The sequence below is a fragment of the Agelaius phoeniceus genome, chromosome Z (genome assembly GCF_051311805.1).
Source record: "Agelaius phoeniceus isolate bAgePho1 chromosome Z, bAgePho1.hap1, whole genome shotgun sequence".
NCBI classification, from domain to species: domain Eukaryota; kingdom Metazoa; phylum Chordata; class Aves; order Passeriformes; family Icteridae; genus Agelaius; species Agelaius phoeniceus.
Genome location: NC_135303.1, coordinates 94,300,720 through 94,361,286, shown reverse-complemented (window position 1 = coordinate 94,361,286; position 60,567 = coordinate 94,300,720). Strand labels below are relative to the sequence as shown.

The following is a 60,567-nucleotide window of genomic DNA, read 5'->3' as shown; positions in this document are numbered from 1 at the left end:
GTCTCTTGTGCTACACAGGGGCCCAGACCAGGTGCCCTCAGTTCCCTCGGGGCACACACAGAGAGTGTCTCCCCCCAGCCCAGATGCCCTCAGTACCCTCGGGGCACAGTGTCTCCCCCCAGCCCAGGTGCCCTCAGCACCCTCGGGGCACAGACAGTGCCTCCCCGCTCTCGGCCGTGTCGGGGCTGCCCCCCGGTGTCTGCCGACTCGGGACTGGCCGAGGGTTACTGAGAGGCTCGCACAAACCCGCTCGGCCGCTGATTGTGGCGGTGTTTGAGGGTCCCCAGGACAAGGGAAGAGACAGGAATCTTGACTCCACCTTTCAGAAGGCTGAAATATTATTTTATGATCTCTATTATATTAAAAGAAAATGAGATAGTAGAACTATACTAAAAGAGCAAGGAGACATCAGAAAGCTGGAAAGGAATGAATAATAAAAACCTGGGACTGCTCACAGCCCCGACACAGCTGGACCATGATTGGTCATTAAGTAGAAACACTGCACAGGAGACCAATCCAAGATGCCCCTGTTGCTAAACCATCTCCAGCCCACACTCCACAGCCAGCAGATCGTTATTGGTTCCATTTCTGTTCTGAGGCTTCTCAGGAGAAAAATCCCAGCAAAAGGATTTTCATCAAACACGTCAGCGCCAGGTGATGGCACAGGCAGCATGGGCCGGCCGAGGTCACTGTGTCATCCCTGCCAGCCCAGGTGTCACAGCAAGGAGCAGAGAGCTCACCCTGTACTCACCCTGTGCTCACCCAGCCCTGCCAAGGGACCGGCTGCCAAAACAGAGCCGTGCCATGCATGCCAGTGTCTGCATGGCAGAGAGAGGACATGAAAAGCCACTGAGGAAGCTGCCACCTCCTCCCTGAGCTCTGCCCTGCAGGCCGGGCCATGGGCAGCCACTTTGGGAAGGCTGCATTTGCTGCCCATGAGCTGCTCTGTGTCTGACAGGAATTGAAATAGCCCAGGTTTGGGTCGGTGCTGAGCAGAAGGCAGTGAGGAGAAAGGGAGAAGGCTGTGCTGCAGGCCAGGTGGATCCAGGCAGAGCCAATTTGGGCAGCAGCCTTGTCTAACAGCATTTCATTTTCCACTTCTACTACATTACATTTCATTTTGCACTTCTGCTAGAACTGCATGTCAACAGCTTTTAAATATCCTCCTCAGTCCCAGCAGCCTGCTTCAAAGTGCTGTGTCTTTATCAGACCATTGATGGTCCTTCTGAAATGTGAGTCTCACTGGCCGCATCCAAACCTTGTGCTTGAAGAGCATTCCTAAAAATTAAAGCAGATTGGGCCTTTGGGGAAGAAGGGGCTGCAAAGCATCTCCTAAAGCATTTTCTACTCCAATTTCATTGTGAGGAAACACACCTGAAGGATGATGCAGGGATTAGGATTGAGACAAAGATGAGTTTGCTAGGTCAATTTTACTTTGAGAGCTTGAGAAGCACAGGAAGCCCAGGTGATGATCCCAGAGGGTTGAACACAGAGGTTTCACCCTCCCGGATATACAAGGGCCTTACCTTAAAACCACTGCTCTCAGCACGGAGCTGTCTCAACGCTGCATTCATGTTTTCTCCTCTTTGTGCATGTGTAGAATTGAAATCCCTCTTGGGGAAGAAGCTTATTCCAAGTAAATTCCTAAACAATTAGCTGAAAAAAACCCTGAAATGTTCTTTCATAGCCTTGTAGATTTTTAAAGCCTTTGACATTTGAAACACTGTTCCCCTGCAAGGCCTTTTCCTAAATCCCAGCTTCTCAGAAGGCCCAAGGGGACAGGGTTGGCCAAGGGTGGAGCTGTTCTGGATTTGTTGGTGGTGCCTTGTAGTGAACAGTGTGTTCAGAGCTGCTCTGCTGGTTCTGCCTATCACTTGGACAGGGAAGGAGTGTGCTGGGATATGATAAATCACTAAATTGTCACTTCTAAATGCTGCTTGCAATGAAAACACTGTGCATAAACCCTCCTAAATGGTGTTAAATTTGTCTGCTATATTTCTTCCCTCCCACCTCACCACTGCTGCTCTAAGATCCATTAGTAGCTCAGTCTTTCTTTGTGTTTTGTTTGACATTTATGCCCAGTTTCCCCAAAGTTTTGGGGGTTCTTTTTAAAATATGATATTGATTTTTTTTCTTGGTTTAAAAAAAACCTGAAATACACACACACACACACTAAAGAAGCATGTCTCCATGGCTCAGCCCTGAGTGGTAAAGGAAGAGCAACAGGAAGGGTGGTTTGCGGTGCTGGAGAAAGTCTCTGCCAGGCTTAAAGGAGCATCCCATTTCCACAGATGGCTTTTTTTTTTTTTTTTTTTTTTAATGGGTTATGGTGCTGGGAAGATCTGGAAAGAGTGCAAGTCCCTCATTCCAGTTTGGATGTCTTGTTTTAAGAAATGTGTTCTTTCAGTTCTTGGAGAGCATAGTTTTGGATTCATCCTCACATCCTCCAGTCTTGGTGGCTCTGTTGGTTTTTTATTTCCCTTTCTCTGCCCTTTTCCCTGCCCTCACTCCCCTGATGGCTGCAGGGGATGTGATTCAGGCACTCATCACTGCTCTGCAGCTGCTTTACAGAGCTAAAACTGACTGGGTCTTTCACCCTCCTCTCATAGCAGTGGTGCAGAGTGAGGCACATGGCAGGGCAGGGCTTTTAGCTGTTGTTTTATCTTCTGGTTTGATGTTTCACACATGAGACAGAACCCCAAGCCCCTGCTCACCGTGTCAACCTAGGCTGCAGGGGAGCACATTGACAGCAACACAGTGGCTGCACCACAACCACCATCAATCAATCCGATAGAAAAAGGGTTTAAGGCCTCTAACAGCGCCATGGTGACTGAGCTGAGCCCAACCTGGGTCTAGCTTAATCCCTGATCTGTGTAAAGCCCTCTTCTGTGCTTTCCTGAGGCTGGGACAGCTGGAGAGGTTGCTCTCCATGAGCACAGGATGGCAGCTGTGGGCTGAAACTCGCTGAGCTGCCTCCCCAGTAGGGGATGGGCTTGTGAGGGATTTAAAAGAAAAAACATTACCATGTCTTTGTCAGTCTGCCATGCTCGCTTAAGCTGGCTGCTGGTGATTTGTAGTATTTTATAAAATAAAAACCAAATGCTTTCCCTTTATAAGGAAATATGCTATGAAGAGGGCTTCAAAGGAAAGATGATTAGTTACTATCCAACTGTTGCTAAATTCATTGCTTGATGGTCCATATACTGCATTTTTTAATGTCACTGATAGCTGATACAGACCATTCCCAAGCTGTTTGATAATTATTTATCAGCCATCTGCATCAGCATCATCTGCATGACCAGTGATGGCCAAAAAGCAGGAAGGAGAGAAAGGGCTTAAGCTGTAGGCAGGAAAGGGAAGGCAGAAACCAAGCAGCAAACAATTGGCACCTGGGCTCCATTGAAGACTAAAAGTGGGAAAAAATGGCTTAATTGAAAAATCTGCCTATTATGTGTGCAGTCTCCAAGGGGAAACAAACAAACCCATTCAAAGGAAGGGAAAAAAAGGCAAAGAATTAAAAAATCCTTGTGCTGTTATGCAGAATTGGGGGGTTTAACTTTTCCCAATCTCTTCCCAGTCTCAGGCAGAAATATTTCTATAACCAAACCATCTCCCTTTTTAAAGCATTTAGCTGGATTGAGTAATTTCTTAAGTCCTCCATCATCAGGACCAGTTTGGGTTTGGCAGCTCAAACACCTTGGCAAGGCCAGGACAACTTCAGTGGTTCTCCTTGTCCTGAAAGAGAGGAGAAAAGGGAAGTTAAGCTCACTGCAGAATCAAAGCCTCCTGCATTTCATCTTTTGGCTTAGATTGCTCACCATGGAGTATGAGCCATAAAAAAAGGGGAGGTGGCACCAAATTGAATTAAAAAGTGCCCTTTCCCAGTGCTTTTATTCCAGACATTCAAAGGAAGCTCATTTTTCTTCTAGCATTCTTTCCCTCATTTTAGCAGAACCATTCTCACCCCAGACCCCACTCAGCAGTTGTTCAATCTTTTGGCACTGGATCTGGACAAAGGAAGGGACACATCTGGGTCACAGGAAAGCACAGAGGGAAACCCTCCAAAACTGGCCAGAGAAAAATGAAATGCAGGAAGACTTACCTGCAGCTGGATGCTCTTTGCACTGGGCTTCCTTTAAAGGAATGGATTTGCTGCTGAACACATCTCAGGCTCAGATGTGACCAGGGAGAAGGTGGGATGGAGATGAGGAGTCAGACAGGGAATAACCAGGGAGATGCAGGGCCCAGGAACATCAAGGATGGAGAAGAGAAGGAACAGGGATTGTTCTCCTTGTTTAGATCCATCAGTGCTGAGAGCTTGGGAAGCACATGAGGGTACTAGAGGGATGCTGGGCAGGAGCAGGAGAACTCCAGGATAAGGGCAAGCTGCTCCCACTCCAGGGCTGGGCCAGGGAAGGAGGGGAATTATTTCTCTCCCCTTTCCAGTGGGATGCAGGTGCCACCCCATGCAGAGGTAGGAAAACTGCCTTGCAATCAAGGACAAAACCTGCCTGGCAAGCCCAGAATGCCAGCAGCCATTCCTCCTGGATTTCCTGCTTACAGGCATTTTAAGCTTGCTTTGTCTCAAAATGCCCTTTTTTGCCAAGGGCATTCCCATTTCTTTTGGATCCTGAACAGAGGTTTGGAAAGCTGACTTTGATGAGGGAACTGTTTCCTATTTTGATCTGTGTTAACTTGGAGTTTCCCTTGGCACCAAAATCAGGGGGTGAACCCAACCCTTGAAAGGCCATACGATCCTAACTATCCAATCCCCAATCCCCTCAGCATTGGCTTGTGGAACCTTCTCAGGGTTAATTTAGCAAATTAAGGGTTTGGCAAGTTCAGGATCGAAACAACCAAAAAGATTCATGAAAAAGAAACGGAACTGAGGCTGGCTAAAAGCTGACGACTCATTACAACAATTCAGTGAAAAGGAAGCAGGAGTGATCCTATGAAAAACGCCAATCACTTGTTTTTAAAATTTTAAAAGTCTACCAGTAATTACATGCTTATAAAAACAGTAATACAATCAGAGTACTAATAATTTGGACAAATTAAATTAGGACAATATGAGACAATAGAGACAAAGAGTTACAGACAGTCCGGGTACCTTTTTCTGGGCAGCATAAGCCTGAAAAAGGACCCCCATTAACAAAGGATTAACCCTTAAAAACAACAGCCTGTTGCATATTCATACATCTCATACATGAGGAATAAATTCCATGCAGACACAGGATTCTGTCAACATCATCAACTTCTTCCTCTGAATCCTAACGGCGCCTTCGAGGCAGGAAGAAGTTAGTTTCTTCTAATAAGAGAGCAATAAATTCTTTTTCTCTGAAAGATTTAGGTGTCCTGTAGCTGCTATCTCGCTGCGAGTCCTTTCTTTAAAAAAAGTCTCCTACACAACAGAGTTTCTATTTTAACATTTTGTTATAACCTAAAACTATATTTAACACGCTATTGAAGAGAATTAATACAGCATTACTTTCTAACACAACGCATATCATATTCATTTTAATATTTGCGAAAAGCCACTCACAAAATACGCATTTTTCACATTTTCAATACTCACCAAGCCATCTGGCCAGAGTTCTGTGCCCACCGAGGACACAGCAACCAGCAGGGACCTTCCTCCCATTCTCCAGCACAGGCTTCTTCCCTCCACACGCAGGGAGCTGCAGACACTCAGGGAACACCGATTTAGTCACAACAGGAGAGGCACAAGGATAATTTGGAACTCGTTGCGACCTCAATGCCGCCTAGACCCAGGAGAAAGCACTCTTCCCATCAGACGGAGCGGGGTATTTCCTGTACCGCCCTCTCTTCCCCCTACCCAAGGCGCATGAGCACACTGCCGCCATCATTGGAAGGGCAAGTGAGTGCCGCCCTCAGCCGCCATCTTGGGTGTGGCGTAAAAGTGAGCCTTTTTTGTCCCCCCTTTCCAGTTTTCACCCCTTGCAGAGGCAGGAAAACTGCCTTGCAATCAAGTACAAAACCTGCCTGGCAAGCCCAGGATGCCAGCAGCCGTTTCTCCTGGATTTCCTCTCCGCAATCTTTGGTACTGGCAGAAGCCACTCCCGGCTGAGCCGCCATCTTTGTTGTGGTACCCTTAAGCATCCCCCGCTCCTCACACAGGCGTTTCTCTTGTTGGCTGCCTCAACCCGGTCCCGACGCCGATCCCGCGCTCTGAGCGCCATTTTCTGCTGCTTTTCCCGGCGGGAGAAAACGGTTGGCGGGGTCAGCGGCACCGGAGCCCCGCGAACCGCGGTAGGGAGCGGCGGCGACGCCTCTGCCGGAGTCCTGCCGCGGCCGCCATCTTGAGTGCGGCTGGAGCCCGACCCGGCTCACGCAGGATCCTGGTACGCGGGCGCTTCGCCGTCTTGAAACGGGAGCTCTGTCCCCTCCGAGCCTCCGCCGCCCGCCGAAACCGGCCCCGCCGCTCTCGTTCTTCCCAGACACCGCCCCGCACGGCGGCCGCTCAAGCCCGGTCGCGCTCCTCTGCACTCCTCACTGTGCTTCACCGCTCCCCTCTGTGCACAGCACCGCTCTGTGCCCACAAGGTGGCAGCACCGCCCCGCTGCCCGGGCCGGGCTGGACGCGCCTTGGGGCAGGCAGGGAACGGAGACCGAAGCTGCCGGGGATTGATTTTGGATTGATTCCCTTCAGCCCCAGCAGCTGTTCCTGCGGTTTATGGGCACTTGGTTGGTTCATTCCCAGGTGAAAACGTTATAACATTGGTTTCAAAACGACTACGCATCTCTAGTCAGAGTTTCCTGCATTCCTGTACACAATAGAATGGATAGATTATTTCCAAATTATTCTTTCCAAATGGTTTTAGAGATAAATTCCAATTCTTTGCCCATACCTATAAAAACGAAAAACTTGACAGGTTTTGGTGTTCTACACCCACCCCTCCGTGTGAATTTTCTGGCAGCTTTTGGTCCCTCTGGGGCAGGGTAACCCAGCATGACCCCCCCTCATTCCCCACTCACCTGCTCCTCCATCAGCCTGGTGTGACCGTGTTCACAGGAGTCTTAGGATGAGGGAAGAGACGAGGACTCCATGTTTCAGAAGGCTCGATTTATTATTTTATGATCTATATTCTATTAAAAGAATAGAAGAAAGGATTTCATCAGAAGGCTGGCTAAGAATAGAAAAAGAAAGAATGATTTCACAAAGGCTTGTATCTCGGACAGAGAGTCCGAGCCAGCTGGATGTGATTGGCCATTAATAAGAAACAACCACATGAGACCAATCACAGATGCACCTGTTGCAGCATTCCACAGCAGCAGATAATCATTGTTTACATTTTGTTCCTGAGGCCTCTCAGGAGAAAAAATGCTAAGGAGAGGATTTGTCAGAAAATGTCATGGCTACAGCCTGGCTCTCCCTCCTAGGGACATTGCAGTGCCCCAGATGAAATCAGAGGCCCCAAGTCTCCAGCCCCTCTCGCTCAGCCTTACTTCCTCACCCCCAAAGAAGGCACAGAAGGAATCAAACTGCCCTGGACAGCAGAGTGGTGCTTTATTCAAGCCCTTTCCACGAGTACATCTCTCCCAAAAGGGACTCTGCTGCAAGAATGGGGGGCAGCCCCCAGAAGTTCCTCCCCAGCCCCGCAGTCACAGGAGAGAGGCAGAAAGAGGGAGGGGCAGCAGAGAGGACACAGGAAGAAAAGTAAGAACGGGGTGCAGAATGAAGTTGAAAAAACAACCAAAACCAAAAACAACAACAAAACCTGGGATGGGCAGCATAACAGAGAGGGATTAAAAAAGAATGGGTTTTGGTTCCTCATCTCTTCCTCATCAATTCCCTTATTGGTGACATTCAGCAGTGGTGCCAAACAAGCACAGAAAACAAATGGAAGAAGAAATGCAGATAGTCAGCAGCCACCACCTATCAAAATTCATTTTAAATAGAGTTCAAAGGTCTCTAAGAGCAAGGTGAGGTGTAAATGGAGATACTCACGCAGAAGTACTGCCAGCTGCTATTTTCAACATTTCTTCTGAGTTTCATCTTCATTTGTTTATCTCTCACCTAAACAAGAGAAAAAAAACGAAAGAAATGTGACCTTTCAGGCAGACAAAAAATGTGGTTGGTCCTTAAGAAAGCATTTTATTCTGCCTGTATAATAACCTGTTGGGAACAGTAGGAGCTTTTAGCAAAATGTCTCTGTGCTGTTGCAGTTGTTCTGCCACTGTGAGAAATCACAGGCACGGCTGCAAGGCTCCTGCAGCTCACCCTGGTGAGGGTCAGAGACCACTTATCCCTGCAGGGATCCCTGGGAATAATGATGGTGGGAAACGTGGAGGGAGCTGGATAAATAAATACTTGCCATTTCCTTACCAAAAAACCCCTCAAAACAAAGCTATAGAAACAGTTTGCCTCTGAATTAGGAGAATTTAAATTAATTCTTTTAGGTCTGCTTTTGGTTCAACATTCATCAATCTGAATTGGAATATGCATAGAGTAAGTAATTAAAGGTAGCTGAAATTTAAGAATAAATGTCTATTTCCTTGTTCATAACCTACATTGAAACACATTAAAACCCAGTGTTTTGCTTTAGAGCTGCTTGGCATTGACTTCATTCAGTCTTAGACTCATCAGGTTATAAAAACACGGGGAAATATATTCTTTGTTTCATGAAGAATGCATTATTAATTAGAAAGGCATAGGTTTAATCAGAGTCACTGCTGATACCAACATTGCTTGGCTAAGTTCAAAGTACTGACACAAGAACATCGTAACAAAAGCCATGTCCAACAGAGCCTCAAACATAAAGACACAGTTCAAAGTTTTTCAGATGTCCTACAGTTGCTAAGGTATCTCCAGAAAGGTGAGCAAACTGAAAACAGCACAGGAAATTTTAAACCCATTTCTCTTTCTTTCCCCTTAACTTTCTTGTGGGCAAGAGAAAACTCCTAATCCAGGGAATGAAATGTAATTTTCATACCTCAGTCATGAGTAGTCCCCTCAGTTTCAACCAGACCCAGTGTTCAGTGAAATCTTAGAAAGGCTCAGATCAGCAGTATGAAATTCCAATTCTATTTGTGAAAGGAGCTATTTTTTCTCCATTCCCCTCCCTCCCCAACATCAAGTGGGAAAGGCTCAAAATGAAAAATAATTCTTACAAAATTATACTTTGACCTAATAAGTTTGCTACAAGTTGCACCAGAAAGAGAAAGGAGAGCAGAATCAGAGGTTACCAAACTCAATAGAAAATCCAGCTCATGCTATCTCCAAAAGCCTCATTTCATTTATCCAGGATTTTTAAAAAAACCCCACATAATAAAAACTTCACATATTTTGTTAAATGCTATCATTTCTATCTGAAATATTAATTATTACTCTGCTTTTCAGAAGTGAAGTAGAAAGTTTTCTGCACCCACCTTCCCCAAATCTGATTCTAAGTGCTTGCCAGTTTAATCCCTTAGGAAGCAAAAGCAGCCCCATGTGTCTCAGGATCAATAGAAACTAAACAACAAAGCTTGACAAAGTCTATTAAATTGTCAATAAAGTCAATAAATATTTTCCACTGTAGAGACAGCTATCACCAGCCTGTGAATTTTGCTTTAGTGAAGAATTTTAGGTTTAGTGAAGAAAAAACGAGGTCTTCCTTGCCAAATCAGTCAGGAGTTGTTCTACTCTACTGCCAGTATGGGGTGAGTGTAAACACCACATTCCTCACAGCATCACCCACAAAGAATTCCTCTTGAAAATGAAGGCTGCTTTTGAGTTGGACCCAACAGATGAGAACTCCCTGGTGTAGCACAGTGATGGCAGCATGGCCAGGCTCTGCACTGGAAGGCTGAGACCCAGCAGCAGATTCCTGACCAGATCTCCAAGGCTGAGTGTGCAGGGGTGCTGTGGTACCCCGGCCCCCCTGGCCGCACACTTCCAGCCACCATCACTTCCTCTCAGAAGGACAGGAGAGAAAATAAGAAAAGCAGGAACTGGAAAGCTCAGGCTAAAGTCAGGCAGGTCACTGATGAAACAGAGTTAACTTGAAAAATCTTATTTATCAGCAATTAAAAAGAGTATTATGTTATTACACACTATTATTAGACAGTCAGCCAGCCAGCCCGACCCCAAGCACGCTGCAGCATCGGGGCCAGGCAGTGCCCATCTCCCAGGAGCCAATTTACCCATCCTTCTCAAGGGAATTGACCTGCACACAGTTCCACAGTGGAGCTGCCAGGCTGCCAAGAAAAATATCTCTGGCTAAGAGTCAAACCCTAATACATAAACCTATTAAATGATTAAATGATATTGTGTTACTGGCTCTTTCTTCTATTTCAAATTTTGAAAATTATTCCCAAGAATTTTCAAAATATTTCATAGGAAAAAGGTCTTTTTATGCTAAGATGTAGGGTGTGCATGATTGAATGTTTCATTCCACATGCTTACAAGCTGAGCCTTGACCAAGTTAAGAGGTGGAAGGACGTGCTCATTGGAACGGAGAGATGGAAATAATGAAACTCTGAACACAAGAGAAAGGTTCACAGAAACATCAAAATTCCTTGCTGAGCCAAGACAAAGGAGATAATTTTATCCAACAGATAGAAAAGCTCAGGTCAGAATCATGACCGTTGCTTCTCAAGAGCAACATCCACTGAAACACACAGTCTGCAGGTGGAATGAGGTTAAACCTTCCCAAAATGGGAAAAAACCCTTGACTCTGACCTCGATTATTTCATCATCTACACTTATTTACCATTTCAAAAATGGTACTAGGGTGTTCTTGTGACTTAAAAATCTTTGTCTGAAAAATCACCACATTAGAGAAAATTTTACATCAGGATAACCTTGTGTTGAAATTATCCAAAAGAACAGGATAAAGTGAAATGATCATGCTGCAGGCATTTTTCTCATTTTTAGCAAATAGAATGCACTCATATTGAGGGATGTTTTGAACAAAACACATTCACATTACTGCACGATCACGTGAAAAATACTCCTCTTCATCTTCAGTATCTCTCACAGAATTAACACCAGGATGAAGTTGCAAAGTGAAAAATACTGTATAAGGAGTGGTATTGCCCCACACACGGGATACCTGTGTGCGCTTCAGAGAGATTCATCCTGAGTTTGCTCCAGCCCCTGGAAACACCATAAACATGAGGCAACCATGGGACTGTTCCACAGCTTCTCTCCAAGCTTGTGACATGGGTTTATGCTCCCAATAGCTACTGCAAGGAGTGCAAGTCAACAGCAAGGGGTGGCAGAATTGGACAAAAATACCAGCATTATTGGCACATGAGAAATTAAATATTGATTACCTGAAAGACCTGAACTCTGCACCTTACCTAGTGCAACTTCAATGCTGAGGCTTTGAAACAGACACTGTAATTTACAACTTCTAATTTTTATGTCCTGTAGATGTGAAATCCCCAGCCACCAATCCAGAGTAACCACCTGAGTAACTAACTATTTGCTATTAAGATTTTATACCACCTTCTCCAGAGTAACCACCTGAGTAACTAACTATTTGCTATTAAGATTTTATACCATTGTAAGCCTTATTGCTTACAATGTTCCTTTTCAGCAAACATACGGGTTGCATGACTACCTAAACTCAACGTATCCCCCACCATTTGTAAACTGTTACCAAGAGAAACTGTTTTTTCTGTGCTAATTGTTGACATCATATATTAGCAGGAATAGAGTGAGCATGGAGTAAGATTTTACACAGCAAAACAAAGAAGGCTCATAGACAGTAAACCCTGGATCCCAGCCCCAAAACCCTATTTTATACTCATTTCTTTGGCTTTGGGAAGACATTAGGACAGCCTGCAGCTTCGCAGAAATTGAACAATGACAATCCTAGCTAAAGCAGCTGTTCTGCAGATGCAAAGGAAGATGTAGAATGTTTCCTGGACAAGCAGCCTGAAAATGACTCTCTCACAGATGAATAAGCATCAACACAAAACACACTGTTACAAACCTAGTATTTCCATATAACAGATAATGAAAAACCATCTGTCCATTCTGGTTATTTGCCAAGCAGCCAGCCCAGCACACCATTTTACTACCTGTATCTAAGGTATCCTACTAATAAAGAATATTTCTTAACTGTTTTCATTTTGTCTGCACATGCTGATTAATAACTTCATCATTTAACCCACCTCTTCCAAAGTTAGTCATGTACATAACAAGGAGATTAATTCCTGAAAGTATAACTGTGCTCCTCTTTTGGATTTGGAGAAAAAAAAAAAAAAGAGCTTCTTTAGTGCAATCAGTGAAAATTAGGGCCAACATCTTATTCTGCAGGAATTTCCCCAGTTAAGCATAATATTTCTATGGCCTTCTAATGATCAATATCCTGTGCTCTCAATATCCAGTTCCAGTCCTGGTTGTCTTTTAGATACCAGAAGCCAGCGGGTATTAAGAGATAAATTGTACTCTGCGCTACTTTAGTCCAACATGTAACATGAAGAGTATGTTTGCAATTAAAATTCACACAATGCAGTATTTGAAGTGAACACATTGCACTATCAGTAGCAGCACAAGGCAATGATGAAAAATCCACAATGGCGTGGTGCTGTGTGCTGCATTATGCAAATGGATGCAGCAAAGGTCAAAGCTTATCTCAATCTCATAATAATGTAGTCTAGGGAGAATAATTAATTTACAGTGTGCTTTCTTCTTTTGTGTACCACAACACTAAAAGCCATTTTATTTGGGAATTTTCTTGCTTTATATTGCAGAGAGAAATAATAGCAACGGCTTTCAATTTTCTCTTCAGGAACCAGGGCAGGAGGGAAGGCACAGCTCTTTATTTTCCATAGCAACACCAGGCTAAAATTAAGCACCAAAAATACTGCCTTTTAATTACTAAAATGCTGTTAAATTTCAGTGTTTAGGAATGAGATTGCTGTGCCCAACAGCTACCTCATGTTACAAGGGCACAAGTGTTTCAACAACTTCCATGAAGCAAGCAGTGCTCTAAGGATTCAGTTATATTGCACAGCTCCCTACAGAGGGTCACAGGTGAGATGTAGGATATATTTGTGAATTACTGAGGCCCTGTGCTGGGGATGGGAAGTGCGATCCAGAGCAAAAAGTTGGTGAAGCTGGACCATAAAAAGCCAGGATGCAAACCTGAGTCTGAGGTGCTGGTGGCAAGGTGGCAAACTGGTGTTCCATGAGTTCTGATTCTGATACTCTAATCCCCATCTTCTCCATCCACCGGGCCAGCTCTGTTTTCCTCTCTCTGCCAAAAAACACAAGAATTTCTCAGCTCTGTAAGAAAAATAGCCTCCAAGAGCGATGTTCAGAGCAGCCCAAGCTACCTGATGCAACCTCTTTTTCACACCTATTTTTAAATACGTGTTACACATACAGAGATTTTAAAAGAGTGGTCCTCTGACATAGGCCTCAGGAGAGCAGCTCTCTAAGCAATAGGATGAGATGTTGGTGTTCTTTCAAATCCAAGGGATCTTATTCCTTACTCTCAAATATTTGTACTGATTTGGCATTTTGAGCTGGAAGCTAAATAGAGCTGCCTGGGAATCAGAAGGGGTCACACTGCGCAGATGACAAAAAACTGCCATGACCAAGAAGCAGTAATTCTCTTACAGGAACCCATGTTTCACACAACTGCTTTACACAATTAACTGAGGACTAATTGATCCCACAGGAAATCTGTCATTCATCAGGAACTTTAGCTTCCCAATTCCAGCTTCACTTCCTGTAGCTTATTTTTTCCTTCTGTTTTCTAGGAAGCTGCCTGCTTGTGGTTGTTTCTAAGGAACCTGAACAACGTGACCTTCATGGGATCGAGTGGCTTCTAAAGCTCATTCCCTACTCCTTGCGCAGGTCAGAACAACTCTTGTGTGGTTTTTATGTCCCTTAGGTGACAAACTTGCACACAGGCAAGCACCTTTCCCCATCCCTAGAGATCATCTGTCACTGTTACCTCGAGTGTTCATCACAAGATGCAGAACTAGACCAGCGGCAATGCCATCCAAACTCACACAGATCCAGCTGTCCTTCTGTCAGTTACCTTGACACACTCTGGATGCAACCCCAGCAATTTCCAGGGAAGGTGGAAAAGCTGCAGAGTAGTTAATGTTGACAGTAGTTGCTAAAAGGTCATTCAGAGACATTCATTAGTTGTTTGCTGTAGCAGACAGTCATTATTATTGGCAGCAGAAATTGGCAGGAAGCACTGTTATTGTCAGAAGGCATTAAAAGAGTGTCATTTGTCAATAGGTGCTCTTCCACAGAGCAGCAGGCTAAGAAAACTCCGTCTCTCAATTTAACTGGAAAAAATAGCATAAATACCCAGACATGTTTTTATCTGCATCTCTGATGTGGGCATGGAAGATTCTTTAGGAACTCTGCATCAGCCCACTACCCTGTCTGGGAGCAGAAAAGCAGAAAACATGCAGAAGCATTTTACCCTGAATTTCAGTTTCTGGGGTTCTGCTCTGAGTTTTTCCAGAATGAAGAATCTCTGTGACTATCCACCTGTCAGGCTCATTTAGCACTAACTCTCTTTCTAAGCACAGAGACTTGGATGTTGCTATGTAAATGAACTCCGATCTGTTTGCCCTTTATTGGCAAGGGGAAAAAAACATAGTAAGAGTCAAGATCCCTTTTTTTTCCATGTATTTCAGCAAATGTAACCATAATACATTAAAGACTTGCAAGGTGGAAGTAAATTATAAATCCAAGTTGCATCCCTCTATAATTTTGCATTATGGCAGTACAATAATGGAATTAATAAAACTTGCATTTTTATGCTGTCAAGTTAGATTAAAAAGCATTATTTAGCCCTCCCCAAGCCTACACTCTAATAAATGTCAAGTCCCCAACTCTTAGGTATTTAAATATTTGCACAAGGAGTCTTTAATAATGAGAACACACACTGCAGGTACGTGTGCTGTTATACTACTAAACTGAAATAAATAACCTGGGACAATTATTCCCAGTCCTAACAAAGCTGATTTGCTAATCAAATGTCAATAAAATGACTTGTTTTTAATATGGACACAATTGCACTAATAACTTAGAATTATTAAGTAAAGGCTTTCAGAAGGAACACAGAAGCACTGTTGGTTTTTTCATGGCACCCTTCATTCTCCTGCTGGCTTCCCTCACCTCAAGCATTCAGAATCCCTTTCATTCAATAAAGCAGTCAAAGGCTGGCACTTGACTTTCATTTCCATCTTTGTCCCTGTCACAGGAGAGGGGACAAGCAAGAAGATGGGAGAGATAACAGAAGAAAGGGAATAGTTTATAGCACAGCACCTTTTGTTTGTAGTTTATCTCACTGCTCACCAGCCAGGTCTCCATTTTCTATTGGATTGTCCCAACACTTTTCTCTAAGAAAGGAAATGAGCCACTTGCTGTAGCACACTTGGCCTAGCTCAGCCCTTCATTTGACTGTCTGCTGGATGCATTCAGCTTTCCAGGAGAAGTTCAACAGCTGAAAGCCAGGGCAATACCATGGGACAGGAAATACAAAGCAACTCCATGGGAACTGGCAATAGCAGAAGTGTTGATGAAAATCTCATGCCCTTGGGGCTGCTGACAGCTTTGAGTACTCATTTTGACCTTGACCATAACTCTTGTCCTCATTCAAGAGCTTTCCTTTTTATTCTGTTCATTAACAATGAAATTGAATTTCTAAACGGAGTTACACAGTGAAAGAGGGGGACATGTTCTCACTTCAAAGATTGACATATTCTTAAGGGACTTTTCATGTACCCTGTTGGTGAGTCATCAAGGAAAAGATGGTTACTGAGTTACAAAAGCAATAAAACAGGCAATTTACTAAAACGCTACCTGAAAATATCCATGGAACAATGAGTCGGATTAGCTAACAGCAACAGATGGGTTTATGATTACAAGTTTTACGACTCTTGGATAACATAAAGCCTTTTTTTTCCTCAAAAGGAAGTTGCAGCACTTCATGCATTTGCTGAGCTTAGTGTTGTCAGCCCTATAAATCACTCCAATTGCACTCCCAGAAATAAGATCGGCACTGTATGGTTAGAAATTTACAGTGTGCTAATAAATTACTTGAGAGATAATTTCTGGCTTTCAATATCTAGTCCAAAGAACTAGATATTCCTACAGTCAAAGGCATTTATTGCTGATAAAAATCTAACTATTAGCACCAGTTAGTTACATTTACTAATGACCATAACTGACCTGGAGCAAGTTGTTCCTTACATGTAAAATCAGTAAAAGATCATTTCTGATGATGGGTTTTGATTACACTTGCAAGATGGAATAACACAAGACAGGTAGACTGTACACTTGGTGACAGCTTTTTATAACATTTCCCTGGCTGGAAATAGAGAAATACTTCTGGTCTTACTTCAGCTTTGGGGCAAACCAAATTATTCAGTTCCTTCAAAGTAGCCAAAAATCACATTTTCTCAGTGTTTGTTTCAAGCTCTGCTGTGTTGATTCTATCACAAACCAGTATTAATGGAACGCCACAATCACACTTGCACAGAAATCAAACGCTGAGGCACTACGTCCTGGCACTGTCATACAGTATCCAAGGGCAAGTGAGTCCTTGACTGCAGGAATCATCTTTGTTATTACTCTACTATTGCTATTTTAAAGACTGATATTTATTTAAGGACTAATAATTATTATTCTAATGCCACATCAAAAAACTTACTGACAACACAGTGTTTGACACAAGAGTGAACTTAAAACAAATTAGAATTAGTGCAGCATCATCTCTAGAAGTACTCCTTCGACTTGATCTTCTATTAAGGCAAAAATGGGCAGAACTCAGCTGAAGAGGTGGCAGATCAGAATTACCCAAGCACTAAATAAAAGCAAAGTAAAATAATAACCCAGCAGCCAATTCAGTAGAAATGACAGGATAACCTTTTCCAGCTGTGTGGTTTTAAGTTTCATAAAGGCAGAAGTCCCCAGACTATTTCCAGTGGAGGTGCAGGTGTGGACACCACAGCTGTTCCACAGACAGCTCAGTGGTCACACAGTGACACTCTGCTCACCAGGCTCCTTCAGGCTGAGAAGGTCAAAGGACATAGAACAAAAAAAAACATTAAAACGTGTGTTAATGATGTCACATTTGTCCATGAGCAACCATCATTATTCCAGAGAGGCCTCTGTGCCAAAGGATGCCCTCAGAGACACTACGTCTTGCTAGAACAATCTCTGTTAGAACCAGGGCTCATCCTGCAGAGCTCTGCAGCATCCCCATGTGCAGCTGCTCCATTTGCCCACAGGAAGCTCTCCCTGCAGCCACATGGAAGCAGCTGCTCACTCAGCCTGCTTCCCTCCCACCTGGCCAGCATCAACTGCTCAGTTCCTGACACAGAGATCAGCCCTGCTTCATTCCTTCAGCACAAGCCTGACCAGTGCAAACAGCAACTAATTTCCTCTTTAAACTGACACTGCAAGGCTCATGCTGTGCACTATGAATACCTTTTTAGTTTTTTTGAATCTTGAAGGAGCACACACAGTAAGACATATAAATGAAGGCTACAGAATTTTGGAGTGCCTGGCATTGGAATGATGAGCTACAAACATCTGAAGGAGTTTAACAAGATACTTTTCTTAATCTGAATTATGTTTAATGAAGTACAAAAAAACTTCAGATTGTTCTCAAATTTATCACGGTTTTACCTAACAATGCTCTGGTCTGTCTGACACACAAATCTGCAAATTAATTAGTCCTCTGAAAGAGCCATGTGGACACAAGATTTCTATCTAAATAAAGACCCCATCCAAGCTGTTTTTCCTGCTTCTGTGGCTCAAGAAACCACCTGTTTAACTGGAAACAACAGATAATTAGCCCATAACTGCAGCTGCTTGCATGTTGTCTGGTCTACTGACATATCCTTGAAACTATTATGCCCAATTAGTAGTTTGGATGGTTTCTCCCTCCTAGCAGTTAAAAGGGAACAATCTCTTGAAAAAGGTGGTCTCTCTTAGGCTTTCCACTGAATATGTCACTCAGCCACCCTTAGGCCACTGCTCTAAGGTAAAAAGCTGTGCCTTGATAAACCAGTTGCTGTTTTTCCCTGTGACTAGTAGCGTGCACTGGGCACATGCACTCCATTGTACAGCCACTGCCTGCTGAGTGCACTCCATGGTTAACAACCTCAAAGCACCTCTAATTTAAATCACTCCAATATTATATGCACATTCTTCCTGAAGAAATGCAGAATACTTGTGAAATATTGCTTTTAAGAATCATGGTTTAACCTCTAAAACACCTACACACCAAAAAAAGTCTATTACAGCTTGTACAGTTTTACATTTTACTTTATGGCTACAGTAAAACAAAATGAATTATTTTGGTGCCAGATGAAATATTTTAACAGCAACATTTAAAGTAAGTATTATTTTGAATAGCACTAGAACATGAAAATGCTTAATGCCATAGAGGAGTTGGCTTTGGCACAGGGCAGATAAGCAAAGACTGCACAACACTACATTAAGCACTGAGATGTACGTGTTCCTCAGACCAGTTGTGCTTATCAGCTATACATAATTCCAATGTCTACATTCCTCCTGAAGCCGTGGCTCCCTGCAGGTCTCTCCCAAGCCGTGAGGGCACACACTAAACTCAGAACCCAGGCAACGCTGCCGCCCAGGACTCGCAGTGCAGCCCGCAGGGAGGGCCGGCCAAGGAGCTGTTCCTCCCCAAGTGCTGAAGGCAAGCCCGGGGCCGGCAGAGGGCGAGATGTCTTACAGTCCATCCTGTGGGGCACTTCTTCAATGGCAATGAAGAAATCTATCGGTAGCAGACTCTCCTGCGTGTCTGGGAAGGAATTTAGCAGTTGAACTCCTTACCTGACTTTAGCACACTGCTCCCTAAATGTATTCTCCCTGCTCTCCTCCTCCAAGTGATGTTACTGCTCATCTCTGAGGCTGAATTCCCACTGCCAGGCCAATGGCACTTTTATTGCCTAGCAGCAGCAATTCTTTGGGATCTTCTGCTGTGTGACTCCTTTGCAAAAGGAGGTGTCAAGTCACCATTTGAATTCCCTGCCAAAATGGCCTTTGGAGAAAGATGATGTGCACCACCAAAGCCTCTGCAGTGACCAGCAGCTGTAGCAGCTGTGACTCTGTCCCTCTCCAGAACCAGCTTTGCCTTGCTGCTATCTGCCTTGCCTTGAGGACACGTTTCCATGCTGCTGTGGGCACAGCAGCTTCTGGCAAACACCACGACTGGGGTCTCACACTGCTTGTTCCCTTTCTCCCCTGGTGCTCAGGCTGACTGCTTGCCCTGGTGCTGCTACTGTGACTGGCCTCAGGCTACACAGGTCTCGGCAGTGCACCTACCACCCACAGCTTGCCTAAAAAATCAGCATCCCCAAAACACTTCACAGGTCTAGGGGAAGGTTTTAGTAAAGTAAAAAAACATATTTCTGAGAACAAAGAAATATCCATGAATTTGTCAATGATTACAGTTAAGACAGATGGAATTTTTATTTCTAATTGTATACTACTTGACTGATATTTTACTTATTTCAGAGGGATACAGTTTCCTCAGATATTCTGTAGTCAATGCAGCATACAAATTTGGCTACCATGGCCTGTATAAAGAACATTTTTGCAGTCATGTTGTTCGTCTCCAGCCCAGCATTTGCAAACAAAGATCACTTAGGCAACTTTTCTTACATGGGATGTTTATGGATTTGTGTTGTCTGCTAAGGCACTGCATTCAAAGTGAATTCTTTTATTGCAGCACATTTTTGAAAAAGCTCTTGCTGCATCAGAACCACAAAAGTTTCACAGAAGGTAAAAACCAGTATAAGTCTTGACTGCCTGTAAATAAGATGGAGTGACAGATGAGTTGCTCTCTGGCATTTCTGGCTGAAAGCAGCTCTAGAAACACATGCCATGGTAATGACACAGGAGGTAAGAAAAGGCATCGGCCCATTAGAGCAAGTACAAAAACAGCAGAAAGATAAACCAGGTTGATGTTGATATTATGTAACATCCTCCACCAATTTTAACAGATACTGTGTTTTCTGCCTTAAAAAACACAACCATCAAAATAATAAAAAGCAAAAAACAATTATGCCCCACTCCTGCAGCACAGAACTTCAGTTTAGAAAATTCTAGTCCAAATTCCAACTCAAGAACCCTTTTTTGGTACTGGCTGCAGCAAATCTCCACGCCTCATTTTGACAATTATGCCATTAAGTGTTTAGATTAAGCACTTTTGTAGTGCATCTGCACAATTAAATACCAGTGGCTTGATGGTGGGAAACCTCTTGCTCCACTGAAGGCAGAAGCCCATCTCATTGACATGCTAGCCAGCCATCCTCTCATTCCCTACATCATCCATGAAAAGAAAAACTATTTTCATCCTATCCCAAACTGCACATGACAGCACAAATAAAGTGCTTTCAGCTTTACAGTATCCATTACAATTAATTATCCAGAGGTCCTTGGCATAAACTGTGAAAAGTCCTTGCTTTTTGAATAAATGGACTCCATCAAAATTCTACAGGCACCTGAGCTGACTGCAAATAAACACAAATGAGGAGTGCTGCCATTTTGTAACAAACAAAGGCCTTTTCTCTAGGAAGTTGTGTGACACAGGATTTTACTGCCCTGGATTTCCAGGATAACAGAGAGCATCATGTGTTAGCAGATAAAGCTAAGCATGCATGGTTTATCATATTTCAAGAGATAAGGCTAACAACAGGAGAAAACACTAATTTTTATGTAATCTTTTTCCCTTCATCAAGTCAGCAGAGCTATTCCACTATCAGTTTATTCAGTGTCAATTAGACTGCTCATGATACTATCATAAATCACCTAACAAATGAGAAATCTCCCAGGACCTCAGATAATACAAGAGAAAGAACATCCAAGTAGACTACAGGCTAGAAATTTGCAAGTGGAAGGGACAAACTCCATTAGTGCGTTAAACTTACCTAAGCACTGGAGTTCTGTTTAGTTCTAAGGCTACTGAGTTGACAAAAGCTCAAAACTTAGTAATGAATCCCTTTTCCCTTCAGAACTGGAACAACAGAAAAGAAAATCAGCATTTTACCATTTCAGTTCCATGTTAAATCCCATCTTTTTGACACCTCATTTGTTAAGGTTAATATTTGCCTTTCATTGTCCCTAAATAAATTCTGCCCATTATACTCACCAAAGTTACCTGGCATTTTATAGTAGAGTCAGCATTTGCTCTGTTGTGAGCTCTGCATAGTAGGTATTTTACACTCTCTCCTTCCTCTGGGTGAAATTATTTCTGTAAAAATGGCTATTCTAGGTGTCTATTTTGGGATGAACCTATATCATAGCTGCTGCAAAAAGGTTGTCATTAAAATTGAAATGCAGAAGCACTACACTCCTCAGATTGCTTCACCCTTGTTCCACAGCACTTACATTTGTATTGATTTTATAATGAATGCACACGAGGAAAGCGCTGCCATGTCCACTGCTCTGCCATGTCCACTGCTGCTTTCCTTGTCCAAGTCAGGTGCAGCGTCTCACTGAACTATTAAAATAGACAGACTAACAATAGGGGAATGATTTTCTCTTACAGCAAAACCATTACAGAGCTTCCCTCCCGAGGCACTAGGTGTTAACTAGCTGAGTGCATTAAAACAAAAAAAAAAAAGACTGACACCTGTGATTTAGTGCTTTCTAGAACGCACAGCTTGGAAAAAAGGCAGTTTGGAATGCCAGTAAAACACTGACTGAAGCACCACTGGCAAGCATCTCCCATCCCATCACCCTCAGCACACAGAGATCCCATGGGTTGCATTGTGTAAAGGTCTCCCAGTGAGGATGGCAACGAGTTAGGCTGAAGTAAGGTACTAAAACACTGCCAAAGATTGGAGAAGTTATCCTAGGACATCAGGCCCATTTTCTTACCTGTGAGACCTCTTGAAGACGTCATTTAGAGATAGTACCTAAACCATTAGCTGGCACTAGCAAGATGGAGATGGCAGTTCGGTATCAGTGTAAGCACAGCTCAGAATGCCAAAGGAGAGCAATGCTGAACTCACACTTCAACACTGACCTTAAACAAATAAACCCTGTCAATAAGATACTTCCCCAAAGGCAAAAGCACAAGGCAAATTATGATAATGGTCTTGTTTCTTGACAATTAGTTCACCTAATGTGTTTAATGCTACTAGAAACATCATTTGCTACAAGACATTTAACACCAGGTGACAGACACAAAGTCAAAGCTTCTTCCCAGGCACTCTGCTTCAGAGGCAGTTCGCTGTTTGCTTAGCAGCCACTTCAGCACACACTGCAGGCTGACAAGGGACAGCACCTTCACGATGAAATGTGTGCAGGTAAAAACACCTGAAATATTACACTTCAGCTCTTGAAATGTTTATTTGAACAGTGCATTAAATGACAAGACACTTGGGCAGCTGTGCACTCTATGCAAGAAAAAAAGAAAATCAGTATTACCTGAAAACACACTATTATGCTAGAAGGAGGTAAGAATAAAACAAAAAAATCACCACATTTTGTGCTCGACATATGATCAGTTATGAATTTTCCAGGAAGAGTAGGTCTGTTCTGAGAGACTGCAGAGGTGAAAGATTTCCTGATTTAACAATATTTACTTAATCCAGGTCCCAAAACTGTTTAGAGACACTACTGTACAAAATCACAACCAACAAAGCCAGGCCACAACATCATGTATGCCAAAGGCACACGTCTAGGGCTTTTTATAACTAGAACTCTGCTTCATATTAAACCAAGTGGGAAGTCTGAACCTACCCATGGACACAGCAGGTTCTTTGTCAGGAAGTGACTGTAGCTTTTTTTCTGCCACCAACTCAGCAATATTCTAAAACTTTGTGGGGAAGAAGAAATAGAAATAGAAGAAGTGTAGCTGCACAAAGTCTGCATTGATAAATGAAAAAGTTTCATACTCCTGTTGCCCATTCAAGTACCTCACAGTTATCAGCTACAGATTACATCTCTTTACAAATATACCTGTGGCTGAGCTTGGAATTAAGCACCTTGGATATAGATAGAGTGGGGTCAAAACATACTTGGTGCCCTATTATTTTATCTGTCTATCTCTCCACCTGGGTATTTAATACCTCCAGCACATGACTTGAGATGGCAAAGACAAGGCTAATTGGACTCCACAAAAGGCAGAGAAGAGAAAACATTACAGTCTTCTGAAAATAACTCTCAAAGGCTTTTCATTTCCAAGAGGCTTTCCTCCTTTTCAGGAGAATCACTCCCCTGCCAGCTTTCTCACAAGAACAGGCCAGTTTAGATGTGACAAAAGCACAGCAAGCAGTAACAGAGGCTCCTCCCCCATCCCAGTGATCCCAGTGTTCCACACCGGGGGCTGGTCCCTGGCCAGAGCCCCAGGCTGGGACCCAGGAAGCCTCATTAGAGAGGGCACTGAAATGCTGTGTAATGGCCTTGGAACAGGATCCACAGCCGAGAGCGAGCTGCAACTACAAGACACCCTGAATGGGCTGCAAAACCTATGACAACAACTGCTGCTGTGGTTTTCATTTTGGTTAGGTACCACCTCTCTATTGCAATCAGGAACAAGCAGGCCCAATGGTACCTAATGCTGGGATTCCCTGCTCAAAACTTAATGGCTCTCCAGTAAACATGACATTATTTCCTCGGCACTACTGTGACAGCAAAGGAGCTTACATCTAAGCTTAGACTTCCTGAGAACTTGTCTAAAGTGCTGCTGAAAGTACTTCTTCAACTGCAGTTACACAGAGAAGGAAAGAGAACAGACCATTACAAGCTTCCCCAGGTTCCAAACTAAGCAGATTTCACAACTAAACTACTGTTCAAGCCTTCTTTTACCTGAAAAGAGCTTCCAAGAGAGCTTATTTCATAGATAAAAATGGTTGCAGTAAAAGTGATTAAAATGTATTACATTATTTTCAATCCAAAGTTATCTCTGCTTCAGGCAAGGTATTTATACCTTTCATCAGGATTAACTGTTTTTCCCAAGTATTTTTTAAACATATGTCACTCCATTTTAATTCAATCCATTACACCTCTAAGTCTATTTTGGAAAGATTTCTGGGGATTTATTTCACAATAGATGAGCTTAATGTGTATTTCAGTGGGAGACAGGATGGGTGCTTGGAGAGATATGGAGAGATGATCCATGTATTAGTCTCCTAACAGAAAAATTTAGTATTAAAAGACAGAGAAAGAGACAGGAAATGCACACACTGGCTGGTATTTAAAGCTTGTTTCAATCCATCTTCTCTTTCACAGCTGAAAAAATATGCTGAAGCCACTGATAACATGTCCTTTGGGAGCACACATTATTAGTGGCTATTAACACACACACTGACTGGTGTGTTTGTCAGCTGATAAACACAGTGGTGCAGTGACATCCAGAAAGCAATTTCTGCATTGCTTTCCTGAATTTGAACAAAAGGCTCCAATCTGTTGCACACAGACCAGCAGGCACTTCTCTATTTACGCTCTGTTAGCTGCTGAGGGAAGCTCCTGTATCAAAACCACAAGTCTTGAACTTGAGGCAAATTCTGCATTTTGATTACATACTGATGAAGCCTGTTAGAGAAATTCCACATTTTCCAGGTCATTCCTAAAAAGGGTGGAATTCTGCTCTTATAACCAACATAACATTCTTCTTTTCCTCATATCAAAAGGTACAGCTGCATTACATTTCCTTGTGCCATAACATCTGCATGTCGATTCCATTTTGAAATGTTTCAGTATTTGTTCAGCAACTTCCTACACACTGAATGATTTTTCCCCCTAAAGCAAAAAAAAAAAAAAAGCCCCAAACTAATCTTCTCTCAAGCACAAACAGAATGTCTGATACTGAAAAAACAGCCAGCCTAGTACTTCTCAGCTACATTTCTAAACAACCAACAGACGCAACGCCTTTCCCTCCAAGTCCTCTGAAGTAAATTGATTTGGTTTGGTGAGCACTGCCCAGCTGCCTCGGTGTCATCTGGAATAAGTAGATACATCCTCGGCTTTGTAAGATCCATGCTCACAAATTGCTGTGCATCATACCTGTCTCAACGTTTCCCTGAGCAGCTTAATGAGATCCTTGTTGACTTCAATCTCACCAGGTGGAAACCTGAGCCTGCTGTTGGAAGCTCCTGGCACTCGTTCAATGTTTACTTGGCACACAGTACACTTAATATTTCAGTTGAGGAATGACTGCTGCTGTGTTTTGCACAACATTCTCAGACAGCTTAAAAGGACAGGGGCTAAACACAGCCCTTGTGCTTATTCTGTTGTTTTGGGGGACAGTTTCCCACCTCCCTGCCATACATTTCTGCTTTATGCAGCAGCATTTGTTTCTATTTGCATGACACATCAAACACACTAAAAGCTCTTTGCCATGTGTTATCAATGTTTCCCAGATTGTGTCCTCCTCCCCCACTGACAAGTTGGACAAAGCAATTCTTGTTGGACAGCAAATGACCAAAACTAACAAAATTTCTTCAAATTTTTGCAGATTGATTATATTCTGCTTTTCCCTTAAGGGACGACTCACACACAAAGAAAATGAAAAAATATTTATCCCCTCAAGAAAAACTCAAGCTACTCAGCAAGTTACAAAAAACAAAACACTGTCTGTTGATGGTTTTTGAATCCTTGCACTCAGAAAACAAACCCTCTTGCCTTGCTTCTGGGGTGAAGGGTTTACATAAGAACCAAATTCAGGCATGAGGCTTAAGTTAAAAAAAGAAGACGCTTACTGACAATGGCCATCTAAAGAACACTACCTCTACCAATAACAAGGCTGGGAAAGACTTTTTTTGAAGGAATGAGAGTTACATTTAGGTCATTCCTGCAGGGACAGTACCTCAGTAACTCACAGCAGATGCCATTCTGTTACTCACCCCATTATCCAGCTTTCGGACAGACTCACAGACAGATTCACCACACCACACCACAGACTGCACTCCCCATGGAAGAAGTAGCACCTCCAGTGTAGTAGCACACCACACAGAAAGAAGTGATGAAGGTAACATGAACTATCATCAAACTCCTGGTATTTGCTAGTAAGCTGCTTTCATTTCACATAACAGGGATATTCTATTTTTCAATACTAAATACAGGTGAAAAGCAATAACTTCTCTCCAAAACCCTGCTAGAAACTGCTCTATTAGACATTGAATACTCCATCAAAACTCACTTAATAGGTGACACCAATTGTATTTTTTGACTATGTTTTCTGATCTTTATCTTAATATCTGTCTATTTCCACACAAGACTCCTTCCAATAGATTTAACTTCTTGATTTTCCTCCATCTTTTGAAGTTGTATATGTTACCTTTAAAACCATTCTTTGCTTACAAATTCCAGGATAGAAAATGCAAACATTGCTGACTTTGGATTAGTCTCAGCTTGATCAAATACTTGATGAAGTTTAACAGTGTTTCCTACAGCATTTTGGAATTGTACACCCTTGCTTTCAAAATCACCTTCTCTAGTTCAAACATGCTACAAAGCAACTTCTTAAAGCAATAAAACAGATCCTTTTTACCTGTCCAAACACAAGAAGAAATTTTCTAATTTTAGTAATGCAAAACCCTAAGTATTTTTTGAAAAAATCACGTCAAATTCTCCAGTCCCAAGCTTGAGTTTCTTACTCCAGTAATAAAGTCAACTGTATCTCTAAGCAATGTTACCAATGTATTCTCGAGGTTAAAGCTGAAAACAGTCACAAAATGCAAGCACCAAGAGCTGTACTTTGTCAGTAACCTTTTCACTGATAGCAGAAATAAGAAAAGTGACACCATGCTACTTGTTGCATTAATAAGACTGGCAATAAAATACAGTTGGGATTAGCATTTGAGAAGCTAAGGCTTGTGGACCAAAATGCCTGCTGAAAGCTGTGCCTGACCAATTGCTTCTTAACAGAAGTTCTTAAAATAATAAGAACCAAATCTGACATTTAAAGAAAAGAACAAGAACATTTGTCTACTTCATTATGTTGAGCCGGAAAGCATTTCAGTTCTCTAGTTGCCTTGCATTATGGTATTAAATAAGCAGCATTAGAACAGGAAAATAGTAGGTATTATACTTCAGCAATTCCACATTCTAAAAAACACCCTTCACACTATGTCAGAAGCCAACTAAGACCTGCCCTTAGTTTACAATTGTGCTGCCTTGACTTGCTGATAAATACATATACCTGGGGGCTGTTTGCTTGCTTTTGTTTGTTTTAATTTGTCCTTTGACTTTATGCCTCAGGATAATCACAGAGTGACAGCACCTGTTGCTACAGTAGATTTCCCAACACTTCACTAGAACACCACCTGCCAGGGGGGCTCCCAGACTGCCAGGGTCCCGAGTCGAGGATGGCAGCGTCGGCCCCGGTAAGTGGGCTGAGACAGAGAAGGAAAGAGAAAGAGAGAGAAGAAGAGAGAGAGAGAGAGGGCAAAAGGGACCCAAGGCTGCCCCCAGGGTCCCCATGCCCGTGGCTGTTCTCCCCTGCTCCGGCCCTGCAGCGAAGTGGCAGCACGGCATTGACAGCAAGGCCGTGAAAAGAGCGGGAGGGGGCTAGCACTAAAAGATAAAATCAAAGCAGAGATTGCTGACTCTCCAAACCTCACAAAGTGTTTTTTTTTCTTAAGTAAGAAGGTTTTTGGTCTTTTCATTTGTGTGTTTTGTTTGCTGTTAAAAAGAAGTTTTTTGTTTTTTGGGTTTTTTTCCTGAAGAATGGGTTTGTAAGGCTAAAACAACTAAATGCTGCCCAAAAAGTAAAAAGCAATAGATGTGATACATCTCGTGTTAAAATTGGTCTAGCTTTTCTTATTTAACTAACTGTAACTCACAAAAAGAAGGATTTGCCTCTGCAGCTATTAGCACAGCTGGATAGAAGAAGAAGAAGAAGAGGCTGCTGTGGAAAAAGCTTTTAGCTAAACCCAGAAAGTTTGGAAGAAAAGTGAATGGTAAAAGTTAATGCAGTATTATCTTACTTTTATTACTATGCTATTAAGAAGTCCTTTCCAGGTACTACCGAAGCAACAATCAGAATCACGGAAAGAGGGTGAATTCATGCCAGCAGAATCAAAGGACTATCACATTTAAACCGGGTGATACCAAACTGACTTTCCAATGGGGACTGAGTGGTAATAGTTTGGAAAAAGCCAAATGATCCAAGAAATGTACAAAGAATAACACTGAATTCAGAAGTAAGACAACGTTTATACCACTGGTTTCAAGCACTGCCTGAATAAAACATCTCCTTAGGGGAGGAATACTCCAGATAGAAGGATCAAGCCTGTTTTTGTGTTCTGACCTTAGCCTGAGAATTGTATAGGGGAGAAGGGGAATTACCATTTCCGTCAGTAAACTTTATTTGATTCATTCCAATACTGGACATGCTAGCTGGGTTATAAGTAAATGCTTGAATTGTGAGAATAATTAGTATTGTAGTTCACAACATTTATGCTCTTATTGCAAAAAGTGTTAAAGTAATAACTTAGCTTTGTGGATGGGAATTATCAGTGCCTGGTGAATGAGAGATACCTGAAGAACAGTAAGAGACCACAGTTAAAGGGTGTCAAAACCAATTTGCCTGGAAATTAGTTAAGAGAAAGTGACAAGGAAGTAGAGGGCAAGACCAGATTGGCCTCTGTATTTTGCCACCGAGAAGATCAAATACACCTGCTGTGGGTCGCAACCTCACAGGCCTGGGAGGTGGGAGTATAAGCCTGGACCTCTGTTATTCCTGTTTCTGGCACTCATTTGTTGTCTTTTCCCTTTTGGGATACCAGCAAGATCGTTTCACAAATGCTGCAGAAAGCATCACGTGGAAAGAAACCAAAGTTCCTCTCTTATTACACACACCTATGTCAACAGCCACTTTTATAACCCATCCAAATTAAGAACCTGTAGGCAAAATGGAGTAAATTATTGGATTACAAGAAACTTGGGAAAAAATGGTAATAGATTTGGAATTGAATGTCCAAAAGGAGAGAGATGGATTTGTTTTACATTTAATCTTGAAGATACGGTTCAAGATTTGGTAAAAAAACAAATAATAAACAAAAAGGTAAAACCAGCCCAGCAATTGAACTTGTATTGACCCCAAATTATCTATTGAGTCGTATTACAAGACTCCAAGCAGTTATAGAAATGATAGCAAATGGAGCCGCCCAGGCATTGGAGTTAATATCAAGTCAGCTAAGCCAAACAAAAGCTGTAGTGTATCAGAATAGGTTGGCTTTGGACTATTTATTGGCCAAAGAAGGGGGTGTTTGTAGAAAGTTTAATCTATCAGATTGTTGAAAATTGATGAGCACAGAAAAGTCATTCTAGAAAAAGCAAAAGAAATCAAAGAAGAAAAAAAACCATATATGCATATAATAACTGAGGTACCAGTCCAAAAATTAGAAAACAATGTTAAAACCTAGCTGGTAGGGTAAGGTATTAGAAGAAATTAAGATCTTTCATTTTATGTGTTACAACTGTTTTTATATTTCTTCCTTGTGTAATCTCCTGTTTTATTTTGCCAGTATAGTCCAGAAGATGCAAGTAGATAAGAAATATTGCTCAAGCCAAAGGATTTACAAAGAATAAGAGTGGGGATGGTGAAAAATGCATGCATTTTATGATTGGCTTTTTGGAAATAATAAAATGAATATTATATGTGTTGTGTTAGAAAGTAATGCTGTATTAATTCTCTTAAGTACTGTGTTAAATATAGTTTTAGGTTACAAAACCTGTTATAATAGAAACGATGCTATGTAAGGTACTTTTTTTAAAGCGAGGACTTGCAGCGAGATAGCAGCCACAGGACACCTGGATCTTTCAGAGAAAAAGAATGTATTGCCCTCTTATCAGAAGAAACGAACTTCTTCCCACCTCCAAGGCACTGTTAGGATTAGAAGGAAGAAGTGGATGATGACCAGACAGAATCGTGTATTTGAATGGAATTTATGCATCATGTATGAAGTGTATGACTATACAACAGGCTATTGCTGTTAAAGGTTAATCCTTTGTTAACGGGCATCCTTTTTCGGGCCCGTGCTGCCCAGAAAAAGGTACCCCGATGTCCGTAACTCTTTGTTTTTGTTGTCTCATATGGTCCTAATTCAAATTGTCCAAATTATTATTACTCTAATTGTATTACTATTTTTATAACCATTTTATTACTATTAAACTTTTAAAAATTTTAAAAGCAAGTGATTGGCGTTTTTCACACCAGTCTGTTAGGTAAAAATTATCAAAAGATTTTTGTGAGTTTTCTAATTTTGGCATTAATGCTGGCGAATTTTCAGGGTTTACTGTCCAATTTTGGGTCGAGAAATCTGTCCCAAACACTGAGGGGTCTCTGGGGCTATTTGGGAACAGTTCTTTTTCTAAATTCTTTTGTGTTGGGATCAAAGGGTCGGCATTTGCAGGGGCAAAATAATTCTCTGTCTGTCCTGTATTCATTAAAGCAGCTCTCATATTCCAACCTCCTCCTTCTCCTCCTCGTCGCACGGTTTGTGTGCATGGATGTGGCTGTGCAGACGAATCGTGACACAAAGTAGTCCCACTGGGTGCTAGGAGTGTGGAAGGCGAAAGCACGGAGGCACATCAGGTATCGGTTGTGCACGGTTACGCGCTGCAGAGGGATCTCTCGGTGCCCGGCAGAAGGAGAGACGTGGAAGGATACATGCAAGGCGCTGCAGTTTTCCCCTGCTGTGGTGCCGTGTATAGACGCAGTGGTGGCAGAAGTGGCATGACAGGGCACAGGGATGCCGGCTGTGGCCGGACAGCGGCACGCAGCGGCTCGGAACCGGGACCGGGCTGTACCAAAGGTGCGGCGAAAGCAGTGGGGGGTGGCAGCGGGGCCGTGGAGATAGAACTGCGCATGCGTGCGGCTGATCCCTGAAGCAGCGCTGTGGTTCGATGAGTTGGCGCAGAGTGATATCACTGGTGCTGGGGTTGTAGCAACTGCGCATGCGTGGGTTCCGTCACTAGGGCGGCGTGGGCAGTCATCATGGCGGCGGGTGGGCCCGAGGGGTGCGGGAGGGGTCGGAGCTGCGGGAACGGGGCTGCGGCTGCGGCCGTGGAAGGGAACGCCGGGACGCCCGTGGTTGCAGGAGGCGGCGGAGCCACGCCATCCAGCAGCTCTGAAGCGGGAGGGCGCGGTGGGGAAGGCACGGCTCGGCCCATCATGCAGCGGCAGCGGCAGGAGAGGGGAAGCGACCACGGGCGGCGCTGACGGGAGGCTGGGCTGGAGTCTGCGGCGCCAGCATGGGGTGCCTTGGGTGGCTGGGGCGCCCCAGTAAGACAGTCATTAAAACACCCTAAAAATTAGTTTTAAAGCTCTGAAAAAGCCCTAAAGGTATCCTAAACATTTCCAGAGAATTCCTAAAAAACACCTACAAAAAAACCCCTAAAATATCCCTAAAAATCCCTGAAAAATCACCTGAAAGACCCTAAAAAACTGTTTAACCCCTACCTGTAACACTGTGGCCTCCAAACATCATCTCTACCTATTAATCGGGGTAACTGCAAGACCCTCAAACACCACCACAATCACCAGCTTGAGTTGGTCTTTACAGCATCAAATAAAATAAAATCAAAAGCTTTATAAATAGAAAAATTAAAACTAAAAATTAAATAAAAATGAAATTAAAAAAAAAAGAAACGCTTTAAAAATAGAAAAATAAAAATTAAAAATTAAATAAAAAATAAAATTAAAAAAATAAAATAAATGCTTTAAAAATAAAAAAATAAAAAAAAATTAAATTAAAAAAAATTAAAAAAAGCTTTAAAAATAGAAAAATCAAAAATAAAAATTAAATAAAAAGTAAAAAATAAAAATGCTTTAAAAATAAAAAAATCAAAACTAAAAACTAAATAAAAACTAAAAAAATGAAATAAAATAAATGCTATAAAAATAGATAAAGCAAAAATAAAAATAAAATAAAATAAATTAAAAAATAAAATAAATAGTTTATAAATAAAAAATGAAAACTAAAAACTAAAAAACAAAATTAAAAAATAAAAAAATTATTTAAAAATAAAAAAATTAAAACTAAAAATTAAATAAAAAGGAAAAATAAAAAATAAAATAAATGCTTTAAAATAAAAAAACCCCTAAACATTAAATAAAAAATAATATTAAAACAATAAAAAAAGCTTTAAAAATAGAAAAATTAAAACTAAAAAAAAAAAAAAAAAAGCTTTAAAAAGAGGAAAATTTTAAAAAATATTAAAAAAATTAAATTTAAAAAATAAAATTAATTAAAAATTAATAAAAAACAAAATAAAATCCATAAAGTGCTGTAAAGTACCGTAAAAGTTCCATAAAAGGTAGTGTCGTAAAAACGCACCTTTTACGACAGTCGCGATTTACGGCACCTTTTACGACAGTCGTGCTTTACGGCAGTTTTACGACAGTCGCGCTTTACGGCGCCTTTTACGGCACCCGCGCTTTACGGCGCCTTTTACGACAATCGCGCTTTACGGCACCTTTTACGACAGTCGCGCTTTACGGCGCCTTTTACGGCAGTAGCGCTTTACGGCACCTTTTACGGCAGTCGCGCTTTACGGCACCTTTTACGGCAGTCGCGCTTTACTGCACCTTTTACGACAGTCGCGCTTTACGGCCGTTTTTACGACAGTCGTGCTTTACGGCAACTTTTTTGCGACAGTCGTGCTTTACGACATTTTTACGACAGTCGCGCTTTACGGCACCTTTTACGACAGTCGCGCTTTACGGCACCTTTTACGGCAGTCGCGCTTTACTGCACCTTTTACGACAGTCGCGCTTTACGGCCGTTTTTACGACAGTCGTGCTTTACGGCAACTTTTTTGCGACAGTCGTGCTTTACGACATTTTTACGACAGTCGCGCTTTACGGCACCTTTTACGACAGTCGCGCTTTACGGCGCCTTTTACGGCAGTCGCGCTTTACGGCGCCTTTTACGGCAGTCGCGCTTTACGGCACCTTTTACGACAGTCGCGCTTTACGGCAGTTTTACGACAGTCGCGCTGCACGGCACAACGTTTTACGGAAATTTTACGGCACTTGACAGCATTTTACAGTTTTTATTTTATTTTTCATGTATTTTTAATCAATTTTATTTTGTTAATTTTGTTTTTCATTTATTTTTATTTTTTTATTTTTCTATTTTTAAAGCTTTTTATTTTATATTTTTAATTTTGTTTTTTATTTAATTTTTATTTTTATTTTTGTATTTTTGAAGCTTTTATTTTTTTAATTTTTTAAATTTATTTTTTATTTTAAATTTTTCTATTTTTTAAAGCTTTTTATTTTTTAATTTTTTTATTTTTATTTTTAACTTTTGTTTTTAAATCATTTGTTTTATTTTTTAATTTTTGTTTTTAACTTTTCTTTTTTTAAAGCATTTATTTTATTTTTTTAATTTTGTTTTTTAATTTTTAATATTTCTATTTTTTAAGATTTTTAATCGTTTAAATTTTTTTCTTCAATTTTTATTTTTATTTTTTTTATTTTTAAAGCATTTATTTTTTTAATATTTATATTTATATTTTAATTTTTCTATTATAAAGCTTTTTAATTTTTAATTTTATTTTTAAGTTTTTTAAAATTTTTCTCTTTTTAAAGCATTTTTTTAATTTTATTTTTTATTTAATTTTTATTTTTATTTTTTCTATTTTTAAAGCTTTTTATTTTATTAAACTTTATTTAATTTTTATATTTAATTTTTCTATTTTTAAAGCATTTTTTTATTTTTTTAATTTTGTTTTTTATCTAATTTTTAATTTTTCTATTTTCAAAGCTTTTTTTTAATTTTTTTTTCTATTTTTAATATTTTTATTTTTAAACCTTTTAATTTTATTATTTTTTATTTAATTTTTATATTTAATTTTTATATTTTTAAGCATTTATTATATTTTAAAAATTTTTTAAATATAATTTTTATTTTTAATTTTTCTATTTTTAAAGCATTTTTTTAATTTTATTTTTTTATTTAATTTTTGGCTTTAACTTTTCTATTTTTAAAGCATTTAATTTTTTAATTTTGTTTTTTATTTAATTTTTATTTTTAATTTTTCTCTTTTTAAAGCTTTTCATTTTATTTTATTTGGTGCTGCCCAGACCAATTTAAGCTGGTTATTGTGGTGGTGTTTGAGGGTCTTGCATTACGGCACTACCTTTTATGGAACTTTTACAGCACTTTAAAATAACAAAATTAATTAAAAATAAATTTAAAAAAATAAAAACTGTAAATTTATTTAGTTTTAATTTTAATTTTTCTATTTTTAAAGCATTTTATTTTATTCTATTTGGTGCTGCCCAAACCTGCTCTAGTGCATTTTTATACTTCGTAATACTTTGAAGTAATTTTGTTTTGTATCCCCATATTTTTCCCAAATGGTTTATCCCAAACTGTACCCCCCTCCCTTTACCTGTGTTATCCTTCTCCCAGGATGAGATCATCCCCAAACCCCCACCCTGGCTCTCTGTCAATCACTCAGCCTCCCATCCCCTCCATCCAGAAGTTTCGGTCCAAGTCATCGAGTGATTAGCCAGAGGCCAGGGGTCAGCCCCGCAAGCCTTGCCCCATACGCTGTCCTGTATGTCTATGCCCCAGCATCCATCCCTTAGGGTCACTTAATGGTTGGTAGGATGTTATCTACTGTCGGTTTCCACCTCCCTTTAAATGTAACCTTGGCACATCTCCCGGGGCTCTTGGCAGGAGCCCCGTGAGGTGCAGGAGCTCCTTTGGGACTCCTAATAAAACCTTGGATTAACCCCTGCTAAGAGTCGGCCCTTTCTCTTCTACCAATGTCTCTGGTGTCTCTTGTGCTGCAAAGGCGACCAGCCCAGGTGCCCTCAGTACCCTCGGGGCACAGAGAGTGTCTGCCCCCAGCCCAGGTGCCCTCAGTACCCTCAGGGCACAGAGAGTGTCTGCCCCCAGCCCAGGTGCCCTCAGTACCCTCAGGGCACAGAGAGTGTCTCCCCCCAGCCCAGGTGCCCTCAGTACCCTCGGGGCACAGAGGGTGTCTCCCCACTGTCGGCCATGTCGGGGCTGCCAACTCGGGACCGGCCGAGGGTTACTGAGAGGCTCGCACAAACCTGCTCAGCTGCTGATTGTGGTGGTGTTTGAGGGTCCCCAGGACAAGGGAAGAGACAGGAATCTTGACTCCACCTTTCAGAAGGCTGAAATATTCTTTTATGATCTCTATTATATTAAAAGAAAATGAGATAGTAGAACTATACTAAAAGAGCACGGAGACATCAGAAAGCTGGAAAGGAATGAATAATAAAAACCCAGGACTGCTCACAGCCCCGACACCGCTGGACCAAGATTGGTCCAGAAGTAGAAACAATGCACAGGAGACCAATCCAAGATGCCCCTGTTGCTAAACCATCTCCAGCCCACACTCCACAGCCAGCAGATTGTTATTGGTTCCATTTCTGTTCTGAGGCTTCTCAGGAGAAAAATCCCAGCAAAAGGATTTTCATCAAACACATCAGTGCCAGGTGATGGCACAGGCAGCATCGGCCGGCCGAGGTCACTGTGTCATCCCTGCCAGCCCAGGTGTCACAGCAAGGAGGAGAGAGTTCACCCTGTGCTCAGCCTGCAATACAGAGCAATACAACACAACACACATATTAACACAAGATGATAACCTTTTTCTATTTTCATTACAGGTTGATTTATTGTTACAGGAAACCCAAAACAACAAAAGCACACAGAAAACAGCACTCATCTACCATTAACACCCCCTTCACATTACACACAAACTCACCATCCCTCTCATCACAACTGCTAAATTACACCCCAGCAATCATTGGTCCTCGGGCACGTGGTTCCCCTGAGCCTCCAAAAATTCCTCCTGCCTGACAAGAACCCCTGTCCCTGGATGGTCCACGCCCAAACTTTGGGGATGAACGTTGCCTCTCAGACCAACCGGGACAGGGGAAAAAAAAACCCAGCCGGGGGCGGGGGCAGGGGAACCTGGCTGGGGATTTTTTATTCTAAATTTACAAATGAGTTGAAAAACCTGAAAAGCAAAAGTCACACACACAAGCTTAAATCCAGTCAGCACGCACTCGCACACGCAGGGACGAGCGGACACCGACACACACAGCCATGTGCTCTCACACACGCAGAGACGAGCAGACGCAGACAGACACAGACACGTGCTCTCACACACGCTCACACATTCTTCCCACTTACACGCTTGGTGTGGCCCTTACTCGAGACACTGAAGAATGCGCTTCCACGCTTCTTCTGGCTGCCGCTCCTCGACGTCACATGGTAGATTCTGGGGAAATCGGCAGCCTCGGGGACCTGTGAGACGACAGGAAGTGGTCAACGAGTGGCTGACAGCTAGGAATTGTCCCCGCTCTGAAAAATCCCATAAAAGACAGATGAACAGTAAAGTTTTTATAACTCTTCTACCTAACTGTGACTACGTGCCAGGGCAGGGCAGCTCCGACCATAAGTGGTACAAAATGAGTACACACAATAAAAGCAGATGCATACAGTGCAAGTGTACGTGGAGTGTAAGTACATACAGTGTAAGCCAGCATAGGTACACACAATATAAGCCAGGACTTGAGATAGCTCTCTGGAAGATTAATTCTTGAGCCCTGTACCCCTTGGGAAGATGGAACCTATCAAACTCCTGCAGTCACGTGAGGAGGGTGTAAGACGCTCCCTCAGGAAGTCCAAGACAATGGCATGGAAAAAAAAAGGCACTACCAAAGCCGGTAGTGAGAAGGAAGACGGACGAGAACATCTTGTCCCTTTGAGACACTCCTGTCTCAAAGAGTAAAAATGTAAAGATGCCGGGATAAGGGATATCCGGAAAGGAACATAAGTAGAATATGGCCTATGTGGCACGGAATAGTGCCGATAAAGCATCGAGACGTAACAAAGGCCTGTGACATGGAACACAATGGACACCGACTACATAACACAGACACGGACAACATAACATAGACACAGACTACATAACACAGAGACGAGTGGCAACTGCCTGTCCCCTTAGGGACCCGAGATGCCTAGTGCAAGATGAGCCAGAGGCTGATGACGCCAAAGGAAAGGAAGCCCTATGACGATGGCAAGTGATGATGAAATCTAACTCATTAAAAGAAGTTAGTGCCGAAGCAGTTAAGAGGCTCGAGAGGCTCAGCAAGCCTAGAGAAGAAAGCCGACTGCCGGGTGACCGTGGCTGTAGCTCTGGACGTGAAGGCGAGCTCCTCGGGGGAAAGGTCCGTGACGATGTCGAGTCGAGGGAGGCGGACGACACAAAGTACACGAAAATGTGGAGATGCGTCAGAACTGCCCTGCCCGGCAAAGGCTCTGGCGAGGCTGAGGGGAAACCCTCTCCCTTTACTTCCAGAGAGCCCATGCCCCTACAGACCTCTCCCCTAAGCTGACATCTGATTGCCTCCTGTGAGAGTACAGGTTTTTCCCCTTCTCCCAGCCACTGGCCCCGACACTTAGCTTTTGGAAGAGCAAAATCCATGGCAAAATCCATCCTCGGTCGGACATGGACGTTGAGATGCTCTCCGTGTGTGCTTCGGTGCTGCCGGTTCCAAGCTTTGGCTACGAGCCTCCTCAGGGTACCTAAGACAAAACAGAAAACGTGACTATTGCCCTCAAAAAGAGTAATCCCCGGGACTCCTTCGCACCACTGCCCCGGCTCACCTCAAATCTTGATTTGACTCCGGAGGCTGCCTGGAAGATACCTGCAAAGAGAAAAGGGACACGCTTAGCATGCTGCTGTGTAACTCTCACCTAGGAGTCAGCCTGCCTAAACTCCGACTCGCCTGCCCTCGTCTGTTCCGAGGCATGCCTAGGGCAGCGACAGCACCTGCAATGAAACAAAGCAGAAAAGCATGCTGAGATACTGTGAAAACACAACCTCCCAAATCTGACAAGTATGCCACACCAATACCTTAAGCTCTCACCCACCTGGCATAGGCATGCTCAGCCAGGATAGATGGCAGGTCGACCACCTAAAAGAAAAAAAAAAAACAAGAGGAGATGCTTAGAGCTGCACCAAAACTGAGACCGCAGCAATAACAACTGCTTCTGTACGCTATTCAATGCTCACCTCGCCCACTCAGCCTCGACTGCTGCCCTTGTACTTGCATTCATAAAAAGAAAGACAAAGCACAATGCTGTAACAGCCACCATTTATGCTTCCTCTGCAGAGACAAACGGTGACTGACCTGCTCGGAGAAATTCCCTCACGCGGGACGGGGGGCTCTGCCCTGGATTTTATCCATCTGAATCAGAAAAAAAAGTTAGGACAAGAGTCAAGCTGTTGCAGGATAACTTAAGAGCCCCAGATGTCCTGTGTCCATCTACACATCCCTCCTAGAGTCCAAAACACGCCCCGCATTACAAACTTCAAGTCCCCGGGGCTTCTCCTATTGCACCAGGCTATGCGGCAGGGCAGAGCAGCTCCGGCACCAATGTGTGTGCAGACACCCGTGACACAGGACAGGACGTGACAGACAACAGGGACACAACACGGACAGAAATCTCCTGGCAAGGAAAATGGCTGCGAGGACTGAGAGAATGCAAAAGGACATGACCGAGGGGAGACCGATGGTGAGCTGATGAGGCTCAGAGAAACCTGGAGGAAGAAGATGCTAACCGAATGATTTATTCCAAGAACTGCAGAGATGGATGCCTGAGAATCCTACAGCCAGAAGCCTCTACCTGCCCTCACGTTCTTTCAAGTCCTAGTCTGCCATAATGGATCCTGGCGGGGCAGAGGTGTCCATACAGCTCAGAACAAGACCTGAAAAGACATCTGACTGGATGCTTCTAAAGAGACAAGAGAGTCTGATGCCTGTCTGAGCTCCTGAGTCAAAAGTTCGACAGCCGGGGTGCCAGGCCGAGGAATGCAGAGATCACAGATGCTAACAATGATGCCAGGGTTTCTGACAGGCCCCTCAAAGGGCTCAGCTAAAAGACAGGACATATCCAAACAACACATAATACACAAAAGACAAATGACACGATACACACCGGGACTGCTCTGCCCTGCGCACCTCAGCACTGTGATCCAAAGTCAGGCTTTGCTTTTATGGGGCCTAAGGGGCCGCTCCATGGACACCCCCCACCTCCAAAGCAGACTCAAAAACCCCTCCCAGTATTTCCCAAACCAGCACCCTGCTTTCATCCCCTCTGTGGGTCGTGGCCCTCTACTTATCTCTCGCACAGCTGGGGATGCCGGTCTCAGGTGCAAAGAAAAGCCACCTCGTCAGCCGGGAAGCTCCTGCTGGCACCGGGCTGGTGTCTCTTAGACAGCTGTATTAAAGAAAACCAAACATCAGTGCCCGATCTTGGCAGCCCATCGGCCAAAACCCCACAAGTCTGCTACTCACCCTTCTCCTAAGAACGCTCAGCTCCTCGGGCCACACGCTTGGGGCACGCACGGAGACCGAGGCCGTTGTCACAGGGGGTGCCTGGGTTAAGAGGAGATGAGGTGATTTGGCACGGCTGAAACCTGAGGGGACCCTCGCTCCTCCTCCCTACTTCCCCGACTCACCGCAACTCCTGTGCCAGTGCCCAAGGCCACCTGGATGGCACCTTTAAATAGAAGAGTTCAGGGCTTCCTCACCAGGTCCTGTAATGCATCCACAAGGCTCACACGTGCAGGGAACCCGGTGCATCGGCCGGCTGGTGACGGGGGCTTGGCAGGCTCCGAGAGGATTGCCTAAAGCACAAAAAAGAGAATGGAAGCTTAGAGCTGGACCAGAAACTGAGACCGGAGCAATAACAACTACTTCCCTCCACTGCTCACCTTGACTGCTGGTATCCAGACTTACTTCCGAAAAAGAAAGACAAAGAACAGTGCTGTAAAAGAGTCACCACATACACTTCTGCTGCAGAGACAAACGGTGCCTCACCTGCTCAGGGGAAACCACGCACCCGGGATGGGGCCCTCTGGCACACGTTTAATCCATCTGAATCTGAAAAAAAAGTTAGGACAAGAGTCAAGCTGTTGCAGGATAACTTAAGAGCTCCAGATATCCTGTGTCCATCTACACATCCCACCTAGAGTCCAACTACACCCCACATTACAAACTTCAAGTCCCCGGGGCTTCTCCTGTTGCACCAGGCTATGCGGCAGGGCAGAGCAGCTCCGGCACCAATGTGTGTGCAGACACCCGTGACACAGGACAGGACGTGACACACAACAGGGACACAACACGGACAGAAATCTCCTGGCAAGGAAAATAGCTGCGAGGACAGAGAATGCAAAAGGACATGACCGAGGGGAGACCGATGGTGAGCTGATGAGGCTCAGAGAAACCTGGAGGAAGAAGATGCTAACCGAATGATTTATTCCAAGAACTGCAAAGATGGATGCCCGAGAATCCTACGGCCAGAAGCCTCTACCTGCCCTCATGTTCTTTCAAATCCTAGTCCGCCATAATGGATCCTGGCGGGGCAGAGCTGTCCATACAGCTCAGAACAAGACCTGAAAAGAGATCTGACTGGATGCTTCTAAAGAGACAAGAGAGTCTGATGCCTGTCTGAGCTCCTGAGTCAAAAGTTCGACGGCCTGGGTACCAGGCCGAGGAATGCAGAGATCACAGATGCTAACAATGATGCCAGGGTTTCTGACAGGCCCCTCAAAGGGCTCAGCTAAAAGACATGAGATAACCAAACAACACACAAGGCACAATACATAAGTGACACGATACACACCGGGACTGCTCTGCCCTGCGCACCTCAGCACTGTGATCCAAAGTCAGGCTTTGCTTTTATGGGGCCTAAGGGGCCGCTCCATGGACACCCCCCACCTCCAAAGCAGACTCAAAAACCCCTCCCAGTATTTCCCAAACCAGCACCCTGCTTTCATCCCCTCTGTGGGTCGTGGCCCTCTACTTATCTCTCGCACAGCTGGGGATGCCGGTCTCAGGTGCAAAGAAAAGCCACCTCGTCAGCCGGGAAGCTCCTGCTGGCACCGGGCTGGTGTCTCTTAGACAGCTGTATTAAAGAAAACCAAACATCAGTGCCCGATCTTGGCAGCCCATCGGCCAAAACCCCACAAGTCTGCGACTCACCCTTCTCCTAAGAACGCTCAGCTCCTCGGGCCACACGCTTGGGGCACGCACGGAGACCGAGGCCGTTGTCACAGGGGGTGCCTGGGTTAAGAGGAGATGAGGTGATTTGGCACGGCTGAAACCTGAGGGGACCCTCGCTCCTCCTCCCTACTTCCCCGACTCACCGCAACTCCTGGGCCAGTGCCCAAGGCCACCTGGATGGCACCTTTAAATAGAAGAGTTCAGGGCTTCCTCACCAGGTCCTGTAATGCATCCACAGGGCTCACACGTGCAGGGAACCCGGTGCATCGGCCGGCTGGTGACGGGGGCTTGGCAGGCTCCGAGAGGATTGCCTAAGGCACCAAAAAGAGAATGGAAGCTTAGAGCTGCACCAGAAACTGAGACCGGAGCAATAACAACTACTTCCCTCCACTGCTCACCTTGACTGCTGGTATCCAGACTTACTTCCGAAAAAGAAAGACAAAGAACAGTGCTGTAAAAGAGTCACCACATACACTTCTGCTGCAGAGACAAACGGTGCCTCACCTGCTCAGGGGAAACCACTCACCCGGGATGGGGCCCTCTGGCACACGTTTAATCCATCTGAATCTGAAAAAAAAGTTAGGACAAGTTATCCTGCAACAGGCTGGCTCATAAGAGCTCCAGATATCCTGTGTCCATCTACACATCCCACCTAGAGTCCAACTACACCCCACATTACAAACTTCAAGTCCCCGGGGCTTCTCCTGTTGCACCAGGCTATGCGGCAGGGCAGAGCAGCTCCGGCACCAATGTGTGTGCAGACACCCGTGACACAGGACAGGACGTGACAGACAACAGGGACACAACACGGACAGAAATCTCCTGGCAAGGAAAATAGCTGCGAGGACAGAGAATGCAAAAGGACATGACCGAGGGGAGACCGATGGTGAGCTGATGAGGCTCAGAGAAACCTGGAGGAAGATGATGCTAACCGAATGATTTATTCCAAGAACTGCAAAGATGGATGCCTGAGAATCCTACAGCCAGAAGCCTCTACCTGCCCTCACGTTCTTTCAAGTCCTAGTCCGCCATAATGGATCCTGGCGGGGCAGAGGTGTCCATACAGCTCAGAACAAGACCTGAAAAGACATCTGACCGGATGCTTCTAAAGAGACAAGAGAGTCTGATGCCTGTCTGAGCTCCTGAGTCAAAAGTTCAACGGCCGGGGTGCCAGGCCGAGGAATGCAGAGATCACAGATGCTAACAATGATGCCAGGGTTTCTGACAGGCCCCTCAAAGGGCTCAGCTAAAAGACAGGACATATCCAAACAACACATAATACACAAAAGACAAATGACACGATACACACCGGGACTGCTCTGCCCTGCGCACCTCAGCACTGTGATCCAAAGTCAGGCTTTGCTTTTATGGGGCCTAAGGGGCCGCTCCATGGACACCCCCCACCTCCAAAGCAGACTCAAAAACCCCTCCCAGTATTTCCCAAACCAGCACCCTGCTTTCATCCCCTCTGTGGGTCGTGGCCCTCTACTTATCTCTCGCACAGCTGGGGATGCCGGTCTCAGGTGCAAAGAAAAGCCACCTCGTCAGCCGGGAAGCTCCTGCTGGCACCGGGCTGGTGTCTCTTAGACAGCTGTATTAAAGAAAACCAAACATCAGTGCCCGATCTTGGCAGCCCATCGGCCAAAACCCCACAAGTCTGCGACTCACCGTGCTCCAAAGAACGCTCAGCTCCTCGGGCCGCACGCTTGGGGCACGCACGAGACCGAGGCCGTTGTCACAGGGGGTGCCTGGGTTACGAGGAGATGAGGTGATTTGGCACGGCTGAAACCTGAGGGGACCCTCGCTCCTCCTCCCTACTTCCCCGACTCACCGCAACTCCTGTGCCAGTGCCCAAGGCCACCTGGATGGCACCTTTAAATAGAAGAGTTCAGGGCTTCCTCACCAGGTCCTGTAATGCATCCACAAGGCTCACACGTGCAGGGAACCCGGTGCATCGGCCAGCTGGTGATGGGGGCTTGGCAGGCTCCGAGAGGATTGCCTAAGGCACAAAAAAGAGAATGGAAGCTTAGAGCTGCACCAGAAACTGAGACCGGAGCAATAACAACTACTTCCCTCCACTGCTCACCTTGACTGCTGGTATCCAGACTTACTTCCGAAAAAGAAAGACAAAGAACAGTGCTGTAAAAGAGTCACCACATACACTTCTGCTGCAGAGACAAACGGTGCCTTACCTGCTCAGGGGAAACCACTCACCCGGGATGGGGCCCTCTGGCACACGTTTAATCCATCTGAATCTGAAAAAAAAGTTAGGACAAGTTATCCTGCAACAGGCTGGCTCATAAGAGCTCCAGATATCCTGTGTCCATCTACACATCCCACCTAGAGTCCAACTACACCCCACATTACAAACTTCAAGTCCCTGGGGCTTCTCCTGTTGCACCAGGCTATGCGGCAGGGCAGAGCAGCTCCGGCACCAATGTGTGTGCAGACACCCGTGACACAGGACAGGACGTGACACACAACAGGGACACAACACGGACAGAAATCTCCTGGCAAGGAAAATAGCTGCGAGGACAGAGAATGCAAAAGGACATGACCGAGGGGAGACCGATGGTGAGCTGATGAGGCTCAGAGAAACCTGGAGGAAGAAGATGCTAACCGAATGATTTATTCCAAGAACTGCAAAGATGGATGCCCGAGAATCCTACAGCCAGAAGCCTCTACCTGCCCTCATGTTCTTTCAAATCCTAGTCCGCCATAATGGATCCTGGCGGGGCAGAGCTGTCCATACAGCTCAGAACAAGACCTGAAAAGAGATCTGACTGGATGCTTCTAAAGAGACAAGAGAGTCTGATGCCTGTCTGAGCTCCTGAGTCAAAAGTTCGACGGCCTGGGTACCAGGCCGAGGAATGCAGAGATCACAGATGCTAACAATGATGCCAGGGTTTCTGACAGGCCCCTCAAAGGGCTCAGCTAAAAGACATGAGATAACCAAACAACACACAAGGCACAATACATAAGTGACACGATACACACCGGGACTGCTCTGCCCTGCGCACCTCAGCACTGTGATCCAAAGTCAGGCTTTGCTTTTATGGGGCCTAAGGGGCCGCTCCATGGACACCCCCCACCTCCAAAGCAGACTCAAAAACCCCTCCCAGTATTTCCCAAACCAGCACCCTGCTTTCATCCCCTCTGTGGGTCGTGGCCCTCTACTTATCTCTCGCACAGCTGGGGATGCCGGTCTCAGGTGCAAAGAAAAGCCACCTCGTCAGCCGGGAAGCTCCTGCTGGCACCGGGCTGGTGTCTCTTAGACAGCTGTATTAAAGAAAACCAAACATCAGTGCCCGATCTTGGCAGCCCATCGGCCAAAACCCCACAAGTCTGCGACTCACCCTTCTCCTAAGAACGCTCAGCTCCTCGGGCCACACGCTTGGGGCACGCACGAGACCGAGGCCGTTGTCACAGGGGGTGCCTGGGTTAAGAGGAGATGAGGTGATTTGGCACGGCTGAAACCTGAGGGGACCCTCGCTCCTCCTCCCTACTTCCCCGACTCACCGCAACTCCTGGGCCAGTGCCCAAGGCCACCTGGATGGCACCTTTAAATAGAAGAGTTCAGGGCTTCCTCACCAGGTCCTGTAATGCATCCACAGGGCTCACACGTGCAGGGAACCCGGTGCATCGGCCGGCTGGTGACAGGGGCTTGGCAGGCTCCGAGTGCATTGCCTAAGGCACCAAAAAGAGAATGGAAGCTTAGAGCTGCACCAGAAACTGAGACTGGAGCAATAACAACTACTTCTCCCCACTGCTCACCTTGACTGCTGGTACGCAGATTTACTTCCTAAAAAGAAAGACAAAGAACAGTGCTGTAAAAGAGTCACCACATACACTTCTGCTGCAGAGACAAATGGTGCCTCACCTGCTCAGGGGAAACCACTAACCCGGGATGGGGCCCTCTGGCACACGTTTAATCCATCTGAATCTGAAAAAAAAGTTAGGACAAGAGTCAAGCTGTTGCAGGATAACTTAAGAGCCCCAGATGTCCTGTGTCCATCTACACATCCCTCCTAGAGTCCAAAACACGCCCCGCATTACAAACTTCAAGTCCCCGGGGCTTCTCCTATTGCACCAGGCTATGCGGCAGGGCAGAGCAGCTCCGGCACCAATGTGTGGACAGACACCCATGACACAGGACAGGACGTGACACACAACAGGGACACAACACGGACAGAAATCTCCTGGCAAGGAAAATGGCTGCAAGGAATGAGAGAATGCAAAAGGAGATGACCGAGGGGAGACCGATGGTGAGCTGATGAGGCTCAGAGAAACCTGGAGGAAGAAGATGCTAACCGAATGATTTATTCCAAGAACTGCAGAGATGGATGCCCGAGAATCCTACGGCCAGAAGCCTCTACCTGCCCTCACGTTCTTTCAAGTCCTAGTCCGCCATAATGGATCCTGGCGGGGCAGAGCTGTCCATACAGCTCAGAACAAGACCCGAAAAGACATCTGACCGGATGCTGCTAAAGAGACAAGAGAGTCTGATGCCTGTCTGAGCTCCTGAGTCAAAAGTTCAATGGCCGGGGTGCCAGGCCGAGGAATGCAGAGATCACAGATGCTAACAACGATGCCAGGGTTTCTGACAGGCCCCTCAAAGGGCTCAGCTAAAAGACATGAGATAACCAAACAACACATAATACACAAAAGACAAATGACACGATACACACCGGGACTGCTCTGCCCTGCGCACCTCAGCACTGTGATCCAAAGTCAGGCTTTGCTTTTATGGGGCCTAAGGGGCCGCTCCATGGACACCCCCCACCTCCAAAGCAGACTCAAAAACCCCTCCCAGTATTTCCCAAACCAGCACCCTGCTTTCATCCCCTCTGTGGGTCGTGGCCCTCTACTTATCTCTCGCACAGCTGGGGATGCCGGTCTCAGGTGCAAAGAAAAGCCACCTCGTCAGCCGGGAAGCTCCTGCTGGCACCGGGCTGGTGTCTCTTAGACAGCTGTATTAAAGAAAACCAAACATCAGTGCCCGATCTCGGCAGCCCATCGGCCAAAACCCCACAAGTCTGCGACTCACCGTGCTCCAAAGAACGCTCAGCTGCTCGGGCCGCACGCTTGGGGCACGCACGGAGACCGAGGCCGTTGTCACAGGGGGTGCCTGGGTTAAGAGGAGATGAGGTGATTTGGCACGGCTGAAACCTGAGGGGACCCTCGCTCCTCCTCCCTACTTCCCCGACTCACCCCAACTCCTGGGCCGGTGCCCAAGGCCACCTGGATGGCACCTTTAAATAGAAGAAGCCGAGCCTTCATCGCCAAGTCCCGTGATTCTTCTGCAGGGCTCGGGAGAGCAGTAAACCCGGCGCCTCGGCCGGTTGGTTACTGGAGCTTGGCTTACTCTGAGTGGATTGCCTAAAGTGCAGAAACAGGAACAGATCCTTAGAGTTGCACCAGAAAGTGAGACTTGAACAATAACAACTGCTTCTGTACGCTACTCAATGCTCACCTTGCCCATCTCACCTTGACTGCTGATATCCAGCTTTACTTCCTAAAAAGAAAAAGAACAGTGCTGCAACAGAGTCACCTCTGACACTCCCCCTGCAGAGACAAACGGTGACTGACCTGCTCGGGGGAACCTCCTCACCCGGGATGGGTGGATGGATTTTGCCATGGATTTTATCCTTCTGCATCTGAAAGAAAGCGAGGACAAAAGTCAAAGGGCTGCAGGATATCTTCACAGCTCCAAACATCTTCTGTCTATCTAGGAATATCATCTAGAGTCCGGCAACACCCCACCAACTGCGAGTCCCTGGGACTTGTCCTATCGCAGCAGACTATGCGGCAGGGCAGGGCAGAGCAGCTCCGGCACAAATACGTGCAGACACCCGTGACACAGAACGTGACAAACAGGGGGACAACAAACACAACACATTATGCTTGTGGTGAGGGCCTCGATGGGAAAAGGCAAAAGGGACCCCAAAGACACACTAGGTAACACGGTACACCGGACAACACGACGTGGACCGGAACTGCTCTGCCCTGCCCGCCTGCACGCTGCCATCAAATGTGGAGTCTCTCCCTTTAGCTGTCCTAAGAGGCCCCTTGGAGAAGATTGCTTTTCCCTCTGCTAATTTTTAAATCTGTCCCAGGAACTCCCAACCCACTACTTTCCCATCATCCCTTCTCCAGGCTGTGGCCCCCAACTTATCTTTTGGATGATCGGTCATGAGGATCCACGTTGCACCTGAAATGAGTCTGCCTCGGAGGGCCCCGTGATCGCCTGTTAGCCTCTCGGTCAGCTACAATAAAGAAAAACAAAACCAAAGTATGAGTACAGAGTTATGTGGGCCAAATCCCAGCAAGTCAGATACTTGCCCTCTCCTGAGTGTGCTTGGCTCCTTCAGGCTCCAGCTTCATCCTGATTCCAAGGCTGTGGCCATTATTATGAGTGGCACCTGGGTTAGAGAATGGCAAAGTTAAATGGCATTCCTGTGAGTGCAGTGGATGACCTTGTGTGCTGTAAGACATGTGAATGCCTCTGCTATGCTTGTGAAAAGCCTTGGGGAGGGGGGGCCCTCAAATAAACACCCTTTCTCACCCTACTGCCTGCAAACCCCCCTGCCCCCCCAATAACTCCTAACTAGTTACCTGCTCAGCCTCCCTCTCCTAGTCACAATCCTCAACTCACCTGAAGCCTCAATCTCAAACATCATCTTGGACACTGGGCAGATCCCTCTTGTGAGACAGTGAATCTGCTGAAAAAAGTGTTGTGCCTGACACAACCTAGGATCTCTGGAAGCTGGGCTCCTCCTAAAAACAATAAAAAAACAAAACAAGAACAAAACCAGAAATTACAAACGCACTTGACCACCCCTAAACACACAACCCAAAATTGTGAACTTAAATACTTCCTGTATTCCATGCCATTTTCTTCGCAGTATCTTCAAAGCCTCTGTTGCTTTAGACGCCCAGAAACACCTGCTGAAAACAAGCTGAGATAAGCTGAAAGAGCTTCTTCCCTGAAATGAGAGGAGAGCTCTGACCCCAGCACATCCCAGAAAGGGAATGAAGTCCCTAAGCAAAGGCTGGGGTTAATATACCCCTGATGGTGCCCACCTCTCGTTCCCGTGGCACCCAGGAAAAGGGAGGGGGCAAATCCCACCGGGTATAAAAGCCCTCAGAGCAGCTGCAGCTGTTTAGCTCCTCTGACTCAAATTCGAGGGGAGTAAAGGGCTTGTTATAGAAGAAAACTCTTCAGAAAAATAACAGCACTTTCTTTTTTGCAGCAACTACTTGGAGCAGAAGAACAGAAAACTGGTAAGACATAAAACTTTGTGTTTAGGTAGCACAGCTAGACAAATTGGGGAATTGGGTAATTTGATGTTAACTTGTATAATTATTCTGTATTTTAATAAAAGCCATTTAATAATTTAACACCCAAAACTCCAGCAGCCGAGCTGGCCCTACCAAATCTCTATGTTGATACACGCAGTAAACAAAACTAAAAACCCAGTAATATCTATCAAAAGTCTAGTAAAGAAACGTATTGAAATTAATCCTACCTCAAATACAAACCAACCCATTCAGAAAGTTAGCTTCACTCAAAAAACTATTTACACAGAGTTAATAATACCAAGAAATAAAACACCACACCATATACCACCAATGAATATAACAGTGAAGGAAAAAAAGCCACATTTTTGCTTTTTTTTTTTTAAACTAACTTTTAGTGCCGGAGAGCCTGTGCCACAGAACCCATCGCTGCTCACTCCTAGAATGGCTCCCTGGCCCCCTGCCTTCTCCCTGGCCTTCTCAGGAAGGGTGACTGGTCTGGAGAACACAAGGTGCAGGGAATGTAGCTTAAGTGCAGACTTGGGACTATTTTGCTGCAGTTCAGGGAACCTGTGCCCAAACTACCTTGAAGTCCTATGTGCTCAGCTTTTCCTTTGGGTTTTTATGCACCTGGAAACAGATTTTGGGATCCACCAGTAAATTCAGTGAATTGTCCCAGCCAGACACCTTTTTGCTGGCCTAAAAGTAGCTTTTAAACCAGAGACCCCAGGCTTGCAGTGTTTTCCCACAGCAGAGTGAGATATGGTGGATTATCTTGTTCAGTGATGCAGCTGTCCACGAGGGGCAGGTCAGCTGGGACAGCCCTTGCTGTTGTTTTTTGTCTCTCAGTGAAGGAAAAGTCACCTGGTTTTCCCATGTGGCATTGACTGAGGCTGTGAAGTGCAATCCAGAGCTGTTGCTTGGGGCTGTGGTGTTTGGTGTGCAGACAACATTCCAGCCTGTCTGCTCTGGGGTTGAATGTGCATTTCCTCAGTTACTTGGACTGCGAAAAGGCCAAGAGGGTGGTGGGAAGCGTTTTCTCCCAGGCCTTGACAGCCTCAAGGCAGGGATATTGTTTTGAATGCTTGTTGTGTTTCCTTTCCCAGCCCAGGACTAACGTGGTGTTCCCTGAACTGGGATGTGGAATGAGGAGGTCTCTGTTGGGAGGGTACGAGAAAGTGATACACCTAACTGGTGTGCCTGGATGGGCAGAGAAATCTGATCTTGGCAATACATGTTAATGGGTATTTAATTTGCCAGCATGGCTCAGGGGCACTAGTTTAGGACAGAAAGGAGACGAGGACAATAGGCACTGGCACTGGAGGCCTGGCCATGGCTGGAGATGAGCAGCTGGATCCCCCTCCAGGCTGTTCTGGGTGTGGATTTGGGTCCTGTCTGGCCACAGAAGCATGTAGCAGCTGGAGACTGGGCAGGTTTGGGGGCTGTGCCGCCCCAGCCTCTTTAGTTCTTGTCCCTGGTTGTCCCCTTTCAGCGGAAAAGCATCCCTGCTTGGCTGGTTGTTCCCTGCAAGCAACCTGAGGTTCCTGGGCATTGGTGTGCCCCACTGGCACCGTCACCTGTCCTTGGCACAGTCGGGGAGCTGCCCGCAGCCGGGGCAGGAAGCAGGAGGAAGCGAGAGCCACGGGGCCGGGGCTGTGGGCATGGGCTGCGGGCAGGGCAGGGCTCCCCCCAGGGAGAATTCCAGCTCCCCGCAGCTCTCGGTGCGCGCTGCATGGGCTGCGGGCTCAGCCAGGTGGGAGGTGCGGTTGTGTTCATGTTGCCGGGAACTCTTTTCCCATCTGCTGGGACTAACTGCCTGGAGAATGACATTTCTGACAGCCCACTCCTACCCGTGTCTACTGGAAAAGGGCGAGGGTGAAGAGGCAAACGCCGGAGTTCCTTCGGGATGATGGAGTTGTGGTGTTTGGCTGTGCCCAGAGGAGCAGGAATTCAGAGAGATGATGCTGGCCAGAACATTGGTGCAAGAGCCTAAGGAAGATGAGAGTGGGATATCCATGGATAATCTAGCCATGAGAGGGCAGTGAGACACAGCTTATGGTGAAAGCCATGCAGTCAGCGATTACTTCAAAACTCCCCTGACCTTGCTCCACTGTGGAACAAATAAATACAAAGGTTTGCTCCTGCTCTTGCTGGGTGGAGAAATTAATCCAAACCCAAGATGCTTTTACAGCAGAGGTGGGAAAGATTCAAAATACAAACAGCACAGCTCTGTGTGTGCCTTGTGATTGCAGTCATAATAGATGTATGATATCTATCTATTACACATATCCTATGTAATATGCACTACACAAATCAGATATTTTAATAAATATAATACAATATAAAGTTATGATAGATGTTATCAATAAAATATTATAAATTCGAGTTATCCTATTACAGTTGATGCTTGCATTGAGTATGTAATATTTCCCTGCCAATTACCGAAGGAAAACATCTGGAGTCGGGTAACTACAGCAACAGGTACCCAGAGAGGTTGAGGGATGTCCATCCTTGGAGATATTCCAAACTGAAAGGCCCTGGGAGCACATGGCCCTGCAGAGGTCCTGGCCCAATTATGTGACTGATCTTTGACAACTAGGAGCACTGCACCCACTCAATAAAGTCAAAGTAATTAGTCCTAAATTTTACATACCAAGCAGGTTGCAGAAGTCTTCTGCCATCTGTGTTTCTCTGATGCATCTCAGGTAGTTTCTGATGTGAGCTGTGAATGAAAGGAGGAAGGATAGAGACATTAAAAGATCAACGATTTGGTGTTAAATCCTCCCTGCTCAGTCCATGCCTGTGCATTATTCATAAATACGCTTTGTGCCCCTCTACTCTGTAAGCAAATTATCAAGGTAGTTAAATGCAGCTAAGGTGACAATATTTAGAGTTTCCCAGGTCTTATCCTCCAAGCCATAACCAGGTAGGTGTCCAGACTTTGCAAGGCTGAGCACAGGATGAGCTCCCGTGTGAGCTGGACTAACCAAGCAATGAGGTCAGGGTAGGATAATGGGGCACACTGAGCTCTGCTACAAGGAAATGTCATGTTGATAAATGCAACTGCAACGTTTTTTATAAACAAAATTAAACTTCATTTGCTTCACAGTAGCTAATGCGCCGTTAATTCAAACCTCACAGAAGAACTCACTGGACACAGTTAATAGTCAGCAGAGCAGATAGGTCAGGCTTTGAAAGCATTTAATATTCACTGAAGTGCTGCTTGTATCCAATTATAACTCACTACTTGCCATCTTAATAATTTAAATCTGTCCACTCTTTAGAGAGGAAAAAAATGCACTAATCAAAGACATGAATGCACCTTTTGCTTTTGACAGCATCAAATTAAAACTAAATGGTAGATCTTGAATGAATTACTTTGAAAGAATAAAGGCATTAATGAGGTAATTTCATTATAGAGGCTCATCCAAGCCTATGTGAAAACAAGGGAAGTAAATGGAGAGGAAAGCTGCCGAGGAAATTAGGGTTCCTTCCACACTAATTAATGTTTGGGGGCATTTAGCACAGGCACCAAATTAACTGCTCCAAAGAACGCCATTGACAAAAAAAAAAAAAAGACATTGTTGCCTTGCCATGTAATTAGAAGACAGTACAAGCAGAACACTTAATGAGTATAAAGCCAGCCTTTAACTTATTCTGCCCAGCTTCTGAAAACATGCCTTTGTAGAGGCCTAAGTTTAAGGAAGCACTGAGCGTACAATATAGGATTGTTTAGGTCCTTCTGGTCGCTGAGCTGTAAACAGGTAGCCCTGAATGACAGACTCTGAGACTCCTGGGAGGCCTGGCTTCCCAGAAAAAAAAAAAAAAAGGGGGAAAAAAAAAGTCTTAAATGCATCCAGAAAGAAGCAAAAAAAGGTGAATAGGCCCAGTCCGGCAGAGCCAGTACAGTGAATGCTCACCGCTGTCTTAAGTGATTACATGATGTTGTGCCACCCCCTCTCATTGAGTTATCTTTACACTGCTTTTGTCTCCTCTAATTGAAGCTGATGAGGTGCTAATTGGTTGCTTTTTAAAAAAAGCACTACTTAACCACTGGCAAACAGAGTAAGACAGCGTGAGTGGAGTTAATGAGGGCTTAGCAAAAAAAAAAAAAAAAACAAAAAAAACCACCAAAAAAACCCCAAAAACACACCACACCAAACAAAACCACCCAAAAACCCCATAACCAAAACCACCCCACCAAAACCAACCATCCTCAAAACCCAAATCAACTCCTTTTGCTCGAAACTAAACCGATAAGGGAAACGATTGCATGAAGGAAATAGCTATGAGGGCTTGAGTTTTGGGAGAGAAAGGGACAATTCTAGCACTAAATGAATGCCCACACTTTGGCCAGCGTCCTTGGCATTCTCTTTTTTTTTTTTCTTGTTTTTTTTTTTAATTTAAAGTTCTGCCATCAGAGTATTAAACCTGTTGTCACTACAGCTGGAGCCAGAGGTCCTGCCTCTCCCATATGCAAATATATTTCCTAAAAAAGGGTTAGCATGATATTAAATACTCTGTATTTTCCATGTATTCTGTAGGTGAGTTCATACCAGCTCCTGGTTTTCAAGACCAATTCTGTAGTTCCCAGCTACTGAGAGTATTCTGAGTGCCAAAGGAGAGTACAAAAAGGCCTTGCTGTATTGTTGGTGTTGCCTGACAAGACTCAGAAATAATTCTGTGAGCTTTTTGAAGGTGACACTGCAAATCTCTGTGTTAAACACAATCCTCTGTTGTTTCTGAATTTTTTTTATATCCAATCTAGGCACACATGTGGGTACAGGATGCTTTTTCAGGCTGTTTGTCCAAGTAAGCAGCACTTTTAGGCCTCCAGGAAGAGGCTGCCCTATGATGACAGGTTAGGAATCTCTGGCATGGGCTCAGGACAAACAATCAACTCTCAAAATTCTTCAAAATCCAGCAGCTAAGCTGTTTCCTATTGGATGAAAAGAGGAAAGTGGAGCTGAGACTCCTCCAGTCAGCTCAAGAAGACAATTAACTTTTCAGTGTGACAATTTTGATTATCTATTTATGTAGATGAGCAATAAAGTGTCAGGGTTCCTCCTTTCCTCACTTCTTTTTTTTTTCTTTTTACCTGTGTATAGAAAACTCAATCAGTATACAAACAGCGAGTTCTTTGTGTTTGTGTTTATGCTTGGTACCTTGTAGCTCTATTCACATTCTAAACTGGATTCTTTCCACTTTAATGCATGGTCACTTATTTTCTTTTGGTTGTCAGGAAAACCAGAGATCTCTTGCTGGCTGTTAGAAAGAAATTTCCTAGAGAACAAAGTTACAACCAGTTCCTCCAAACCGGTGCCCATAGCCATCCAGCTATAAAACAGCCAAGAAAGATGCAAAACTGGTAAACCCTGCTTTTTCCTGCAGATGCAGAGAGCAATTCAGTGGCTGCAAAGCTCCTGGAGTGCCACGTGCCAAATCACCTCTGTAATCAGCCTTGCCTTTGCTAGAGTCGAGCACCTTTTGTTGTTTCTGGTGGGGACCTGATTGCATTTTCAGGCCATGTCATCTGTGGCTCCTACCATCAGGGGCCAATAATCCTCATCTTTGACCTCAGAGAGAATTTGGCAGCTATCCCTGCAGGAGAGGTGGCAGATGGCAGTGTATCCATCAATTGCTGACATCAGTAAAGCTGGAGAAAGCAAGCAAGCAGCAGAGGAGAGGCTGGGAAGTCCTCTCATAGTCTGAAAATGGCTTTTCCTCAATTTTGGTCACTCTAGAAATGTTAGTTCTGTAAGAATTCACATGGGGTAATGTTTAATAGGTTTACAAATTTCGTTTGGAGGCCAAAAACACAAGGGGTGACAGCAAAGAATTTGATGCGGGTGTGTCAGTGGGTCTATTTTCCCCTGGGTTCCACGGGTTTCTTCGTGGTGTTTCCAAGAGCTCTTCTCAGTAAAACTCAACTGAAGGGGACTTCCCCATACTTATTCCTTTGGTTACCAAACCCACTGAGAACTCCTTCCTGCTCACATACAGAAATTGAGAAAAGTGGCAGTGATGATTTTGCACTGCAACTGGAATTATCTGGATAATTATCTGGTTCTCTGTTAATCAAGAGATGCATTAGGGATCATGCCCTATATTGCCCTCCCCACTGAGACTGGGACATGTAGGGCTTCAGAGAACCAACAAGGACATGGAAACTTGGGCAGAGCTGAGGGAAGACCTAGAGTCAGCAGAGGGAGAAATGTGCTGGAGAAAGAAATCAGCAAAGGTAGGGAGGGGAATAAAACAAGGGAGATAACAAAAGTGTAGCAGAGGTGAGTCTGGGGGAGACATCTGACAAGCGACAGGGACTTGTCACACAACTGGAAGAGAGGCAGCAGTGAGAAATTGGGTGTTTGAAGCTGTGCTGAGAATCACATGGGCAGCTCATCTAGAACCTGCAGTCCAGAAGCCAAAGTTCAAAGGCAGGGATGTTCACATGGTTTTTATGGCTCACTTCTGGGTCATTCTATTAAAGAGACTCTAAATTTGACAACTCCTAATGTTCAAAGAGGTTTAGATGGTTTTAAATCTGTTGAGCTCATCCCTGTTTGAGGTAAACATGAATGGCCCAATTGTTCATTTTAATAAAATTCAAATAAAAAAGAGCCATCCAGCACCACGGAAGGACACGTTAGAAGGGGGTCTGTCACTGAAGAGGAAAGTGAAGATGGTGCATCTTGATTCCATCTCAGATGGCCTGACTCCTGTCGCTATCAAACCAGTAATTGCCACCTTGAAGCTTCTACAGGCCAAAGTTGGATTAAGGCATCTGATTTTGCCAAGCACGTTAAGCTCTTTGCAGTTCCTTTAGTGGATTTAGCACCCAATTGATGCATCCTTTTGAAATATAGCCTTTTTTATGAAGTGGGCTGTGGAAGGCATGATGCCCTTTAATTGATGCCCAGCTATTATTTGTAAGATTTAGCCTTGATCCAGGAATAATTATCAAATTGTGTCTCAAAAAAATATCAACCAAAAAACGTGTGATGGCATCCTGAAAAATCTTGTGTGGAGAGGCTACAGCCTTGTTGGCCCTCTTGCCAGGTATTTGGCAGTTGGAAAAAAAGCAAAATATCCCCTAATGTTTTGCATAAATTCTTGCTGCTGTTCAAACCTTTAACTTATTTAAGGCTATTACTTTTTTTGTTGGTTTTTTTTTTTTTCTTCTGGCTACTTGTGAGCAAAGAAGGTAAATTCCCTTCTGGATGTTTGTTTGTTAGCCTGGTTTGGGGTTTTTTTGGTTGGTGGTGTTTTTGTGTGTTGGTTTGTTTTTTACTATTGCGAGCGGCTCAGGTTTTGCCAGCACACCTTCAATACAGTTACCCTTAACCGAAAGTCCTACAGTTCCTGTTTGAAAGAGCAGAGTGTTTCAATTTCTACTGTGCAAACAGGTGGCCTAATGTAAAATCACCTGCTTTTATTCCAAGGCTACACAGAAGAAGAAGAGAGATCTGCTGGCCTCTAAAATTGCCGTGATTTATACATCCACATATTTCGAAAAAGCATGGCACAAAATTAGAGGTGCCTGTGTTCCTGCCACAAGAACACCCCAGCCTTACAGAATATCCTGATTGTCCCAAAAAGCAGAGAATGCCTGCTTGTTTTAAAGAAAGCTTTGAAAAATGCCTGTGCAATTCTTTCTCTCACAGAGCCATGGTCCAAGTGAACTGAGAAAGCGGCAGGTACTTAATGGGTCATCTCCAATTTCTGTACTCTCTAATATTCTTCAAGCATAGCAATCTCATTCCAAACTGTTCCTTAGGCATACAGAACAAAACAATGCAAGAATCATTTTTGAAAACATTACCGTGTTTTACTAAATCCATCTATTTTGCTACAGATGAGCTGTTTGGCCACTTTATCCATGCGTATGGTATTTGTGTATGAGGTTTGCCCTGTCAAATGCCCCGAGGGATTAATTCCCAGAGTCCCAGGAGTGGATTGCGTCCGGAGCTCTAGGAAGAGCTGTCTCGCTTTCCAGTGCGCTAAATCCCCCAGGGCGATTCCACAGGCAGCAGCCTCCGGGCAGCACTAACCTGGGGAGGAAAAGAGCCCGCAGCACGGGCTGAGTGTGTCAGCAGCGGCAGCTGACGCACACAGCGACACCTTCACACTGGGAAGTCACCAAATCCATCCGCGCTGACTGAAGTATTTCGGGCTTGTCAAGCGTCATTGTTTTGGACTTCTCCTGACCTCGGTTAGCAGAACGGTGGCACCGCCTGTAAGCTTTTTCTTCAGTATTTGCCCGATAAGTAGCCCTGTAAGGCATTTGTTTTCTCTCATCAAATCATTAAATGGTAATGCAGTTGTTAGTTCGCCGTGCCCGGTTCGAATACATTTTGCAGCCAGAAACCATTCCCAGTTCATTAAGTGCCTGACCTCAGCATTAACACCCCCTCTGCTCGGGTAGCCTTGGAAACAAAGCTTCCTGTGCGTAATCCAAGCTTATCTAGCTCTTTATCCTACATGTGACCCTTAATTACTTGCTAAATTAGAATGGTTTTCTGAAAATCACAAGAGGAGGTTAATATGTTCTTCCAGAGCTGGTCAAGCTAAGATGACACCAAATTCACAGGGAATTCAAATTCCATGATCCCTGAAGGCGTCTCTTTCAGAAGGAAGATGAACTTTCCCAATGGGAGACAGTGTGCCATGATAATGCTCCTGTCACTCACTTTCCTTGCCCTGCTTGTCCAGACCCAGCTTAATCCAGTGTGAACAACGGAGTAAGTAAATATCAGGTTGATTAATTACGGTGCAAGATTCAGTAACCACTTGTCTTCTGTAATTAACATTGTAATTGAAATTAAATAATACACTTTCACACACAGATCGCTGGCCTAGGAGGAGGAGCAAGGGAGAATCCGCAAGGCTGTGACAGGGAGATGAAGCACAGAAAAACAGGGCTCAATATATTGTCTTTTTAAAATTGTGATGCATCCTAAGAAATTCTTCTGTCAAAAAAAATAGGTTTTTTTAAAGGCTGGATTGATGACCTTAGAGGTCTTTTCCAACCTTAATAATTTTATTATTCTAAAAAGAAAAATTGTTACTTCCAGATGTCTTGGAGTAGCGATTAAATCGGGTTGGTTGTTGAAGAGTGGCTTAAAATTACTGAAAGCCCACCTTCCCTTCACTGATTTGATAAACAGAAATAACGAGAAAAGGTAATGCTCTCTAAGATGCCCAGGGCTTTCCCTATGCATTGTTTCCCGGGGCAACTCAAGGACAGTGAATCTTTGACTTCAATGAGTGGCTTTATAAAGCTGTGCTAAGGCTCATCTGCTAAGGCATGGTCTCAGGAAAAACCAAAAATAAAATCCTCTGTGACTTCCACACAGCATTTAATTAACTGCACATATATTAAAGCACAGGCAGTGCAAAAAATCCAGTCTGTTTCAGCATTCCCATCTATTGTGACACAGAAAATAATTCTGCCTGTGTGCAAAGGCTTGCCTTCAGGGATATTTATAAAAATCACGGACTGGTCACTGAGATGGGAGGAGACCAGACAGGTCTTGCATTTCTGCTCAAAATCCTCAAGTTCAACACAAGATACCTCAAAAGTTTATTAGCATAAGCAGTGATTCTCCCCACACTTTTTAGGAGTTCACTCACTGAAGCCTCATTTGTTTTCCTTTTTTCTCCTCTGCCCTTTCCAGTGTGGGCTTGTCAAGGTATCCAAATGCTCAGAGCTCTGGAGGCTGAAAGAGAGATTTGTAGCTACTGTGTGTTTTGACTTCCTTGATAAGACCTGTGGGAAATATCACGGCATTTTTATAAGAATAATGATAGAGAAATTATACTAACTACTTCCAGGCAGAATTTGAGACAATGAAGGAATTTCATTTGTTATGATTGTACAGAATTATGATTATAGAGATTATCAAACTGCCAGTGCAGGCAGTTCCTGTCAATCCAATCCAGTGGGCCATTTTCTGTTCTCTTTGCTGAGCCTTCATTTCCCTGTTACTGGGTTTGAATTCAAATGTAATTTTCAGGACAGAATTCAAAAAGTTCTTACAAATAGGAAACATTTTTGTTTCCTTTAGTGAGCTCATGTAGCAAAACAATTTGAAGAGACTTACCTTGAAGAGTCTAAACTGCTAATATCTATAATTTTGGGAGTCTCTGGATGTTTTCCTGCATGTCACAGCGGATTGGAGGGCAGCTTTCTGCGCCTGGGAAAAAGACTTTTAAAGGAGTTTCCATTTTCAAAGGAGGTTTTACAAATCCTCCGTGCACAAGTGCTAAGACAGCGTCTATGCCAATGCCTCTAAATGGCAAAATTTCAGCCTGCTCTCACACGTGTGGGTGAGTGGGTAAGGGAATTGTTTCAAATGCGCTTTTGTGCTTTTGGGTTTCTAGTCTCCTTCAGCGTGGGTCTGGTATTTCATAGGCATAAATTCTGAGGTTACTGGCAAATGGAGGAAGCAGACAGAAGAGGGCCTCATGCTGCCCTGCTTGGACCTCTGAGGCACACACCATTTTATCCTCTGAAGTAATTCCAGAATTTTACTGGAAAAAATTACTTTCTAGATCTTTAAAGAACAGAAAAACAGCTGAGTTTTCTGTGTCTAGAAAGCTGCCAAGAAGAGACTCCCAATTCCCTTGACATCTCCCACATATATGCTCTAAAAATGCAAAATAGATTCAGAAATCAGGGATGGTTTAGAATATTGTTGGATGGAAGACACTATACAAAACAAAACGTCAAGCACTTCTTTCTCTATAGAAACAAGTGTTAACTGCTCAAGAATCCTCAATATGCTTATACGTAGACATTCTAAAATTTATCTCAGAAACATTTTGCTTGCCAAGTTTCATCTGGTCATATATTTGCTTACTCCTTTGTGTAGCTGAAAAAGAAGTGAGAATGTAAGGTTTTACTTTCACCCATTCTGAAGGAAATGTGTGCCATTTTAGAAAAATAACTTAATCTCTCCCAAATGCCTCCAAGGTCATCCTCTTTTTTTAGCAGGCTCTGAACCTACTTACTGAGTCTTAGATTGCTCATACTTGCAGATTAAGAGGAAAAGAAGGGATGTCAGAATCAAATGGGTATGAAAAATGTAGAACAAAACCCAAGGGTGTAAAGAAACTGAAAAAGAAAAACACTGCTGATAATTATTTTCTTCCCCAATAAGGTTGTAAGACAGGCTGAAAACGAAGAGAATGGAAAAGGAAGCTCTTAACTGTTGGTTCAGTGCTTGGTTTAACTCCGAGACAAGCCCTGCCCCGCTCTGTGACGCTGCACACTGACAAGCAGCCGTGTTCCTCATCTTGGCAGTGTCGGGGGCTGTCCCCACCTGTCCCCGCTGTCACCGGTCACGGCTGGGGCCTGCCTGTCACCTTGTCACCTGGGCTTTGTTTTGCTCACCTCTGCGGAAGGTTGGTCTCGCATGTTAGGAGAAACAGCGTGGATTTTCCTGCGGGACTTCCGACTGCTCTGCAAATGAACCGAAAAGAGCCCGTGGAAACGCCGTCTTTGCTAAGGAAGTAACATTGAGGGGAACGAACAGGGTATTTATCTTTCAGACATTCTGTGCACCGTTAGCAGCTCGCAGCTGTCTGAGAGGCCGCACGAACGCGGCTGACCCACACACCAGCTCACAGCGCACAGCCCCTCGGACCCGGGGCAGTTCGGAAATTCACCAGGAGGGACCGGGATCGGGGCACGCTCCGACCGTGCCCGGGGCCCCATGCCCCGGTGCCCGGTGCCCGGTGCCCGCCCCCTCCCCGCCCTCAGCCCGCCCCGGTTCCCGCCCACCCCCCGCCCTCAGCCCCGCCCCGGTTCCCGGCGCGCTCCCCGCCCTCAGCCCCGCCCCTGTTCGCGCCCGCTCCCCGCCCTCACCGCGGTCCCGCCTCTCTCCCCGCCCCTCACGCGCCCGCCCCCGAGCTCGGCCAATCAGGGGCCGCCCCGCTGGCCCTGTGCATTGCCCCGCAGCTCGGCCAAGATGGCGGCGCCGCTCGCCCCGCTGGTGTTCCTCCTGCTCGCCCTCGGCCGCCCGGCGCTCTCCGGTGCACAGGCCACGGAGGGCGCGGCGGCTGCGCCGCATCGGCGCTTCGAGTACAAGTACAGCTTCAAGGGGCCGCACCTGGTGCAGGCGGATGGCACGGTGCCGTTCTGGGTGCACACGGGCAGTAAGTGCCGGGCGGGGGTGACGGGGCCGGGCCAGCGGCGTTCCCGAGGTGGAGGCGGCAGGGTCCGCTCGGGGGACGCGGGGTCTCGGGGAGAAGCCGCGGGCGAAGTTGGCCGTGGGTGCCGG

At 44.7% G+C, this 60,567-nt stretch overlaps 2 protein-coding genes and 4 long non-coding RNA genes across 10 annotated transcripts in view; 1 reads left to right on the top strand and 5 right to left on the bottom strand.

Annotated features, from left to right (window-relative positions):
• Positions 1 to 3,492: 3,492 nt before the first annotated feature.
• Positions 3,493 to 6,683, bottom strand: LOC143692042 (uncharacterized). The gene is made up of 2 exons (XR_013179905.1): positions 5,576 to 6,683; positions 3,493 to 3,735 (listed from the first exon to the last, which is right to left on the bottom strand). It is a non-coding gene; the product is annotated as an uncharacterized LOC143692042 (long non-coding RNA).
• Positions 6,684 to 35,067: 28,384 nt separating this feature from the next.
• LOC129133089 (uncharacterized) lies at positions 35,068 to 39,188 on the bottom strand. Of its 2 annotated transcripts, none has more exons than XR_013180067.1 (6): positions 37,990 to 39,188; positions 37,848 to 37,891; positions 37,703 to 37,746; positions 37,581 to 37,621; positions 36,122 to 37,499; positions 35,068 to 35,499 (listed from the first exon to the last, which is right to left on the bottom strand). XR_013180067.1 is itself a non-coding variant. In XM_077171854.1 (6 exons), the coding sequence occupies exons 1-5, from the start codon at positions 38,070 to 38,072 to the stop codon at positions 37,373 to 37,375; spliced, it is 339 nt and encodes a 112-aa protein (XP_077027969.1). In that variant the 5' UTR covers positions 38,073 to 39,188; the 3' UTR covers positions 35,068 to 35,499; positions 36,102 to 37,372. The 2 variants fall into 2 exon arrangements, 1 of the variants encoding a protein (XP_077027969.1); XM_077171854.1 differs by having other exon boundaries at positions 36,102 to 37,499.
• A 1,212-nt stretch (positions 39,189 to 40,400) lies between these two features.
• On the bottom strand, positions 40,401 to 41,281 carry LOC143692231 (uncharacterized). Its single transcript, XR_013180125.1, has 3 exons — positions 41,128 to 41,281; positions 40,964 to 41,044; positions 40,401 to 40,886 (listed from the first exon to the last, which is right to left on the bottom strand). It is a non-coding gene; the product is annotated as an uncharacterized LOC143692231 (long non-coding RNA).
• Positions 41,282 to 41,915: 634 nt separating this feature from the next.
• LOC143692178 (uncharacterized) lies at positions 41,916 to 42,930 on the bottom strand. Its single transcript, XR_013180033.1, has 3 exons — positions 42,816 to 42,930; positions 42,653 to 42,732; positions 41,916 to 42,575 (listed from the first exon to the last, which is right to left on the bottom strand). It is a non-coding gene; the product is annotated as an uncharacterized LOC143692178 (long non-coding RNA).
• A 14,830-nt stretch (positions 42,931 to 57,760) lies between these two features.
• LOC129133124 (uncharacterized) lies at positions 57,761 to 60,015 on the bottom strand. Of its 3 annotated transcripts, none has more exons than XR_013180109.1 (4): positions 59,905 to 60,015; positions 59,679 to 59,747; positions 58,387 to 58,491; positions 57,761 to 58,052 (listed from the first exon to the last, which is right to left on the bottom strand). It is a non-coding gene; the product is annotated as an uncharacterized LOC129133124 (long non-coding RNA). The 3 variants fall into 3 exon arrangements; XR_008535921.2 differs by having other exon boundaries at positions 58,387 to 58,479; XR_008535922.2 differs by having other exon boundaries at positions 57,761 to 58,002; positions 58,387 to 58,479.
• A 205-nt stretch (positions 60,016 to 60,220) lies between these two features.
• The window catches only part of LOC143692024 (protein ERGIC-53-like), a 13,313-nt gene continuing 12,966 nt past the window's right edge, over positions 60,221 to 60,567 (top strand). For both annotated transcript variants that reach the window (XM_077171481.1, XM_077171480.1), the window contains exon 1: positions 60,221 to 60,442. In XM_077171481.1, coding sequence (XP_077027596.1) covers positions 60,256 to 60,442 — 187 coding nt within the window. In that variant the 5' untranslated portion in view covers positions 60,221 to 60,255. The remainder of the gene's footprint in view (positions 60,443 to 60,567) is intronic.

What these genes read in the sequence shown, in the direction of transcription:
- LOC129133089 (XM_077171854.1), bottom strand. Translation starts at nt 38,072, where the DNA reads ATGGTGGCTGTTACAGCATTGTGCTTTGTCTTTCTTTTTATGAATGCA. An exon ending in GTCGAGGCTGAGTGGGCGAG is followed by an intron (nt 37,892 to 37,989) that starts GTGAGCATTGAA and finishes TTTTTCTTTTAG; the next exon opens with GTGGTCGACCTGCCATCTAT. An exon ending in GAGTCAAATCAAGATTTGAG is followed by an intron (nt 37,500 to 37,580) that starts GTGAGCCGGGGC and finishes GTTTTGTCTTAG; the next exon opens with GTACCCTGAGGAGGCTCGTA.